The sequence below is a fragment of the Brachyhypopomus gauderio genome, chromosome 5, assembly GCF_052324685.1.
Source record: "Brachyhypopomus gauderio isolate BG-103 chromosome 5, BGAUD_0.2, whole genome shotgun sequence".
In the NCBI taxonomy this organism is placed as follows: Eukaryota; Metazoa; Chordata; class Actinopteri; order Gymnotiformes; family Hypopomidae; genus Brachyhypopomus; species Brachyhypopomus gauderio.
The window spans coordinates 15,823,745-15,886,134 of record NC_135215.1 but is presented as its reverse complement, the minus strand read 5'-3'; the positions used below and the strand labels follow the sequence as shown (position 1 = coordinate 15,886,134).

Sequence of the window (62,390 nt, the reverse complement as noted above, 5' to 3'; positions counted from 1 at the left end):
TTGAAATTGTAACTACTTTGTTTCACAACAAATAGCTATCTGACGGAACAGTTCTCCTGCATTATGTTAACGGTTGTGTAATACATCTTCTGATGCAGAATCTTGGACACATCATCAGTGATAGTACCTGGGGTCACAGGGGGTTTTTGGGTCTTTCAACTTCAGACCCCCTCACCCAGGCGACCCGACCGGAAGTGATCAGTTCCCGGCCTGTGTCCAAGAAGCGCTCATCCACGCCTTGTCCCTCTGGATCCACAGCCATCAAGACGCTTTCTCAGCGGCCTCTGTCACTGAACTGATGGCTCTCCTCCTACGTGCCCCTGTGATGCCTAGGAGACTGTAGGCCCTGCAAAGTGACTTCCCTGCAAAGCCACTTCCCCTGACCTCAATGGGTAGGCATCTTACACTCCACCCCCTGTTGCGGCAGTCCTCCACCAGCTCAGCGTATGTCTCCCTCTTCCTCCTATTGGCTTCCTCCATCCTCTCCTCCCAGGGCACCGTCAGCTCCATCATGATGACCTGCTTGGAGGACTCTGATTGCAACACTATGTCTGGTCTCAGGATGGTTTCCATGATGTTCTCAGGGAACTTCGGCTGTTTTCCCAAGTCCACCCTCAGATGCCAATCTTTTGCTGTTCCCAGGAGTCCTGTTAGTGACCCTCTCCAAGTGCCTTCGGACAGCTGCTGAGGATGTGCTCTAAAGTTCCCCTACCCTGGCTGCTGACCCTCCGCTCAAACCCTTCCACGGTAGACATGGGAAATTCATAGATCAGCAGTGGCCATAGTACAAACCTCTTGTAATTCCAAGACGAATCATGAGAGAACGTGAAGAAATAAACAACCATTAAATCAGTGGTTCCCAAACTTTTTCTGCCGTGCCCCCCTTTAGTAGATGAGAATATTTTTGCGCCACCCCCCCCCCCCCCCCCCCCCCCCCATATTTACTAGGGATGCACCGATTCACGTTTTTCACTTCCGATACCGATTCAGATATCTGAGGCTTAGTATCGGCCGATACCGATCCGATACCGATTTGATAGAGTAAAACAGTGCTGAATCGACTTAAAGCATTTTTTTTAACACAGACATACTGAATTACAAGTTTATTAAAAACTCTGCACCAGTAGCCTATAGCACACTTAAACACACATAAAAACATGTAAAAACAACATAACTTGCATTTGTTCAGTCAGTGCATTTATGAATATAACACTGAATGTAAAATAAATAATACCAAAGAACCTGAAACTGACAAAAACAATAGGTTCACAACTTTAGTCAAACATGAAAAAAATTAACTGCAAGAAACCTTTGAAATGGTTCAAGAATTCTAAATATAATTTAAAATAAATAAGGAGATGAAATAAGAGAAACAGCTATACCTATGCGGCTAGTTTGCTAGCGCAGACATCACGAAGAGCACAAAGCATGTAACAGCCAGAAATATGTGTACTATCTCTTTAAGGGAGCGAGTTGAGCATGTGTATGGAATATTGTTGTTTTTGTAGTTTTCTGCCGTAGACCGACTCAGACCACTGCTCTTTATTTTATTTCTGTAAGTAACGCATTCAATGAGCTTTGGACAACTCACCAGTTCATGTATGAACAGTCAAGTAATGATGGAGCCCAGGTTTATTTTGGTCAACCAGCAAATAAACAGACTAAGTGTAATACCACCAGCGCGAGTATGAGTCAGTGATTCACCTCTCCTCTATGTGCTTCGTGTTTCACTCGCCTGTTAACTGTCCAAGTTCACTTCTATCCGGGACAGAGTGGATATTTAAGGTTGAACTAACTCCGAAAAGCGTGTGTAGACACATGTGCACATGCTTTACTTCCAAGCTCCACGCCCCCCCTGCAATAGCTCCGCGCCCCACCTAGGGGGCGCGCCCCCCACTTTGGGAACCACTGCATTAAATAATGTGTTAAAAAAAGCGAATTATTTCGATTAATTTTGAGTATATGTATAAATATTTAACTTAATTAAGTTTAACATGCTGGGAAATATTAAAATGGACCTTGAAAGTGACATACAAGTGCTTGCACCTTGTATAGGTGTATGAACCCGGCAAACATGACTTTGTTCATTGCGATGAAGCGCGGCGCACGTGAAGTTTACAAACTTCGAGAGGTGCATGACTTTGCGAAGCGGGCGGAGCCACTGCGATTACATCATTAGGTGGGTCGGAGTCCTGTCAAGCACTGAAAGATTCGGTGAACGAACCTTTTGAACGAATCTTTTTAGTGAACTGATTCTAATGATTCACTTCATCTAAAAGAACTAACTAACAGTTCTCTGGGTGGCAGCACAAATGTGAATCACAGTGACAGTACGTTCAGTGAACGAATCAGAGAATGAATGAGAGCCCTCAGTTCAATGAGCGAATCAGAGAGTGAACGAGAGCCCTCAGTTCAGTGAACGAATCAGAGAATGAACGAGAACCATCAGTTCAGTGAACGAATCAGAGAGTGAATGAAAGCCCTCAGTTCAGTGAATGAATCACTGAGCAAGCACATGAGAGTCTCCACCTCCAGATTCGCGGGTGATTCGGTGAATCACAGAACACAGAGCAGTTCCCCTACTATGGCGTCAAATCCAATTCAAAAATCGCGAGCGCGTAAAATCATTTCGCGCGAGGAAAAGTGCTTATTCGCGCGAGCAAAAATGCTCTCACACGCGCGGAGAGAGCTTACTCGACTTACTCGACTTTCGCGCGAGCAAAACTACTCTCGCGTGCGAGGAGAGAGTTGCTTGTGCGAGGAAAATTTGTCACACCCTTTCTGCTTGCAATTAAGCTCCTGCTCGCAGAGCAGATCATTTGATTTTTGACAGTCGTGGGAGGGACCCAGACAGGATTGGCTTCTGGATGTGAATTGTGATTGGCTGTCAGTACTTGTCACACATAGTGTCACACGTTACTTGTCTGTTACAGCGTAATGGCGGACTCCAGAGAGGTGCAGGTCCTTGGTTAATGCTAAGTATGGAACATAAATATTTCTCATTAAATAGAAAATATTTAAAAAAATGTAAATGGGAAATCAGTTATGTTGTGTTTACTTTATTAGTGTTACAAAACAAGTTAAGCCAAATTTGGCCTTTTAGGCTGAGCTGCGAAATACTGCGAGACACGTGGTTACTCTACTGCGCAGTGCCCTAGCTGATGACCGTCAGTCAGTGTCTGCAGTTTCTGCAGCTGGTAAGCAAATGGCAACAAAGTTGAGATTACATGGCATAATCTCAGATGTAAAACGTCATATCACTATGGTCGAAACATTTGCACTGATTTGAGAAATATTTTTGTACACTCAAATTGTATAGACAGTTTTAAGCTGTTTCTTCAGGTGAAGTGCAGGTTCAGGGACAGCAGGCATCAGACAGGCAATAGAAAGACAGGAACAATCTGCCCCTGGCAGGGAGACAACATGCCACTGTCCTGCAGCAGCGGACCATTGGCTTTTCTGGTACATGCAGTTCAGTGGAGCAAAGTATGAGCAGGTTTGAATCTCTCAAATGAGGAAATTACTTTGATATGATAGTTAACATACATGTAAACACCTTGTAATTATGATAACACCATTCAACTCAGTTAACAATTGTGAAATTATTTAAATATGTAGTTATACAATAAACATTTTCTCAGCCTGTACCGTAGTGTTAAGGGATTTAACCTAGGAACAACCACACAATTCCCAACACCTGGCCTTGACATGCCTTGACAATTGTACATTTACTTCTGTGTTTTGTAATGTAACATTATTATTGTTCATAATAATAAATAAAGCTCAGTCATTGTATGACTAAATTATGTACTTGTGTAGCACATAGATGAAAATGTGTGACACATTGGCACGTCCAGCTCCGCCCTCCTCCCTGGTCCCGCCTAGTTATCCCCATTTCCTTGGTTTCCCTTCTGTCTGTCACGCCCCTGTCGTCAGTGTTCGCACCTGTGTCTCGTTTGCTCCCGTTTCAGTGTATATATTCCCCTCAGTTTTACTCCCCTGTGTCAGTCATTGTGTGTACGTAAGTCTTCCTTTGCCTTCCTGCTCTTTCGTGGTCCCCGTTCATAGGTTATCCTGATTCATGTTCTAGTGTTTTCTCTGTGCTCTTGTTAGTGTAGGTTCTTTTCCTGTTGCCCTTCTGATTTGCTTCGTGTTGTCTGTCTTATTGATCAATTTAGTTTCATATATTCTAGTTTGCTTAACCTTTTATGTTTAACCTCATTGTGTTCTGTTGTAGTCCTTCCTTCGTTGTGTTTAGTTGTAGTCTGGTTTGTTCTCTCATCAGCTGTCAGGTTTTGTTACTCTCTCTCCCCTTCGTCATTACTCCCTTTGGTTTTATGGTTCTCCCCGTTCCGTTCATGTAGCACGCGTTGTGGTAATGTTCCTATGTGTGTCGACAGCCCCGTCGACAGGGGGGAACAACCGGGTCTGTTGTCCCGGGCCCCAGGGCCAGGGAGGCCCATCAAAGAGCCCAGCAATTTATTTTTTATTTAAAGTCTATAATTTTAAATAATCTTGAAATCTTTCATTAATATAAATTTTTGTACTCAAAATAAGCTCAATGGCTAAAATATATGTTTTTTACCTATCTGCATATTTTCCATTAAGTGCATACACCCCCGCCTCCCACTGAAAAATGGTTTGATCCAGCATCGACCGTAGCTAGCTGGTACCCGTCCAACAGCGGGAAATACAGTGGTGGATAGCTAAAGTAAATACAGAAATCTGGAGCGCAGAAAAGAAAGTCGAATTTTAATGTATTTTAATGCATTGTGTTCCAGGTTTTGAAAAGTGCTGGAATTTAGGCTAAAGTACTACTTCGTTTCACAACAAATGTAATTCCAGGACGAAAAATGAGAGAACGTGAAGACGTTAAGATTGGGCGTTACATGAAACTTTCTTGTCCCGGGCCCCAGCAAGACTGTCAACGGGCCTGTGTGTCGACTTTGCTTAGTTGTCTTGTTCTATAGTATTAGCCTTTCGTATAGTATAGTTCCTATCTGTATTCTGTGTTTCTGTCTAGTGTTTTGTTGTTCCCCTTTTAATAGATATTCATCACTTTGCATTTGCATCACCCCTGCTTCTGGTAATCGTGTAACACATCAGAATACATTGCCCAAGTCATTATTGAACAATCTTTGATGCTAAATATTATTGTCTCTGCCAAATCAAATATCTAAAGTTGATATCTGAATTTTATTCCTCAGATCTTTCCCTGGGCTCTTTAAATCCCGTAGAATTGGCACCCCATCTCCAAAAAGAAAGACTGCTAGATCAACAACACCAGTTCAGTTTTACCTCTTAAACAAGTGTGTAGAGAGGACCCCAAAGATGTCTATGGAACTTGTTCTTCTCCAGGCAGGGCTTGGAAGGAGAACAGTTGTCATTCCAGAAGATGCACAGCACTCTGAGGTCAAGCATTTGAAATTCTACAGATAAACAAATATTAAAAGTATTTATTTATGTACTCTAATGCTGGCAAGAATGGTAAGAATTTTTGATTGATTTTTTTTTTGTAGTCAACTTCTATTATGTTCAAATATTGCTTTTTACTAGGTCATCAAACATTAGTTTTTTTTTACAGCAGTGATATGGTACAAAGAATGATACTTTTTAAATATTATATAATTTTTTTATCTTCTGTTACAGATTTCTAATCTACTCTTGGAAACATACCCTAAAATGGATTCACTGCAGGGAGCATGGATGCTATATAAAGCTGTTGGTAATCTATCACTATGTTTCACTGGAATGCAAAAGCTAGGCCTGTTACAAGACAACAAGGAAAATCACTATCTACACAAGTGGTGACCTAGAATCTAGAATAGCTGATTGACTCAAACACACAAAATTCAACACTTTATCCAAGTTCAATGTTTAACAGGTGTGTCTAGTGCAGAATCACTAAACTGTCCTGGACATCTGCAGTGTAGTAAAGTGTGGTTAGCAGTTAGGTGATATGTGTGTATATATATATATATATATGTAATATATGGAATGAAACCTGACGTCACATGCGCCATTTTGTGCTTTCAGTTTGTGGTACCAGGTATGGCGGCAGGCTCGTTTGTTTGGCAGCATTTTGGGTACCCGGCAGAAATGATAAATGGGAAGAGAGTGACTGATAAGACACTGACCATATACAAACATTGTATAAAAATAATGCCGTACACCGTGGCCAATACGAGCACGATACAGAGACATTTACAGCAGCACCACAGCTCAGTACTCAGATCAACATATCTCACTTGGTAGCAGGGACAGAACGGCGCTTTGGCAAGTTGAGACAGCAGGATATCGGGAGCAGTGTGGCGATGTTAATATTCTTAAAAATGAACATGGCAGTGTAGTTGCAGCAAATTCAGTGACATACTTGGTCAGGCTCTGTTTGCACTATTTGCACTCTGTATTGACAGAAAAAAACTTTTTGTTTTGCACATAATGAAGTGAGTCCCCGCTTAACGACGGGTCTGGTTGACGGTCCAGAGTTACGACCAACTTTTTATGTTATTTTGTGCGGTGCACGGAGGAGCAGTGGCACACAGTGGAGTGTTGTGCACGAGAACATTGTTCGTTTTTTTCTATACTGTATTTACGATCAAAGCGTATCTAAATCTGGGGTCACGCTTAACGACAGACTTTTTGGTCTAACACCATCGTTAAGCGGGGACTCGCTGTATTGTTTGCGCTTGAAAAAAGGAGAAATATTTTTATTTTATTTTAACTTTTATGAAATTTTATTTTAATTTCAATTTGTAGGACAAGTTTATTAAGTTCATGCTTGCATCATGCATGTTAAGAGTTCTAATAAAACATTTCAAAATGCATGTGTAACTCAGTTAAATAAAAGTATGTTGTCCAGTCATATAATTTGTCATTTTAGTTTTCTTAAAATCTCGTCACGTCTCGTTCTCGTGAACCCAATATCGTGTATCGTCACACCCCTAGCAGTAATCCTCAGTATGGAGGAGATGATAAACACCCTGACCAGTGCACGAACTATGGTGGCGTACTGCTTACAAGCAGAATAAATAGAACATTTCTCCATAGTACTGCTGGCTAGCATGCTATCAGCGGTGATTAGCTTGATTCGGAGCTGCGGTTTGCAGGGTTGCCACACACGCCATACATCTGATTCCTCATGCTGAAAAAATCTAGTTTATTTATCTCTGATCTACATCTATGATTCAATGAGTTACTAGTTTACTCTGGCGCCAACCACTGGTGATCGATTGATTTAAGCCTGGTTTATACTTGACGCGTCGCGAGGGTCTGCGGCTAAAATGACGTAATCGCGGTGGCTCTGCCCGTGTGCGAGGGTCTCGCGCGTTGTCGATTCGCGAGGTCGTACACCTCTCGAATTTTGTAACTTCGCGCGTGCCGCGCCTCAGCGCAATGAACAAAGTCATGTTTGCAGGGTTCATACACCTTTATAAGGTGGAATTAAAGCACTTGTACGTCACTTTCAAGGTCCAGTTCAATATTTCCCAGCACGTTAAACTTAATTAGGTTAAATATTTATACATATACTCGAAATGATTTGAAATAATTCGTTTTTAATCACATTTAATGTGATTACATTTACAACATTTAATGGTTGTTTATTTTCAAAACGCCCAATCTTAACATCTTCACGTTCTCTCATGTTTCGTCCTGGAATTACAAGAGGCTCATATTTGTTAATGTAATACAAGAGAACTGTTCAGTCAGATATATGTTGTGAAACGAAGTAGTTACATTTTCCTATAATACCTGGTACCACAAACTGAAAGCACAAAACGGTGCGAGTGCGTCAAAGACGTCAGGTTTCATTCCATATATTCAGGTTTTCATTCCATATATTCAGGTTTTCATTCCATATATTCAGACTTTCATTCCATATATTCAGGTTTTCTTTCCATATATTCAGACTTTCATTCCATATCTTCAGGTTTTCATTCCATATATTCAGACTTTCATTCAATATATTCAGATTTTCATTCCATATATTCAGACATCATTCCATATTCTCAGGTTTCATTCCATATATTCAGACTTCATTCCATATTCTCAGGTTTCATTCCATATATTCAGACTTAGCAGTCATTCTATATATATAGTATTTTCCTGAAATATATATATATATATATATATATATATATATATATATATATATATATATATATATATATATATATATATATATATATATATATTTATTTATTAGGGGTGGGCATAGATATATATATATAAATAATATTTTAATTAGACCTATAATTATATAATTAGACTTAGGTATATATATTAGGGGTGGGCATAGATTAATTTTTTTTTATCTAGATTAATCTCACTGAAATCTTGAAATTAATCTAAATTAATCTAGATTAATCTATATTAAATTGGCTCATATGCGTGCTACCCAAGTAATGACTAAAAGTCAGTTTTTGAGATAGGGTTTCTTAATACAGAGGGTGCATTAGACAAGGGGCTCATCTCCTGTTTCCAAAATGCATCAATGACTGCTTGAGAAAGCTGTTCTACTTTGATACTTGAAGAAAAAAAACATGCTCAATAAAATGTAGACTACTCGTGTTCAACGGTTTATTCAGTTAAACATGAATTTGTAAGCCTACAAACTGTACATTAAAAGGGGTTGATAACATGTTTATTCAGCTAAACATGATATTTGAAATGTAAGCAAACATTTAGTACATTTAACCTCAGGGACGTAATTTGGGGGGGACTTTTTCAAAAGCCGGTTTTGGTCCTCTGCAGTTTTAACGGTTAAAAAGAAATATTTAATAGTGACGAATCTAGAGCTAGGACCATGCAGAAAACGACCGCTCCGAGCTCCGCTCCGGTAACAATTTACGTTCCTAAAAATGAATTTTCCATGAAGCAAACCTGGTATTCCTTTAGGAATACAGCCGAGCTAAACTATCAAGTTGAAAGTCATCATAGTTTGCTTACCCATTTTGACCCAGTTCCCAACCCAACTTTAAGAATAGATTAACAGCGATAATTTTTATATCGCCTGATAAGAGTATCAAATTGACGAACGCCTAATATATATATATATATATATATATATATATATATATATATATATATATATACCTAAGTCTAATTATAGGTCTAAATTTAATCTTTATTGCAAGTCATATTACTTACCTCTCCTTTAAACTCAGCCTGCAATCTCCCTTTCACAGTACAAATAGTTTCTGACCTATAATTAGACTTAGGTAGCCTATATATATAAAAGATTAAGAGATTTAACTTTAAAATATAAAACAATAGCTTGCGTTATTCCATTATAGAATTATCCAATGTGTCATAGCACTCCACTATATTTCATGGGAACAGAACAGTGCAGTTTTTCTGCTAAGCTCAGTTAGATAATCTACATATCAAATTGAGAATAACTATCTGCAGTTTAGCCAGCCAAAATGTGTTTTCAGTGGTGACATGCAGTTTAACTTCCATATATAGCCAACTGCCTTTTTACTTCCACATACATGCAACACTTTCAGTTCAATAATTAATTTTAATTTAGGGAATACATTTATTTATTTATAGAGGAATACCAACTAATTAGCAATAATTAATATTGATTAACATTCACAAAGGTAGATTTGGTACGTACATGCTGCTCTCCATGTAGCTCCATTGTTATGGTCAAGTGGTTCTTCTTCCCAGGTTTTTCATGAAATTATGAGGAACACTGACAAACAGCCAATCACAATTCACATCCAGAAGCCAATCCTGTCTGGGTCCCTCCCCAAAAAAATCTAACGATCTGCTCCGCGAGCAGGAGCTTAATCGCAAGCAGAAAGGGTGTGACAAATTTTCCTCGAGCAAGCAACTCTCTCCTCGCGCGAGAGTAGTTTTGCTCGTGCTAAAGTCGTTTTGCTCACGCGAGAGCAGGTTTGCTCGCGCGAGTGTAGGTTTGCTCGCGCGAGAGTAGTTTTGCTCGCGCGAGTAAGCACTTTTCCTCGCGCGAAATGATTTTACGCGCTCGCGATTTTTGAATTGGATTTGACGTCATATCCTGCCGGCCTGCACGGTGAGCTCAAATACTGAACTGAGAAAGGAACGAATCAGCTGAGGAAGTGATTCGATTCAGTACGTTCACTCAAATGAATCGTTCGCGAACGACGAAACACTATTAGTTCGTCTCTGTTTGGTGTTCGGGTTCATTCGCCTTCGAGTTTTTCTTATGTTATGATACGACAAGGTCTCGGTGTCATAGTTTTGCTCTGTACAGGATTACTTTGGATTTTATGTTGTGTTTGGACGTTGGTTGCGTGAGTGTCTGTCGTCGTTAAGGTCTACCTTGTGTTTCGTTTGGGTTTGTTTCATGTAGCGTCCCTTGAACAGCTTGTTAACCTTTATGGTACGTTGTGTAGTCTTGATACCCGTAGGTGTATGTTAGATTGTTCAGTTGTCTTGTTTATCTGGTTGTATATCCTTTGTTTAAGATTTCATGGTTTCGTCTAGTTGGTCTTTAAAGCTTCGTTGTTCACGTGTGTAGTGTCTGTCTTCGATGAAGTTAGTAAGTGACGTTAATGTTGCATGTAAGTCCATGTTTGATAAAGAAGGCTCATCTAATCGAGTGTGTCCGCCCCCTGTATGGACCACACCCACAACATTATAAAGTTTTGCACCAATAAAACATTTTTGTATATTTTTAGGTTAGGTCACTATAGTACATAGAGTACACTAAACATTAGTTTAAGTATTGGTACTAATTAGTTTACTTATACTAAATACACTGAAAGTACACTGAGTGCTTATATCAATGTACGTTTTTAAAACATTAAAATTTACTATTTTTGCCTGAGCCACCATGGCGCCCTTACAGTTTGCCTACAAACAGGTATTTTGATTATTTATTATGGGCTGCCACCAGGTGGCGAGTATTTCACCTCATCCTCTTGTCATACAGACAAGACAGCCTATAAATATGAGGTCACTGAAACACTGGATTACAAGGATGATTGTTGCTGGGACGACAGTGATGCTGAGTGCTGGGATTGAAGGTGAGGTGTTTACCATGCTGCAAGTGAATCCAATTAAGGCAGCAATAATGTAAGACTATTTTAATAATCGTACTGTTTGCTCACAGTTTGAGATGGGAGAATATTTGCCTGACCAATCTTGTTCTTCTTTATAACAGAAACACTGTGCTCAAAAGATCATTTATGTTTTATGTTTTATTTGAATGCCATGTTTAGCCCTCTTTTTAGCTCCTGATCTCTGTGCTGTAAAAATGCATCAAATAAACACATAAAGGTTCGTCTAAAAATTTAAAAATGACAAACTGCAAAAGCATAAAAAACACAACTCCATGAACTCTGTCAACTCTGCAGCATAAACACTTGTTATAAATAACAGTCAACTGGCACGAAGTTCTTCAAAAGAAAACGCAATATACAAATAGACTCCATCCATCCAAACTGTCCAGAATTCCATTCATTCAAGTACACCTGAAAAATAAATGAATTTGCCCATAAGTGCAGTTTGTATTGCCAGTATTTTAAGTCTCGAGTTCCTTTCTATACTTCTGAGTAGTACTGGGGCTAAATGGGCTACGGACAACTATCAGGAGTGTCAGGGGATATTGTTACTGCAGTATTTAGTTTCTTCCCGAAACTTCGCGATTTTGTTCTCGACATTGGCGGCCAGGTTGTTGAGGTTTATCTTCGTCAGCTTGTCTGGAAGCTCAATTAACTGCTCTGGTGTAGCTCTTCTGAGCCATTCCTGCGCATGCAGCAAGTAGTTTTCGGAAGAGGACCGACGTTGAGATATCCGCCGTCGGCCGTCATCGCGCAGCACAAAGCGGTTTACAAAGCGCTGCAACCGATGTGGTTTCTGTTGGGCGAAGAGCTCCGCCAGGAGAGGCTTGATTAGTCCGTCCCAGCCTGAGAACAGCGAAAATATAGACTTAAGCAACAAGTCAAATCGGACCAGCACTAAAATATTAAGCTAAGAAACCCCACCCACCTACCTTTTTCTACGATACGGTTGCAACTGGCGCACACGTTGTCATGCCAACAAGACCCATGAAGCAAAAGCCGCTCTTCGGGTCTGCAAGTCTTGTGCGGTACACACACTTTATTTCCGGGAGCCCCAGTCGCGTAGTACCCATTCTGACAGAACTCGCACATTGTATCTGCGTACGGAGTTCCTGTGGATAAAACACTCGGTGAGGAGCTGCCCGCAGCGAACAACAATGTCACTCGGAACCTGTGGGACTAAAGACGGGTTTTTTCCTTTCAAGATTAAACTACTACATTCAAAACATTTGTCTATATCAAAAAGCAAACCTTTTGATTTAACTACGTATCCCGCGCCGCACACGGTGTGCCTCTTGCAGAAGTGGAAGTTCCAAAAAAAACCTTCCTCGCATTCGCAGACTTGGTTACGGGTGTGTGTGCACGGTTGCTTAACAACTTGATGCTCGAAGCAGGAGTCGCAGGGTAAACACTCAGGTATGTAGTTCCAGAATTCTGTGTAGAATCCCGCGCTACACCGACGGCATTCTGTCTGGCGAGTGTCTGTGCAGTGGGCACGGAGGTGGAATCCTGGGGCACATCGGTTGCACACGATTTCTTGTCCGGTTGACGGAAGAACACGCATGTAAGTGGTCTCGTTCACCCTCGCGGCTGCAGGACTGATGCTTACCAAACTCAATACTGCAAATATAAACTTCAAAACCACACACATCAGTTTAGACATTTAAAACGCTGTTTAGACATTTTAAAAGGTCATTTATTAGACTGTAGATCGGGACGCACTGATGAGTGAAAGATCTGACTTAACAAAGAACACGCGCAACATCACTTACCATAGTTGCTATGCCTCCGTCTCTATTGATCTACACTTGCCTCGCGTTTCCTCTTAAATATTGCCATTGACGTAATTGCACAACACGTGAAGTATTCGGGCTATACGTAACTTGTGGGGATTTCTGCCCACATCATGACTCTGGATTTTTAATTGAAACGCTTTTTCTTTTTTTTAATTTTAATAAAATAGCATTCTGACACAGGCCTATTTAAGTTGCCCATGACAATATTTTATGGCTCTGGCTAAACGTGTGCTCAGAAATTATATGAAGCACACTGTGGTTTTTTCAGACATACTTTTCCTTAGATAGCAGTATAATGGTAGAAAAAGTGTCCAAATGGCTCAGACACTCTACAACAGGCACTCTAGACAAGTCCAAACTCTGGTCTTACTGTCAAAATATATTTATTCTAGAGACATTAAACATTTTCCCTGTGTTTTATGTACTGTAGTTCCTGCCTGTTTTATTTATTTTTATGTCACTTCTTATCTACATTTTAAACTTTGATAAAATGTTTTCTAGGAGTTATATGTGCACTGCTGCATTAAAATGTATTTTTGTTGAGACACCAGAGAAAGAAAATACCAACATTTTGTAGTTCTGCTATATACTGTTAAACTTACGGTTGTCTGGTATAGGAAAATAAACTGGTCTCTTTAATTAAATCGTTCTAGAATTTAGAAGCTTAATATTTTTTAGACCATGGCACATATCTATAAAGCACTCAATAAAAGCAATCATGAATTCTATTTAAATATATATGTTTTAAATGATAAAATATAATACATGAATACAGTTCTTTTGCCTGGCACTTTATTGATGAAGTCTGTCTTTCTGTGAACTAGTACTGAAACTTATGTTACACAGCAAGAAAATGAGTTCCAGTCTGGAAAAGTCCAGATGAGACCTCTATGAAATTCTTTAATAAAACAGGAAACTGTTGCCGTTCTGCTTCAATCCACACTTCTCTAATACATATACTGTTAATATTTAATACAAAAAAATGCATTCATTTAAAGCCATCCATTCATCCTCCTACTTATCAGGTGGCGGGGGTGGGGTGGGGGGGGTGTTTCCCTCTTCCCCCCTTCCCCCTCCTCAAGCCATCTTCCAGCTTTTCTGGGGGAATACTAAGGCGTTCCCAGAGAAGCCAAGAGATATAATCTCTCCAGGAATCTGTCCAGTCTCCTCCCAGTTGGACTTGCCCAGAACACCTCACCAGGGAGGCATCCAGAGGGCATCGGACTAGATGCTTGAACCTCCTCAGCTGTCTCCTCTCTACACAGAGGAGTAGCGACTTTACTCCGGGTCTCTCCCAGATGATGGAACACCTCACCACATCTCTAAGGCATCTGCGGATTAAACTAGTTTCAGTTGCTTGTACCCATGATCTCACACTCATAGCTCATGGCTATAGGTCAGGATTGGGATACAGATTGACAAATAAATTGAGAGCTTTGCCTTTCATCTAAAGCCATTTTTGTTTAATGTGCTAAAAAAAAACAGACCAGAAAGCAGATCATTATACACACCAACAACAATTATTAAAGGTATTATAGCCAAATTTTACCACAGCATTACCTTACTGAAGGTTTGTCAAGAGCACCACCTTGTGGACTTTAAATATTAAAGTTTATCAAATGAGGATTTTCAAGGATACATTTGCAAATTTTCAAGCTAAACGGTAAAGCATCTCCTCCTGTACATCTTCTTAGTTGGTTTTAACACTTCATTTACATCAAACATGCTAAATATCAAGTGTGTTTTCTGATCATTCAAGTACTAAGATAAGTCTCTTAGTCAAATAAGGTATTAAATGTTTTAAAACAAACATGCACAATCACATTTTCATGGATCTAGGGTATTTTCCGTTTACTCAATCTCTTAATGCAGAAGCAGGTTTGCGATTATTTACATACTTCTGTTTTGACAAAATATGCACTGGGAAAAATGCCATGGAAACTTTTTTTTATGTCTTTGCACTGCACCTTGCCACTATTTTGGAATAACACTTATTTAGCATTATGTAATAAGCAACTGGAACTCTACCTTATTATATTTTGATGACCTATCATATAAAATGTTATATATTAATGCTTTAATTATCATGGCTTGTGAGCTCTACTCAGGCAAAATGAAACTCGGTAATGAACACGAGTCCTGAAGTGCCACCATACTGGCTACACATACTCCATTTGTTTACAGATATTACACACACACACACTTCCCCACCCCCATCACCCAATCAGCCAATCAGACTCCTCCAACCTGGCAATCATCAGCCCAATTACATCATTCATTCACTTCCACGCTCCCGATCACCCATCAGCACCTTGTCATTCACTCCTTATTTAAGCCGACAGGAACCTCCACTCGATGCTTCGTGTTGGCCTTAGGGTTGCCACATAGGTCTGACAAAAAACAAGGACACTCTGTCATACGCGAACGTAAATTATTGACGGGGGGGGTGACGAACGTAAAATGTTACCGGGGGCGGGTGTAAAATGGACACAGCGAGAAAGAAATCCGGATTTTAAGTGTGCAGAAACAGTCTAAATAGTCGTTTGAACTAACCTAGTGAAGACCGGGACATTAAATGATTTTTTTTTGCCGGGACCGAATATTTAAAAGAAGGAAAACCGGGACAGACCGGGAAAACCAGGACAGCGACGTGAACACCGGGACAGTCCCGGGAAAACCGGGACAGGTGGCAACACTAGTTGGCCTGCTCATTTCCGGGACTGGTGCAATCCTGTCTACAGGACCTGGAAGCACCTTTGTCATTTGTTCTCTCTTTTGCTTCTTTACATTCTCAGATTACAGGTAAATGTGTGTTTTTCACGTGTTCTGAGTCAGTGTTGTGTCATTGCGTACATACAGGTTTGGGTAGTGCCATGTAGCACTAGGTAGCAGTGCTGTTAGTTTGGCATAGACACAGTTCTTTATGCAAGACGTGTGGGTTCACACCCACAAAAGGGCAGAACGACAAAAGGTAATTTAGGGGGAATTCTTTTGAAATGCAATCGAAATATGTGAAAGTATTTGCTGAAATATTTGTTTTTAACATGTTAAATGTCTATAAAAAGCAAGAGTATATTAATAGGTGGAAAGACTATTTGGACTTCAGGATGACGGTGCAGCCCCACATGACTGAAAGCCTAGAACAAAGTTTCTCAGTACTAAAGCAGTTGGAGAGATCGTGCTGTGCACGGTTTGCTGGTTCAGTGCTGGGGCCCGGTTATCACCCCTCCCCACTCCCCCTCCGGCCTGCACTCACACTGGCTTTATCAACCCGGCCCGAGCACGCTTACGTCATCACAACGCCGCTTTATTTGGAAAAAAGCGCGCTCGCACAACACTATGGAGTTCACGATTCTCTTTTTATTGTATTTTTGGAGTCGTTTTGGGAGTGCAGAAACACGGTGCAAGCACAGATTTATCGATAATTTAACACAACGATTGTCTGCTAATCGCTTTGCCGCTATGACTGTTTAACGTGAGCGTCGAATCACTGACGTCATGTTTGAGTTCCAGCGAAATGAACCAATCACACGAGGCACCAAGCGGACCCGGGCACGGATAGCGCTCACACTAGAAGCGAACCGTGCCCGAGTCCACATGAATCGTGCCCTGGCCCACCTCTTCAAGCGGGCCCGAGCACGGTTAACTGATCCGGGCCCGGGCACGGTTGGAGCGCTCACACTAGCCAAACGAACCGTGCTTCGGCAGGCAACCGGGCCCGGATCACAGAGCCTAGTGTGAGTACGCCCTAAAAGTATTCAACTATAAATCGCATGGGGAAGAAACCCTGGATAAGAGGTGACATACGTGCACCATTAAATCACAGTATTAGCTGGCCTGTCAAGATCCCGTTTCAAACAATTGATCACGGTAGATCAAGCTAGGAGGTTTTTTAGTTCTGGGAATGTTTTTACTCTTTTTTTTTGTATATATGAATTTGCAGTCTAGGACAGAAAGGACCATGCAGAAAACGACCGCTCCGAGCTCCGCTCCGGTAACAATTTACGTTCCTAAAAATGAATTTTCCATGAAGCAAACCTGGTATTCCTTTAGGAATACAGCCGAGCTAAACTATCAAGTTGAAAGTCATCATAGTTTGCTTACCCATTTTGACCCAGTTCCCAACCCAACTTTAAGAATAGATTAACAGCGATAATTTTTATATCGCCTGATAAGAGTATCAAATTGACGAACGCCTAATATATATATATATATATATATATATATATATATATATATATATATACCTAAGTCTAATTATAGGTCTAAATTTAATCTTTATTGCAAGTCATATTACTTACCTCTCCTTTAAACTCAGCCTGCAATCTCCCTTTCACAGTACAAATAGTTTCTGACCTATAATTAGACTTAGGTAGCCTATATATATAAAAGATTAAGAGATTTAACTTTAAAATATAAAACAATAGCTTGCGTTATTCCATTATAGAATTATCCAATGTGTCATAGCACTCCACTATATTTCATGGGAACAGAACAGTGCAGTTTTTCTGCTAAGCTCAGTTAGATAATCTACATATCAAATTGAGAATAACTATCTGCAGTTTAGCCAGCCAAAATGTGTTTTCAGTGGTGACATGCAGTTTAACTTCCATATATAGCCAACTGCCTTTTTACTTCCACATACATGCAACACTTTCAGTTCAATAATTAATTTTAATTTAGGGAATACATTTATTTATTTATAGAGGAATACCAACTAATTAGCAATAATTAATATTGATTAACATTCACAAAGGTAGATTTGGTACGTACATGCTGCTCTCCATGTAGCTCCATTGTTATGGTCAAGTGGTTCTTCTTCCCAGGTTTTTCATGAAATTATGAGGAACACTGACAAACAGCCAATCACAATTCACATCCAGAAGCCAATCCTGTCTGGGTCCCTCCCCAAAAAAATCTAACGATCTGCTCCGCGAGCAGGAGCTTAATCGCAAGCAGAAAGGGTGTGACAAATTTTCCTCGAGCAAGCAACTCTCTCCTCGCGCGAGAGTAGTTTTGCTCGTGCTAAAGTCGTTTTGCTCACGCGAGAGCAGGTTTGCTCGCGCGAGTGTAGGTTTGCTCGCGCGAGAGTAGTTTTGCTCGCGCGAGTAAGCACTTTTCCTCGCGCGAAATGATTTTACGCGCTCGCGATTTTTGAATTGGATTTGACGTCATATCCTGCCGGCCTGCACGGTGAGCTCAAATACTGAACTGAGAAAGGAACGAATCAGCTGAGGAAGTGATTCGATTCAGTACGTTCACTCAAATGAATCGTTCGCGAACGACGAAACACTATTAGTTCGTCTCTGTTTGGTGTTCGGGTTCATTCGCCTTCGAGTTTTTCTTATGTTATGATACGACAAGGTCTCGGTGTCATAGTTTTGCTCTGTACAGGATTACTTTGGATTTTATGTTGTGTTTGGACGTTGGTTGCGTGAGTGTCTGTCGTCGTTAAGGTCTACCTTGTGTTTCGTTTGGGTTTGTTTCATGTAGCGTCCCTTGAACAGCTTGTTAACCTTTATGGTACGTTGTGTAGTCTTGATACCCGTAGGTGTATGTTAGATTGTTCAGTTGTCTTGTTTATCTGGTTGTATATCCTTTGTTTAAGATTTCATGGTTTCGTCTAGTTGGTCTTTAAAGCTTCGTTGTTCACGTGTGTAGTGTCTGTCTTCGATGAAGTTAGTAAGTGACGTTAATGTTGCATGTAAGTCCATGTTTGATAAAGAAGGCTCATCTAATCGAGTGTGTCCGCCCCCTGTATGGACCACACCCACAACATTATAAAGTTTTGCACCAATAAAACATTTTTGTATATTTTTAGGTTAGGTCACTATAGTACATAGAGTACACTAAACATTAGTTTAAGTATTGGTACTAATTAGTTTACTTATACTAAATACACTGAAAGTACACTGAGTGCTTATATCAATGTACGTTTTTAAAACATTAAAATTTACTATTTTTGCCTGAGCCACCATGGCGCCCTTACAGTTTGCCTACAAACAGGTATTTTGATTATTTATTATGGGCTGCCACCAGGTGGCGAGTATTTCACCTCATCCTCTTGTCATACAGACAAGACAGCCTATAAATATGAGGTCACTGAAACACTGGATTACAAGGATGATTGTTGCTGGGACGACAGTGATGCTGAGTGCTGGGATTGAAGGTGAGGTGTTTACCATGCTGCAAGTGAATCCAATTAAGGCAGCAATAATGTAAGACTATTTTAATAATCGTACTGTTTGCTCACAGTTTGAGATGGGAGAATATTTGCCTGACCAATCTTGTTCTTCTTTATAACAGAAACACTGTGCTCAAAAGATCATTTATGTTTTATGTTTTATTTGAATGCCATGTTTAGCCCTCTTTTTAGCTCCTGATCTCTGTGCTGTAAAAATGCATCAAATAAACACATAAAGGTTCGTCTAAAAATTTAAAAATGACAAACTGCAAAAGCATAAAAAACACAACTCCATGAACTCTGTCAACTCTGCAGCATAAACACTTGTTATAAATAACAGTCAACTGGCACGAAGTTCTTCAAAAGAAAACGCAATATACAAATAGACTCCATCCATCCAAACTGTCCAGAATTCCATTCATTCAAGTACACCTGAAAAATAAATGAATTTGCCCATAAGTGCAGTTTGTATTGCCAGTATTTTAAGTCTCGAGTTCCTTTCTATACTTCTGAGTAGTACTGGGGCTAAATGGGCTACGGACAACTATCAGGAGTGTCAGGGGATATTGTTACTGCAGTATTTAGTTTCTTCCCGAAACTTCGCGATTTTGTTCTCGACATTGGCGGCCAGGTTGTTGAGGTTTATCTTCGTCAGCTTGTCTGGAAGCTCAATTAACTGCTCTGGTGTAGCTCTTCTGAGCCATTCCTGCGCATGCAGCAAGTAGTTTTCGGAAGAGGACCGACGTTGAGATATCCGCCGTCGGCCGTCATCGCGCAGCACAAAGCGGTTTACAAAGCGCTGCAACCGATGTGGTTTCTGTTGGGCGAAGAGCTCCGCCAGGAGAGGCTTGATTAGTCCGTCCCAGCCTGAGAACAGCGAAAATATAGACTTAAGCAACAAGTCAAATCGGACCAGCACTAAAATATTAAGCTAAGAAACCCCACCCACCTACCTTTTTCTACGATACGGTTGCAACTGGCGCACACGTTGTCATGCCAACAAGACCCATGAAGCAAAAGCCGCTCTTCGGGTCTGCAAGTCTTGTGCGGTACACACACTTTATTTCCGGGAGCCCCAGTCGCGTAGTACCCATTCTGACAGAACTCGCACATTGTATCTGCGTACGGAGTTCCTGTGGATAAAACACTCGGTGAGGAGCTGCCCGCAGCGAACAACAATGTCACTCGGAACCTGTGGGACTAAAGACGGGTTTTTTCCTTTCAAGATTAAACTACTACATTCAAAACATTTGTCTATATCAAAAAGCAAACCTTTTGATTTAACTACGTATCCCGCGCCGCACACGGTGTGCCTCTTGCAGAAGTGGAAGTTCCAAAAAAAACCTTCCTCGCATTCGCAGACTTGGTTACGGGTGTGTGTGCACGGTTGCTTAACAACTTGATGCTCGAAGCAGGAGTCGCAGGGTAAACACTCAGGTATGTAGTTCCAGAATTCTGTGTAGAATCCCGCGCTACACCGACGGCATTCTGTCTGGCGAGTGTCTGTGCAGTGGGCACGGAGGTGGAATCCTGGGGCACATCGGTTGCACACGATTTCTTGTCCGGTTGACGGAAGAACACGCATGTAAGTGGTCTCGTTCACCCTCGCGGCTGCAGGACTGATGCTTACCAAACTCAATACTGCAAATATAAACTTCAAAACCACACACATCAGTTTAGACATTTAAAACGCTGTTTAGACATTTTAAAAGGTCATTTATTAGACTGTAGATCGGGACGCACTGATGAGTGAAAGATCTGACTTAACAAAGAACACGCGCAACATCACTTACCATAGTTGCTATGCCTCCGTCTCTATTGATCTACACTTGCCTCGCGTTTCCTCTTAAATATTGCCATTGACGTAATTGCACAACACGTGAAGTATTCGGGCTATACGTAACTTGTGGGGATTTCTGCCCACATCATGACTCTGGATTTTTAATTGAAACGCTTTTTCTTTTTTTTAATTTTAATAAAATAGCATTCTGACACAGGCCTATTTAAGTTGCCCATGACAATATTTTATGGCTCTGGCTAAACGTGTGCTCAGAAATTATATGAAGCACACTGTGGTTTTTTCAGACATACTTTTCCTTAGATAGCAGTATAATGGTAGAAAAAGTGTCCAAATGGCTCAGACACTCTACAACAGGCACTCTAGACAAGTCCAAACTCTGGTCTTACTGTCAAAATATATTTATTCTAGAGACATTAAACATTTTCCCTGTGTTTTATGTACTGTAGTTCCTGCCTGTTTTATTTATTTTTATGTCACTTCTTATCTACATTTTAAACTTTGATAAAATGTTTTCTAGGAGTTATATGTGCACTGCTGCATTAAAATGTATTTTTGTTGAGACACCAGAGAAAGAAAATACCAACATTTTGTAGTTCTGCTATATACTGTTAAACTTACGGTTGTCTGGTATAGGAAAATAAACTGGTCTCTTTAATTAAATCGTTCTAGAATTTAGAAGCTTAATATTTTTTAGACCATGGCACATATCTATAAAGCACTCAATAAAAGCAATCATGAATTCTATTTAAATATATATGTTTTAAATGATAAAATATAATACATGAATACAGTTCTTTTGCCTGGCACTTTATTGATGAAGTCTGTCTTTCTGTGAACTAGTACTGAAACTTATGTTACACAGCAAGAAAATGAGTTCCAGTCTGGAAAAGTCCAGATGAGACCTCTATGAAATTCTTTAATAAAACAGGAAACTGTTGCCGTTCTGCTTCAATCCACACTTCTCTAATACATATACTGTTAATATTTAATACAAAAAAATGCATTCATTTAAAGCCATCCATTCATCCTCCTACTTATCAGGTGGCGGGGGTGGGGTGGGGGGGGTGTTTCCCTCTTCCCCCCTTCCCCCTCCTCAAGCCATCTTCCAGCTTTTCTGGGGGAATACTAAGGCGTTCCCAGAGAAGCCAAGAGATATAATCTCTCCAGGAATCTGTCCAGTCTCCTCCCAGTTGGACTTGCCCAGAACACCTCACCAGGGAGGCATCCAGAGGGCATCGGACTAGATGCTTGAACCTCCTCAGCTGTCTCCTCTCTACACAGAGGAGTAGCGACTTTACTCCGGGTCTCTCCCAGATGATGGAACACCTCACCACATCTCTAAGGCATCTGCGGATTAAACTAGTTTCAGTTGCTTGTACCCATGATCTCACACTCATAGCTCATGGCTATAGGTCAGGATTGGGATACAGATTGACAAATAAATTGAGAGCTTTGCCTTTCATCTAAAGCCATTTTTGTTTAATGTGCTAAAAAAAAACAGACCAGAAAGCAGATCATTATACACACCAACAACAATTATTAAAGGTATTATAGCCAAATTTTACCACAGCATTACCTTACTGAAGGTTTGTCAAGAGCACCACCTTGTGGACTTTAAATATTAAAGTTTATCAAATGAGGATTTTCAAGGATACATTTGCAAATTTTCAAGCTAAACGGTAAAGCATCTCCTCCTGTACATCTTCTTAGTTGGTTTTAACACTTCATTTACATCAAACATGCTAAATATCAAGTGTGTTTTCTGATCATTCAAGTACTAAGATAAGTCTCTTAGTCAAATAAGGTATTAAATGTTTTAAAACAAACATGCACAATCACATTTTCATGGATCTAGGGTATTTTCCGTTTACTCAATCTCTTAATGCAGAAGCAGGTTTGCGATTATTTACATACTTCTGTTTTGACAAAATATGCACTGGGAAAAATGCCATGGAAACTTTTTTTTATGTCTTTGCACTGCACCTTGCCACTATTTTGGAATAACACTTATTTAGCATTATGTAATAAGCAACTGGAACTCTACCTTATTATATTTTGATGACCTATCATATAAAATGTTATATATTAATGCTTTAATTATCATGGCTTGTGAGCTCTACTCAGGCAAAATGAAACTCGGTAATGAACACGAGTCCTGAAGTGCCACCATACTGGCTACACATACTCCATTTGTTTACAGATATTACACACACACACACTTCCCCACCCCCATCACCCAATCAGCCAATCAGACTCCTCCAACCTGGCAATCATCAGCCCAATTACATCATTCATTCACTTCCACGCTCCCGATCACCCATCAGCACCTTGTCATTCACTCCTTATTTAAGCCGACAGGAACCTCCACTCGATGCTTCGTGTTGGCCTTAGGGTTGCCACATAGGTCTGACAAAAAACAAGGACACTCTGTCATACGCGAACGTAAATTATTGACGGGGGGGGTGACGAACGTAAAATGTTACCGGGGGCGGGTGTAAAATGGACACAGCGAGAAAGAAATCCGGATTTTAAGTGTGCAGAAACAGTCTAAATAGTCGTTTGAACTAACCTAGTGAAGACCGGGACATTAAATGATTTTTTTTTGCCGGGACCGAATATTTAAAAGAAGGAAAACCGGGACAGACCGGGAAAACCAGGACAGCGACGTGAACACCGGGACAGTCCCGGGAAAACCGGGACAGGTGGCAACACTAGTTGGCCTGCTCATTTCCGGGACTGGTGCAATCCTGTCTACAGGACCTGGAAGCACCTTTGTCATTTGTTCTCTCTTTTGCTTCTTTACATTCTCAGATTACAGGTAAATGTGTGTTTTTCACGTGTTCTGAGTCAGTGTTGTGTCATTGCGTACATACAGGTTTGGGTAGTGCCATGTAGCACTAGGTAGCAGTGCTGTTAGTTTGGCATAGACACAGTTCTTTATGCAAGACGTGTGGGTTCACACCCACAAAAGGGCAGAACGACAAAAGGTAATTTAGGGGGAATTCTTTTGAAATGCAATCGAAATATGTGAAAGTATTTGCTGAAATATTTGTTTTTAACATGTTAAATGTCTATAAAAAGCAAGAGTATATTAATAGGTGGAAAGACTATTTGGACTTCAGGATGACGGTGCAGCCCCACATGACTGAAAGCCTAGAACAAAGTTTCTCAGTACTAAAGCAGTTGGAGAGATCGTGCTGTGCACGGTTTGCTGGTTCAGTGCTGGGGCCCGGTTATCACCCCTCCCCACTCCCCCTCCGGCCTGCACTCACACTGGCTTTATCAACCCGGCCCGAGCACGCTTACGTCATCACAACGCCGCTTTATTTGGAAAAAAGCGCGCTCGCACAACACTATGGAGTTCACGATTCTCTTTTTATTGTATTTTTGGAGTCGTTTTGGGAGTGCAGAAACACGGTGCAAGCACAGATTTATCGATAATTTAACACAACGATTGTCTGCTAATCGCTTTGCCGCTATGACTGTTTAACGTGAGCGTCGAATCACTGACGTCATGTTTGAGTTCCAGCGAAATGAACCAATCACACGAGGCACCAAGCGGACCCGGGCACGGATAGCGCTCACACTAGAAGCGAACCGTGCCCGAGTCCACATGAATCGTGCCCTGGCCCACCTCTTCAAGCGGGCCCGAGCACGGTTAACTGATCCGGGCCCGGGCACGGTTGGAGCGCTCACACTAGCCAAACGAACCGTGCTTCGGCAGGCAACCGGGCCCGGATCACAGAGCCTAGTGTGAGTACGCCCTAAAAGTATTCAACTATAAATCGCATGGGGAAGAAACCCTGGATAAGAGGTGACATACGTGCACCATTAAATCACAGTATTAGCTGGCCTGTCAAGATCCCGTTTCAAACAATTGATCACGGTAGATCAAGCTAGGAGGTTTTTTAGTTCTGGGAATGTTTTTACTCTTTTTTTTTGTATATATGAATTTGCAGTCTAGGACAGAAAGTGTGTTTATTTTTGTGTGATCTTTTTGTCTGATTTTTGGTCAAGAAATCAAATATTTAATGGATGTAGAGTGAAAGTGTGTATTTTAAATAAAATGTTTTAAATATATTAAAACAGTTTTAAGTATTACGATTATGACCAGATGAACTTCTAAAAAGTTTTATCAAAGAACATGAGAAAAAATGCTTTATGTTATTTAAAAACATCTGTAACTTTAAATAAAAAAACTAACCTGCATATTAATTTAAGAATTTAAGTTCTAATGTATTTCTGTCGGGACACTTCTGTGGTCCTGCAGGTCAACACTCTCAGATGTTTAGATGATCTAAATGAAGTATTCCGTGCTGTGTTCATCAGTGCGAGAACTATGTAATAGGTAAACAATTCCCCATTTGTGTTTAATTGAAGGAGTGTAACTTGTCTGATGTTTGCCATTAAGTTATATCTCTTGCCATGGTGGAATTTCCCGTGGGTCTGCACAGTACACAAATAATATTAACACACTATCCATCATCCTCTTTCAAAGTGGCGCTTATATGCATGGGCAGAGCTGTCAAACACAACCAGTTAACAAAAAGCAGACAAGAACCAAACGAGCATACTGTGATGTAAACATAGCTCTACAAGAACTACCAACTCGAAATGGACCCATTCAAAACACTCAAAATCTTACAAATGCATTACATGAACTTCCTCCTGTATGGGGAAACCCCTTCACTGCTACTTGCTGTGACGTAATAAAAGACCTTTAAAAACTTTTGTGTGTAAAATATGAGTCAACCACCAGATTCCTCAGTACATGTAAGGAACAACAGAAAAAGGACGAAGAATAATTTAAAGAAATGGATAACATAAGGGTTGGGGGCTCTCCCAGAGGCAAGGTTTCAGTGATCTCTGTAGTTTCTATAAATATATGTCACACATCTCTAATGCTCCATTTCTTTGTGTCAGAAGTGATTTTTTATGACTCACAATGGCTTTATGACTGGCCTACATATTCCACCGCTGACATGCATGTGATGTATGTATACATAACAAAATGAGTCATTCGGTAGCATTAGCATTGTTACACTGTGATTAAAACATGTCACACCCCAGCAGATTAGCATTGACAACTGGCATGTGACCGTTACTTGCAGAAACCCGCCTGTGAGATAAATCCAGGAGTGGGAGTTACACGAAAGAGTTTGAAGTCAGTGTTTACAAAACCCTGGAAAATTAACTGGTATTCTGACGAGATGGTCGTGATAAGAACCCTTGTGTTTTGCTATTTTATGCCCATAGGTCTTCTGTTGAAAAGTCAGGGGTTGTTGTGCTTTAAAAGTGAGTGTGAAGTCAGAGTATTGTATTCGCCAGATGATTCAGGGGTTTCGCTGATGTAAATCACAGCAATGGAAAACTACAGAATGGAAAAACCACTAGAGCCTGGTCCTTTTGCTGATACAAATCAGAAATCAGGATTGCTCAGTGTGTGGGCACCTGTATGACCAAAATGTATGAAGGAAGAGATTCCATACTGAGCATATTTTTATTCAAGGGAATACAATATTGTATTTTAATATATGCATACAGACATGCTGCAAGAGTACCCACACTTTGATTAACCTTCTTTTTGTGCTGTGCTTTCTGTTACTGTCTCTTATGTTAATGGCTCAGTTATGACCTCATGACTCAAATCAGCCATTAGATCCTAAAAACAAATTATGTATCATCCATTATGTAACCATGTTTCTTACCTCTTAGTTACATTGTCAGGTTTCCGTATCCATGATAGTATTGGTTTAAATATGTTTGTTGTGGCCCCCTGGGGCTTTCTATTGGCAGCATACACAATAGTACACACAAGTCTAATCTGATTTTGCCTTACATGTCTGGAAATGTCTGCCTTTCCTTGTTTTGTGAAAACGGCACAGACAGAAGCCCCTAACTGAAGATCCAGTGGTTGGAGGAAGAGCTGGCTATGGGCTGTTTTGGCAATTATTATTGTTTTCTGATTATACCTGGGTGAAACTGACCCTAACAACAGAAAGGTCATAATCATAACAAGAGCATTTTATAATTTATCAAGCAGGCACAGGAAAACAGGTTTTATTTAAACAAAAACAAAACAAGCTTGCTAACAAAGCATCAAAAAGACTTGACAGCAACAGTTGAAGAATGTTGAGAAAACACTCTACACGAGGTTAACGCGAAGCACTGGACCTTAGAGGATGTGCAGTTTAGATAGGTGAACAGGCATCATGACAGGAACAGGTGCCTGCAACGATCAATAACCTGGTCCCTGAGAGCAGGTCAGTGACAGGGTTTGTCATTGGTAATTTTTGAGTGTTGACTGGGATGTAACTCCTTTAATCACAGCATAAGAATCTATATGCAATATATTTATGCACCATGTCACACTTAAAAAATACTCATCAACAATGAATATTTTTCATGGTGGCCTATAAAAGCAACATGATGTGATGTCTAGAAGGTCATGACATCTAGAAGGACAGGTGAAGGTTGTAGAATTTCTCCTTGATCGAGCAGTAAATATAAAGTTTCTCTTCAAAAATATCTTCCCTTTGTCACTTTGGAAAGTGTTTCTCTCCAAAAGGGCTTGTTTGGTCATGCTGTTCCAACCAGCCAACCAGTGAATACATGTGTAAGCAATGTACCTGATCCAGCCAATCAGGATCATCAGGATATTGCAGGTCGTTTTGAATGATTATAGTTTGGCCTTTTTGAGTGTTTTTTTAATTTTACCATGATTCTCTTATTTTATTATGACCAGTTTTTTGTATATGAAATGTGTGTTGCCAGCAGAAACATGAAACATGGAATCAGGGCTTGTGCAAAAGTAAATGAACCACAGCTGCATTGATAAAGTCAATTAGTTAAGCAGACTGATAAAATAAGACATCATTGGGAAAAGATTTGAGCCACAATGATTAAATGGGAGAGGAAACCAACCAAACCACTATTGAACCAACTCGTAAAGCACAAAAATCAACAATGGGAGAGGATGGAAGACATCCGAGGACATTAGGGAGAAAGTGGTGACAGCCCGTCAGTCTGGGGAAAGCTACAAGACCATCTCCAATAGATTCCAAATCCATCCATCCACTGTTGGACAAATCATTTGGACAAATCAAAAGAGTTTATTGACTACAATCACAGGTGCAATATTTAGAGAAAAGTCAACACTGCATATAAAGAGAAGAACCTCCTCCCAACAATGAAGCATGAGGTTGGAAAGGTGAAGGTCTGAGCTTGGTTTTATGCCTCTGGAAAAGACCAAATTAACCAGGTAAAATTCCCAGGCCAATCAACAAATATTGACCAGAATCTCCTGCCATCAGTCATGGAGTTGAAGCTAGGAAAGAAATATATTATGCACAAAGATAATGACCCAAAGCATTCTAGCAAAACTACCAAGGAATGGCCTAAGAGAAAAGACATTTGCACTCCGGATTGTCCCAGTCAAAGTCCAGACCTCAGTCCTATAAAAATGCTGTGGCAAGATTTGAAGCAGATGGTACGTGTCAGATGTCCCTACAACCTCTCAACAGACAGAGTTCTGCAAGGAGGAGCGGGTTATTGTTGCACCTGTCTCTTCTCTTGTCATGGTGATATGTTGCATGTGTCTTGTTAGCATTTGTGTATTTAAGTGTGAGTGATGTCTACGTCCCTTATTCTGTGTTGTTTTATTCCATGTGCATCATATTAGTAAAACCGTTTAAAACTACTCTCACCCCAACAGGGATTATGGGGGATTTGCCATCCATGAAGTAGAATCAAGAGCCGACTGGTACAACTACTCCTGGGTCAGAATTGGAGGCCGAGCCGCTGCCAATTCAAGGACAAAGGAAGGGTCGGATGTTAGTAAGTAAGTAAGTAAGTAAGTAAGTAAAATTCATTTATATAGCACTTCTCACAGGCACAAGCCACAAAGTGCTTTACAACGGAAAATAAAATAAAATAACAAAAAATAAAAACACAAAAACACACACTATAAAACAGAAATAAAATACAGTGCACAAGGTCAACGGCTGCAACCTCCACCACTAACTAAACGCCTGCGTAAAAAGGAAAGTCTTTAGCTGTTTTTTAAACGTATCCACAGAGTCAGCTGATCTTAAATGTGGAGGAAGTGTGTTCCACAGTTTTGGAGCAACCAACTTAAACGCTCGGTCTCCACGAGTCTTTAGACATGAGCGTGGCACAGACAGTAAACTCAGGTTGTTTGACCTGAGTGATCGCGATGAAGTGTAGGGGTGGAGCAGGTCAGCGACATACACAGGAGCGGTGTTGTGTAGTGCTCTGTATGTTAAAGTTAAAATCTTGAACTGGATCCTGAATTCTACAGGAAGCCAGTGTAAGGATTTTAAAATGGGTGTTTCTAAAACTGTAATCAGTTGGTTTGCCACCACCTTCTCTAAAATTTTGGATAAGAAAGGAAGCTTAGATATAGGCCTATAGTTCTTATGCACAGCCGGGTCTAAATTTGATTTCTTTAAAAGAGGCAGAACAGTGGCGTGTTTAAAATAAGATGGAAAGCAACTTGTTAACAGTGAGGAATGTTGAGGGGTGCAAACCTGTGGCATGTAAGCACTGCCTCACAGACTGCCTCCATGTCAAACCCTTGAACGCAAGGAGCAAAGCCGTCTTCACCGGTGGGTCCCGATGCTGGAGAGTGTGCTTCAGGGGGAGAGCCGGCATCCCAAAGGTCCAGACCTGAGCCCACCACCCCGGGAGCACCACCCCCGTTAAATGCAGGGTTCCTGGTGTGGCCACCGGGGAATCGGTTTATTTGTGTGCCGCTGTTCCTGTTTGTTCATCTGTCCCTATGTGTGGCCTTTTTGCCTGTAATGTATGTGTGGGTGTCTGTGTGTATGTTTTTAATTTGAACATGGCATACATCTTTCAGTTACCTTAAATAGCAACACAGGTTTGGCACTGCATGTGTTCCTGTTGTTCTGGATGCTTTCAAAGTGACGAGGCTTTAACTTGATAATACCTCCTAGTCAGCATAGTGTCACTTTAGTCACCATGTAACAGGTCCACACATGCAGACAGATACTCATTCACTGCTCATATTGACATAATATATACATATTATATACATATATATATATATATATATATATATATATATATATATATATATATATATATATATATATATATATATATATATATATATATATTGTAATGATATAGATATACGTAATTCCTGACAGTTTCTGGCAGAGCTGGTCAGCGTTTCGATTGGTCATCTAATGGTTTCTATTGGTCATTTAATGGTTTCTACTAGTAATCTATTGGTTTCTTTTGGTAAACATCAGCAGGCTGTCCATATCTGTCATAATTGCCATGGCTTCCTTCCCTGCAGTTGAGCTGTTCTGGTTCTTAGTCATTCGTTCCATTCAGATTCCTCAAGGTCAAGAAGAGACTACGGTGTTTTTTGTCTGCTGTATAATGGTGATCTTGCCCAGTCATAATCATGTGAACTGACACTGCTGTGCTGGCCTTTCTCACTCTGGTGGTGTTAGGCTGCATTTTATTGTGTTGTACTATCAGGAATGTTCTTGTCATGCATTGGTTTTGGGTATGAAAGACCTCATTACGTCCTGTATCAAGCTTTGACGCAACAGGGATTGTTTGAATTCTTTCATGATGCATTCTTGTTTTGAGTTTCTGTTTTGTTTAGCTTTCTTTTTTTGCAATAGTCTGCAATACCATAATATAGGCATTTGAAATAGATGTTTAAATATTACATTAATACTTAAAATATTCAAAATAATGAATTTATTTTGGGAAGGTCATGATTTTAAAGGAATGAATAAAGAAATAAAAATAAATTAAATAATGAATTTAAAGAAATCAAATAGAAATTATTCATAAATTATTTATATGGTTATAAGCTATATTATCTACAGATACAGACAGTAGAACTTTTAATCCTCTTTAAATGTCATCAGGAGGTCAGAAACACATGTTTACTTGTTAGATACTAGTTATTTGCCATCTTTTCTTTGCTCAAGTTTCCTTTTGCCATATTTTTTTTTGCTGACTGTCATTCATTATTGGGAATCTGAGCTGCTGAAATCCTCCAGTTAGAATGAATTTGCTGGTCAGTGAGAAAAGTTGTTGTTGGTGCCAGATGGGCTGGTCTGAGTATTTCAGAAAATTAGAGGTGTCTTCAATTTTTTTTTAAACTAGAGCACCTTAAACGGGATCCCGTTCTCATTCAGGACTTTTTTCCACTTCAAAATAAAAACCTAAAACACTCAGATAAATGAATAAACATGGTAGGTTGGCTTTATTCAGCTTTTATTTATTTATTTATTTATGAAACGTTAGACAACATTAACAAAAAAGTCACCGACAGTCAGACAGGCACTGTGCAAAATGTCAAAAATATTTTAAATAAAATATGCCTGCCTGAAAAAAAAAAATGCCACACAACAGCAAAACATATATAATGTAAAGGTTCAAATAACAGGGTTTAAAAAGCAAACAACAAAAAAAAAATGTTTATAGGCCTACTTGCCGAGACGTGCCGAGACGCACCGAAACAAGACGACACGACTGAAACGGCACGACCAAAACGACAAACGGCTGAACTGTTTTTTTTTTCGCCTTACGCGTTTTAAATGGTATGCCATGTTGGTTGTTGTCGTGTGAAATAAAAGACGTTGATGACTTGCACTTTACTTTGTTTGATTCATCTTTATCTTTTTCAAAATACTCCCACACTTTTGAAGTTTTTTTAGTAGCCATTAATCTCGGCAGATGCTTACTATACTGTAGCTTGTTCAGCTCCGCTCATTTGTATTGTGCAACTGCAGGGTGTGATTTATTAATGTGTAGTAAGGCTATTGTTAATGCGTTAATGTTTATTAACAGAAATTAGGATGACTTTATTTTTTGACAAAAGGCTATGAGAATGGTACATTCGACTTTGACGTTCCAATCGAATAGTCGAATCAGCGACTATTGCAGGTCACCCCTAAACCATATATATATATATATATATATATATATATATATATATATATATATATATATATATATATATATATATATATATATATATATATGATCTACTTACAGTTTGACAATCAACATCTAAACAATTACAAAAACATAAGCAAATAAATTATTCCACAGTGTCTATTCAAACTGTGTTGGATCGTGAGGGGTTAAGTTAACACTAGAACTACCAAGCCGCCTGCTTTCGACAGTACCCCACTAGAACTACCAAGCCGCCTGCTTTCGACAGTGTCCCAACTAGACTCTTGGTCTCTTGGCAGGTGTGATAAGCCCTTCTTACCTCCAGTGTTATGTAAATGAGGTGTGTGTCAGCTGTGGGTGGTTGCTGTTGACACACCTTTCAATACACACCTTTGGCTGCCTCATGAGACTGCAACCTCTCTTGGCAGAAGTCTGCTCAACTCAGGACCATGTTTGAGATTTGATTTGTGGAAGGTTGAAATAATGTGAAATTGACACAAACATAATATTTGAATTATAGTGGCATATTGATTATTCAAAATGGCTCAGATTTTTTAACCTTATTTTAAGTAGTTAAAACTGTCAATAGGTATAGGTAAAGATATTTTTACATAAATTTATACAAAAAACCCTCAGCTACTTGAAATAGAATAATATTCTTGAGCAATTTTAACTTATCAAGACGGTACTTTTTGTAGTGTGTCTCTTTCAAAAACACAACAGCCATAACTGGCAAACAAAAATAGAAAATTTACTTTTCTCTCCCTACTCTCTTTTTTTGGCCTACCTCCACCCCCCCGCACCTTCTTTGGAGGACAACTTTATTTTTATGTAAGGATCAGAAAACAATTCTGTGCCACCACCATCACCACACAGAGAGTAGCCTGTTCAGCCATACCAGTGTTATGAAAATGAGGCCATTACATTGATTCTAAATGTAGGAGTACTGTTTGTGTGTTTGTATGGGGAGGGGTGGAGGTGGGAATATGCAGGTCCAGAAGAAATGTTCCTCTGGAACAAGGTGAAGGTGAATTGGTGAAGCCACCCCCCACCCCCCAAAAAAGTCAACATTGCCAGAAATTTATATTCAAGTTAGCTTTATTGGTATATAGGTGTATATATAAATACACCTATGAATATTCTGCACACACCTGGCACTGCCACATCATCTCCTTTCTGCACTTGCCACATGTGAACCTATCACAAGACACACAACGATTAGTGGCACGGTTACTTTTGCAACAACACTTGACCTGGCACCATGCCCTTTTCCCTGTGTCAGGTGTGGGTGGTTGCTGCTGCTGAGCCTTTTCCTTGGCCACCTCCTTGGCTGCCACATGAGCCTGTGCAAGCTCTTCTGTAAGATTGACCAAAAACTCCGACCGTCTCTCCTTTACCCCAGTGCATGCTTGAAAAAGCACATAGGCATTCAGCCAACGCCGTGTTCCGCAACGCACAGTGTACTTTCGTACCATCTGGTCCATTATATCCACACCACATTTTAGGGAGTTGTAGTCAGTGATTGTGTTTGGCTTTTTTTTGTGTGTTCCCAGTCTCCACCGTACTGTGCATGGTACTGAGGATGCAGACAGTCTTTCTACATTTGGGTGCGTAAACGGTCAGTGTGGCACCAGAGGTTGAAAACACCTGTGTGCTGAATTCCTCATGGACCAAAGTCTTTTTGGCAGAGTCTGGAAGCTCACAACGAATCCTGTTTACTGTGCCAAGGAGGGTGGTCTTCCGGCCCAGCAATCGTTTTGCTAGTGACAGTGAGGTGAAAAAATTGTCTGTGGTAACAGTTCTTCCTTTGTCCATAAATGGTTCCATGAGCTTCATCACCACATTTTCTGACAGTCTTTCCCCTGTGGGACGACTGGAGTCTTTACCAAGGTATGGGATGATGTTGGATACATACTTGGTTTTCAGGTCACATGCCACCCAGAACTTTATCCCAAACTTGTCTGGTTTTGTGGCTATATACTGAAGAAAACAGCAACGGGTCTTGGATGGGAAAAGTTGCTCATCTATGGTGATATGCCTTCCTGGGTGGTACGAAGTGATACAGTTGCCAACGAAAGATTTCCAAATATTAGAAATTGCAGCAAACCGGTCAGTTGCAGCTCGTTCATGGTGTGTGTCCTTGTCGTCAAAGGTTTAATGGTCACGGTTCGCTACTGCAACTGAGGCATGCAGAAGAGCATCTCTGAACGCACAACACATCGAACCTTGAGGCAGATGGGCTACAGCAGCAGAAGACCACACCAGGTGCCACTCCTGTCAGCTAAGAACAGGAAACTGAGGTTACAATTCACACAGACTCACCAAAATTGGACAATATAAGATTGGAAAAACATTGCCTGGTCAGATGAGTCTCAATTTCTGCTGTGACATTCGGATGGTAGGGTCAACAACATGAAAGCATGGATCCATCCTGCCTTGTATCAATGGTTCAGGCTGCTGGTGGTGTTGGTGCAATGGTGTGGGGGATAGTTTCCTGGCACACATTGGGCCCATTAGTACTAATTGAGTATCATGTCAACAGCACAAACTACCTGAGTATTGTTGCTGACCATGTCCATACCTTTATGACCACAGTGTACCTATCTTCTAATGGCTACTTCCAGCAGGATAACGTGCCATATTATAATGCGCTAATCATCTTCGACTGGTTTCTTGAATACGACAATGAGTTCACTGTACTCGAACGGCCTCCAAAGTCACCAGATCTCAGTCCAATAGAGCAAGGGTGTCAAACTCAATTGCACCAAGGGCCAAAACTCAAAGCACACTTTAGGTCATGGGCCGAACTTCTTTAACTTTTCTACTCTCTGTAGCTTTTGGTCTGCATTCAAGTTTTTCACCATGTCCTGATGTTTTTTTTCGAAGTGCCGTCTTCAATTGAATTCCTTGATTAGACCCACATTAGCTCCACAAAAAAGACACACGGGTTTACGTGAAATGTCAATAAACATACAGTGAGGAAGGGAAATTACTCATTTTAACCATTTATTGAACTCACCACAATATCAGGTCTTTTAAACAGAACAACAGGAAAAAGATAAACTGGCATTACAGAGAAAACACATATAACAGTGACTAAGTTGGGACCCAGGAGCATTCTGGGCAACGTGAATGCTTAGCCCCCTAATTATCAACTGTAGCATTATGAACATGATGCCAAAATATACTCAGCCTCCCAACGGTTTTCATAGGCTCTGTTTTCAGAATCAACGTTTCTTTTCGCCATTGTTAATTAAGGGCTAGATTTGACATTACAATCGTGTTGCAGATAGTAACAGACATTTGACTTAAATGATGCGGAAATGTTCCCAGTATCATGAAGGTATCATTCAGCAAGGCAGCTTTTGTAGCCGGGCCATAATAACAATAATAATAGATCAATGTAAAATTATCTTGCGGACTGGATATAATTGTATTACGGGCCGGATATCGCCTGCGGGCCTTGAGTTTGACACCTATGCAATAGAGCATCTTTGGGATGTGGTGGAACGGGAGATTCGCACCATGGACATACAGCCAACAAATCTTCAGCCACTGCATGATGCTATCATGTCAATATGGACCAGACTCTCTGAGGAATGTTTCCAATACCTTGTTGAATCTGCCATGAAGGATTAAGGCAGTTCTGAAGTCAAAAGGGTGTCCAACCCGGTACTGGTTGGTACAAGGTGTACCTAATAAAGTGGCCGGTGAGTGTATATGGCCTTTGGTGCATTAATGCAATGAGTCTACATGTTTGTGGCAGCTATGGAAGTGACACTTTAGGTTAGGCCCTCAAGCAACGAGGATCATATGAGGACAGCATGAGCTCTGAGGACCATACTTGTCATGGTGTTTGGTCTTATGATGGCATTTAATCCTGTACGCTTTCATTACAGCTACATTGTGTACACAAACGAGACAGAAAGATCTATCCTTATTAGAAGTAAAAGGTACTTGAGCTCCCATCTGTCCACATTCATTGTTCTTTTTTATTTTGACCTTTTTGTAGCTAGCTATGTGTTTATATTGGTTGGACTGTTGCTGAATGCAGCTAATACACTTGGTGTAAATCAGAAATATGTGGAACCAGATATTTGATCTCCAGTGAAGGACAGAGACAAAATGAAGAGTGTTAAATGGCCCCAGTCACATGTATTTTAGACAGCATTGTTCACTAGTGAGTGCTGAGCTACTCCTGATGGACATGATTGAGGAGGCAAAGAACTGGTTGCAAATGGAGCATGAAATGGAACATGGTGTCTTCACAAACTGAGATGCCGGTGTTGTTTGCTTTGGGCTGGAATAATAAGTGTTGAGTTTGTTCGCCCATCTTGAATGAAGGGGTAAAGTTGACTGCAGACTGAATTTCTGAGAAACTACATTGCACCATAGTACAAAAGAAAGCCTCTGGCATTAAAAACAAAAAATATTTTATTCATTCACAGTAATGCTCCATCACATACTGCCAATAAGACCAATAAACCAATTTAAAAAATGGCTGTCTGGTGACGTGGCCAGTGATTCATCCTGATTTGTCATGGGCAGTCATGACCTGGTGGTTAGGGAACTGGTCTTGTGACCGGAGGGTTGTGGGTTCGATTCCCAGACCTGAGGCCAAAACTGAGGTGTCCCTGAGCAAGGCCCTTAACCCTCAATTGCTCACTTGTATAAAAAAAATGAGATAAAAAATGTCGCTCTGGATAAGGGTGTCTGCCAAATGCCGTAAATTTGAATTCTATTTAGAGCGCATTTAGCATAATCAAGAATGGTTTGAATGATCCATGGAATCCTATTTCAACATCAGCAAAAGTATTCTATTCACAGAAATTCTGAATGTCTGAAAGTATTGGAAAACATACAGCAATTGTGACCACTTTTTGGTAAGTGACTAATGCAAATATTGGCATTTTCATTGGTATCAAAGTATCAAAGAAGCAACTGTACCACTCTGTGCAGAGAAAAACACAGAGCATGACTGTTATAAAAACAGACCAAATGGCTCATTGCCTGGTCCAACCACCGAAACTATGTGTGTACGTGTGTACACATGCAACGTTGCTGAAATTTGATTTACGCTCTCTGTGTCAGCACACTTAAAGAATCAGCTATTACCACAATGTAATTAGAATACAAGCCTTGATCATACTCAGCTAAGTAACTAAAGGCCAAAACAGCTACAGATCTTTGCACCTCACTGAGAAAGCTCTTGTTAAGTTGTAGGAAACAACTTTCCTACCTCTGGAGGTTGTGGGGCCATCTTCATATAATCCTGACGGGCTGCATTTAACCTAGTGTAACACAGTGTGGAAAGCATGGAAACCTGACCACAGTGCTGTAAGACACAGATGTGGAATACCACACATATAGTAAAATGGCTGAGTCACTCAATAGTTTCCCAAAGCATAGTGGTAATCTCCCTTGCCATCTGCCTTCATGTAGGTCCTTACTCCATGCCTTTGTAGTATGTCGCACACATGAAAAGAAAAGAGGCTTTTCATTTTATTGCTGCAAACTGAAAGACACATGCAAGTTCACCACGTAACAGCTTGTAAAAGGTGCAGTAGAAGGACTAGCTACAGAATTGCATGGTGAAGCATCAATCTCCACCTAGTGATTGAATATTTAAATGCTTCCACCAAATGAACTAAACAGAAACACATGTGTAATGAATGGATAAGTTAAAAAAAATGCAAGCAAAGAGGTTCCTCCGTCCTGTGGTAACACAGGTTATATTGCAGCTGTCCACCAACTTTGATTCCTTCATGACCCACATAAATGTGTTTCAGCTGTTCTTGGTTTCCTTCACCTGCAATGCCCTTTATTCTCTGTTTTTGGCAGGCTTTAAGGGTCCTGTGTGTGTGTGCTTTCATAGCCTACTAAATTACACCTAAAATAGACTAAGAATCAGCAACTGTTGGTCACGTCACTTTTCCATAGTAAAGTAACTGATATCAATAATTGTTTGGTATCCGATTAAATACAACTATGTAAAATTATGACAATATAAAAATGACAATAACATAAAACATGCCTACAGGGTAATGGGTTGAGTCTGATTGTAATAAATGCATTTCCATGTTCTTATTTCCACAGCCAATCACAGTGGAATATGATAAGCGGCACTCTTGTGTGCCCTGCCCTCTCCTGTTGCATCGTCCCAAGCCACGCCCCTTGTGTGAAGTGATTTAAGTGTGTGACGTAGCGACCTCACACAAGGGTATTTGAGTAGGGTTTGAGAAATAAATATGACCAATATAAAGTTGTGCTCAACTCTTGCTGTATGTTCAATGGTCCCCCAAGGTTTGCTCAAGGTGTGGGAGGCAAAGAGAACATAAACCTCAATACAGCTTTGTGTGAAAAGAACTCTACTCATAAATACAGGTGAAACTGATGTCATTTGAACTGTATCTTGAGATTGGCTGGACATACAGTGGTGTGAAAAAATGTTTGCCCCATTCCTTATTTTTTTCCATGTTTGTCACACTTAAATGTTTTGGACCATCAAACCAACTTAAATATTAGTCAAAGATAACACAGGTAAACACAAAATGCTATTTTTAAATGAAGGTGTTTATTATTAAGGGAGAAAAAAAATCCAAAACATCCTGTAAAGCTACACATCATGCTGAGATCCAAAGAAATTCCGGAACAATTGAGAAAAAAGGTAATTTAGATCTATCAGTCTGGAAAGGGTTATAAAGTAAATGTGGTGCGAACCACAATGAGAGCCATTGTCCACAAATGGCGAAGACATGGAACAGTGGTGAACCTTTCCAGGAGTGGCCAGCCGCCCAAAATTACCGCAAGAGCGCAGCGACGACTCATCCAAGAGGTCACAAAAGACCCCGCAAAACATCCAAAGAACTGCAGGCCTCACTTGCCTCAGTTAAGGTCAGTGTTCATGGCTCCACCATCAGAAAGAGTCTAGGCAAAAATGTCCTACATGGCAGAATTCCTAGACAAAAACCACTGCTGAACAAAAAGAACATTAAAGCTTGTCTCAGTTTTTCCAGAACACATCTTGATGATCCCCAAGACTTTTGGGAAAACATTCTGTGGACCGATGAGACAAAAGTTGAACTCTTTGAAAGGTCTGTGTCCCAGTCAGTGTTGCGAATAACGCCAGAAAAAATAACGGCGTTAGGTAACGGCGTCATTTTGTCAGTAACGGGAAAATATAATAAATTACTTTTCCTGTCGTTACAACACCGTTGATGTTACTGGTCATTAAAAGCAGTGCGTTACTATATATTGATATACTAACAGTAATGCGAGCGGACGCCTGCCCAGGCTAGTGTGGAGTAACAGATCTCGATAGGTCACAGTTCTCTGTGTAACACCTGTTTAACTTAAGTCAGTAAGCGATTGGCTAAGGCAGCGTTATGGTAGCCAATCAGAGCCAGTGTTTTTACACACGCGCCGAAGCACACCAGTGACACACGACACAAACGGAGAAGAGGCAGAAATGGCGAGTCAGGAGCAAGCCGAAGAAAAATTAGCATTTTCAAGGTGGCGATATAAAAATTATTTAAGAAAATACTTGAAGTTCCCGAAGGTCTACCAGACTGGGTATATGATTTATTTAATTAAGAATAGAGGTTTTATTGTTAAGTTTACTTCTGTTGTGAACAAACTAGTTGTCTCAGGTTGAGATAATTTAATTTGATAGATGTAAATGCACTTTATATAGTGTAACGGTTTACTTTTGCTATTTATTTTTTTTTTTTAATTTGGGATTTTAAAGGGATTTTATCCTGCACTGGTCTGTGGATGTGCAATAAATATCAAAAGTTAAACACCTTTCTGATCTACTCATTTCAACTGACTGTGAAAACTGCTTTTTCAAAAAATCCTTAATCATTGGCATATAACTTTTTAAAACTGTAATGCAAATAGTTACTTTCCCTGGTAACGAGTTACTTTTATTATAGAGTATTTCAGTTACTAACTCTTTTTTAACAAGTAGTGAATAACTATAACTAATTACTTTTTAAAAGTAACGTTCCCAACACTGGTCCCAGTACATCTGGCATAAAAAAAACTCTGCATTCCAGAAAAAGAACATTATACCAACAGTAAAATATGGTGGTGGTGGTAGTGTGATGGTCTGGGGCTGTTTTGCTGTGTCAGGGCCTGGAAGACTTGCTGTGATAAATGGAACTATGAATTCTGCTGTCTACCAAAAGATCTTGAAGGAGAATGTCCGACCATCTGTTCGTGATCTCAAGCTGAAACTAACTTGGTTTCTGCAGCAGGACAATGATCCAAAACACACCAGCAAGTCCACCCCTGAATGGCTGAAGAAAAACAAAATGAAGACTTTGGAGTGGCCTAGTCAAAGTCCTCAATCCAATTGAGATGCTGTGGCATCACCTTAAAAAGGCCGTTCATGCTCGAAAACCCTCCAATGAGGCTGAATTACAACAATTCTGCAAAGATGAGAGGGCCAAAATTCCTCTACAATGCTGTAAAAGACTCATTGCAAGTTATTGCAAACACTTGGTTGCAGTTGTTGCTGTTAAGGGTGGCCTGACCATTTATTAGGTTTAGGACACTTACCACCCTGGACACCATCTATTCCAGCAGCTGCCCTCAGGAAAACGTTTCAGGTTCATCACATCAAGGACAAACAGACTAAAAAACAGCTTTTATCCCAGCGCTGTACGGGAGCTGAACACAGCTAAACACACACACAACCACTCCCCACACTGTTAACTGGACCAAAACAGCACTACATGCACTTTACCACTATATCTGCCTTTTTACATATTTATTAGTTTACCATGTGCAATAAAAAAACCATTATGTGCAATAACTCACTATGTGCAATAATGTCATCATATATTTCCTATATTACTATGCATCAACCTGTATATTTTAGTTTTTTAGTTTTTTCTACACCTTAAATTATAAAAAAAATGTTTAAATTCTTGTATTACGGTATGTTCACGCACCTTAAGATTGCTGCTCAATTTCATTGTACATGTGCAATGACAATAAATATGGAAAAGATTCCATGCCAAATCGAAATGTAATCGCTACTAGGCAAAAATGGAAATGCAATCCACAAAATGCATTGTTTTTCCATACAAACATGCAGAATACGTGCCACAATGAAATGCAAAAGCACTATTACATTACGTTTCAATGCACTTTATCTCTTTATTGAAAAACAATACACAAGAATTACCATTCAAAACCAAAACGCTGAATTTGTGCCAGAATTGAATATAATACAGCTCTAAATGTAATCACGGCACCGAGGTATTGCTTTTCACCGTACGGTATTTCTGACATAAATGTCTCCTTTAAATGTAATGATCACGAGATTGATTTAAACACTGATGTGATGAAAACATGCCACAATGAAAAGTAAAAGCTCCAGTGTGTGTGGATTTGTATTTAAAGAAAGAAACGCTGAATTCGTGCCAGAAGCCACCTTGAAATGCAATCGACTGAACGTCATTGTATTCCACTGTGTGTCTCTGCGAAGCTGTAATCGTGCCAGAATAAAATCGAATCACTGTCCAATAGGAACGCTCGCCTGAATTTGGGGCGGGGCTTAGACTCCAGTCAGAAGCAATCGCTCATAGTTGGACTCATTGGTTGGACTTGAAAGCAGCAGAAATGTCTTTTCACGACAGAATAAAAGAGGAAATAAACAGTCTAATTGGACAAATTGAGGCTGGTGTAGTTACAGACGACTACGTGCTTAACTTAATTAAGCTGAAGGTGCTGGACAATATTGAAAATGGACCTTGAAAGTGTCGTACATGTGCTTGAATTCCACCTTGTAAAGGTGGATGAACCCTGCAAACAGAGCTGAAGAGCGGAACGCGACCTCGACCCGCCACAGCGGAGCCCTCGCGATTGCTACCCGTATTTTCCAGATTATAAACCGCTACTTATTCCCTCACGCTTTGAACCATGCGACTTATAATGAGGTGTGGCTTTTCTGCAGATGTTTCTTCACCCGTCAGGGGTGGAACAGAAAGTTAATCAGGTGGTAGGACAAAGTTGTAAATCAAAGAAGAAAGTGCTCATTTTCATTTAACACATGCAAGCAGCAGGCACGACGGAGAATTTTTTTCAAACAAACGTGTTGTGCCGAATTCAGTCCCCTCGTTTGCACACGCATAAAAACGCTACAGGTGATATTCTGGAGTTACAGGGATTTTAACTTAGTTCACTGAGCACTCTAGTTTTGTCCTAACTAGATATTTAGACATAATACTGCTGTAATACTGCAAAGTCGTGGTCAGAGGTGAACTTCGTATAGCCAGTGTGTATTTTATTTAAAATAATTAACACCCTTGAGCCAGTGTGGCTTTGGACATAGATAATTCCGTGCCGTTTGCTGTGATGGATAATAAAAGTCTAGCTCTTATTTATGCATAGAAACATAAATCGACAATATAATCTGTAGCGTCTTTATGCGCGGATAAACGAATTCAACACAACACCGGCCGAAAGACCTTACAGGCTGAACTCTGAACTGTCAGGCACCGTTCAGAAACTGATCAGTTCAGTTAGATGTACAATGAGTCCCCGCTTAACGATGGGTTTAGAGATTGAAATGTCCGTCGTAAAGCAGCTTTCGTTGTTAAGCTGACCCTAGATTTAGATACGCTTTAATTTTTACGCATAAATACAGTATAAAAAACGAACAATGTTCTCGTGCATACAGTGTGAGAAAGAGCGATCGCGTTGCCGAGATGAGCTTATCGTACACAACACTCCACTACACTCCACAATCTTCGCAGTTTGAGATTCGTTTGGTTACTTATTCGCAGCTCCTTATTCGGCGGCTGAAGTTGGTTCCTTATTCAAAAAGGTTGTGTTCATGATGCGTGTTTGCTGCGCGCTTTGTTTAAAAGAGATAGATTAAACAAACGAGCATAGGAGCATACATTTAAGAGGTTATTGTTTCCCATACTGATTTTGTGAATGTAGAAAAAAAATTAAAATATAATAATGAAAGCATTCCTTATGTAAAATGGTTTCTATTTCAAGTCGTTCCAATTGTATGCGATTTGTACATGATGATTGAATTCGTCAGCATTTCTAACGTAAGGAAACATATTCTTAGATTTGAAAACTAAACACAGAAATGCTAATCTACAACACAAATTAATTGGAAGAAGAAATACTAGCACACAACATGGCATATTGAGCAGTGGGCATATATAAATGAACGGATTAAAATGGGCAGGTTCAGAAGCTTATTGAAGGCCTTATTGATGGTGGACCAGAGAAATAACAAATGCATCATGAAGAACTGGTCACTCCTTAAGAGAGGAACCTGATTTTAACCTGATCCAACATCATTTTATACCTCAAATATATCTGGAAACACAGCATATTGAGTAGGTAAGCGCACAGAAATGATTCAGAGGGGCAAGTTCAGAGGCCTGCTGTATGCCTATAATGCGTTGGGCCAGACAAATAACACATGCATCATACGTAAACGGTTACTATCTGTAAGAGAAACCTCCTTTTGGCCTGGCCCGACATCATTTTATGCCTCAAATCTAACAGGAAACATGGCATATTGAGTAAAGCGCACATGTGAAATGGTTCAGAGGGGCAAGCTCAGAGGTATGCTGGATGCCTGTAAGGTCTTGGGCCAGGCAAACCTCAATTGCATCATACATAACTAGTTCCTATATGTATGAGACACCTGACTTTGGCCTGGCCCAGCATCATTTTATGCCTCAAATCCAACAGGAAACATGGCATATTGAGTAAAGCACACAGGTGAAATGGTTCAGAGGGGCAAGCTCAGAGGCCTGTTGTATGGCTGTAAGGTCCTGCCAGGCAAACCTCAAAACTCAAAAAAACTCAAAACTTGCCCCTCTGAACCATTTCCATGTGCACTTTTTAGCGCACGTGGAACACTTCATTATTTAAAACATTACAAGCGCATGTTGAATGAAATTTGACTTTTATTTGTAATATTCTCTAAACTTGAGTTTTCAATGGAAAAAAGTCACACCACCAACTGATAAAATCTATATCCAACATATACAGTCATTTTTAAGTCTTAATTTCTGTTTACCCTCCACTGTCTGCAGGCCTTGTTGCATATATTTTGCAATTAGTAAATCTATAATATAGGCCTACAATTAAGACAGTAAAAAGACCAAAAAGTACGAGAAGGAGTTATAGGCTACTGAGTGTTTTCATTACACGAATGCATTTTTCACAGGTAATGGGGAACTTCCCGTTTCTTCTTTCACAAACGAATGTGTTAATTTGTTGCCTAACAAAACCTATACAACAGAAAACGTTCAGCTTAACACATAGATTTGCAAACTCTACCTTAATTATTTGTATGTGGTCGTCCTCACATTATCTATCATTGATTTGGGCTAAAGCGACTAGTTTATCAGGTGACCAGTCGGCTAAAAATGCTTAATAGTTTGGTACTGTATGAGACATTTTACTGCACAAGAAAATGGTTTCACATTGGGCTTAGAGGGCAAACGGTACGATTTGACTTGATGTGTATGTGACCTGGCTGATGGGGCACGGGAGAAGAAGTCTATCTGTGAGCGTGTGTGCTGTGCTGAAGACGCTTCCTTCCACTCGCTGAACTGAACTGCTGCTGCAGCGCATCTGGTGTTAAAGGAGGAGAGAGGTCGGGTGTGTGCGAGGTGGTGGCTCATTTCAGGGCATTGTTTTAATCGCTCGGGTTTTCAAAAGATCATTTCAAACCGACCTCAGTAAAATGATGATAAAAATAATAATAATTATTATTAAAAAACGAAGTTTCAAAAGGGCACTTTCATTGATAAAGGGCAGAGTTGGTGGTGCTTTAGCACCTGATGTCTATGTGTGCATGCCACTGCTCAAGGGTGTTAATTATTTTAAATAAAATACACACTGGCTATACGAAGTTCACCTCTGACCAGGACTTTGCAGTATTACAGCAGTATTATGTCTAAATATCTAGTTAGGACAAAACTAGAGTGCTCAATGAACTAAGTTAATATCACTGTAACTCCGGAATATCATCTGTAGCGTTTGTATGCGTGTACAAACGAGGGGACTCTGAATTCGGCACAACACGTTCGTTTGAAAAAAATTCTCCTTCATGCCTGCTGCTTGCATGTGTTACATGAAAATGAGCACTTTCTTCTTTGATTTACAACTTTGTCCTACCACCTGATTAACTTTCTGTTCCACCCCTGACGGGTGAAGAAACATCTGCAGAAAAGCCACACCTCATTATAAGTCGCATGGTTCAAAGCGTGAGGGAATAAGTAGCGGTTTATAATCTGGAAAATACGGGTAGCAATCGCGGGGGCTCCGCTGTGGCGGGTTGAGGTCGCTCCGCTCTTCAGCGCTGTTTGCAGGGTTCATCCACCTTTACAAGGTGGAATTCAAGCACATGTACGACACTTTCAAGGTCCATGTTCAATATTGTCCAGCACCTTCAGCTTAATTAAGTTAAGCACGTAGTCGTCTGTAACTGCACCAGCCTCAATTTGTCCAATTAGACTGTTTATTTCCTCTTTTATTCTGTTGTGAAAAGACATTTCTGCTGCTTTCAAGTCCAACTATGAGCGATTGCTTCTGACTGGAGTCTAAGCTCCGCCCCAAATTCAGGCAAGCGTTCCTATTGGACAGTGATTAGATTTTATTCTGGCACGATTACAGCTTCGCAGAGACACACAGTGGAATACAATGACGTTCAGTCGATTGCATTTCAAGGTGGCTTCTGGCACGAATTCAGCGTTTCTTTCTTTAAATACAAATCCACACACACTGGAGTTTTTACTTTTCATTGTGGCATGTTTTCATTACATCAGTGTTTAAATCAATCTCGTGATCATTACATTTAAAGGAGACATTTATGTCAGAAATACCGTACGGTGAAAAGCAATACCTCGGTGCCGTGATTACATTTCGAGCTGTATTATATTCAATTTGAATGGTAAAATTTGAATGGTAATTCTTGTGTATTGTTTTTCAATAAAGAGATAAAGTGCATTGAAACGTAATGTAATAGTGCTTTTGCATTTCATTGTGGCACGTATTCTGCATGTTTGTATGGAAAAGCAATGCATTTTGTGGATTGAATTTCCATTTTTGCCTAGTAGCGATTACATTTCAATTTGGCATGGAATCTTTTCCATATAAAAGGTTTCTTATCTTATCTTTAGGGGGCAATCACATTTTCACACAGGGCCATGTAGGTTTGGATTTTTTTCTCCCTTAATAATAAACAACCTTCATTTAAAAATAACATTTTGTGTTTACCTGTGTTGTTTTTGACTAATATTTAAATTGGTTTGATATTCCAAAGCATTTAAGTGTGACAAACATGGAAAAAATTAGGAAGGGGGCAAACACTTTTTCACACCACTGTAGTTATTACAGCCAGAGGCAGAGTATTCTCCTTTAAAACCCCTCAGTTATCGAATAGTCTGGAATTAACCTTCAGTTAATATTCTACATGTGTAGGTGTGGAGCTCTTCTGGTCATTATGTCTTCTGGTAATCTGAGATGTGGATGTTGTCATCCAGCCATGTCATGCATTCTTTCTAATTGTGATAATGATTTGGGTGGAAAGCAATGACCCAGTGAGCCTTCATGACCCCTCAAAAAAGGTCGGAGCACAGGAAGAGGAGTCATGGACTACTAGAGCCCTGGAAGGTTCAGTCATATCAGAAAACCCTAACAGGAACATCCACTGTAACCCTCGAGAAAGAGCTGATGACTTCATATATCTTTTCTGAAAAACATTTGTATTTAGATTCAGACCAGGGTTGTATGTAAATAAGAAAAGAGTCTGTTCAAAGAGTATACCTATGAGTTAGATTCTCTCATGCTGTCAATATATCATTTGCATGTGTAGATCATTGCATTATATGTGTAAATAATTGTTTTACACAGCAAATGATGACTGTATATTGTATTAACAGCATCGGTGTCAGGAACAGCACATAATCACCGTGCCGATGCAGTTCACCTGCTACTCATCGCCCCTCCCCCTTCGTAACTATTTAAGCTTCCTCCTCTCTCTGTTGCCATGCCACGTACTAAGCGTTCTCTCAGTGTTACTGCTTCTCCGTGTACAGACCTCTGCTCTCCTCCTAGACCTCGTTCCCTGCCTAGTCCCTCTGTACCTCCTGGCTTCTGTCTCACCGGCATGACCCTGGATTGTCCTGACTACGTTTATAACACTCCTGCACTACACACCCTGAACGGAGTATCTCGCCTGTTCAAGTGCTCTGTGATTGCTGTTTCAATAAAAGTTGTTGTTATCCGCACTTGGATCCTTGTCTGCCTGATCAATACGTTACAATCGGAAACTAGAGAATCCCATGAATGTGTATAAATAAAGATGAATTACAAAATCATGACCTAGCATAAACTAGTGACATGATGCTGTTCTGCATTTGTATTTATTTAATCTCTAACCTGAATTCCACACAAATGAAGGAATGCCAGATGTTTTCAGATATTTTTGCTAATGACTCATAGGCTGTTTCTCAATTCAGGGGCTGCAGCCTACGTAGACCGCGTAGACCGCAGCCCACGGTGGCCACACACTTCGAAGGCTGGGTAGGCTGCATCTCACGGCTGTTAAATGAGACAGTCTAGTCTTCGCAAGACGTGTGTTTGCGTGACCACGCTCTGCCCCGTTACATACGTTACGTACGTGTTAGTGCGCTGTCCTACAAAATGGAGCCAGAAGCCGCATTTTTTCTGTTTTTATTGTTTAATTATATCGAAGAACTAGGCATTATTCGTCAACGCAGGCCATTCGTGTATTTAAGGTTGAGAGCTGACTGTAACAAGGTATATTTTTATACAAATGTATTTAAGCTCAACTTTCAGGTTCATTTCACTATTCACATTAGAATTGTGCTCGCAGCTAGCTAATTTACTTTGGTGTTAGGTGCATTTGTCTCCAAAAGCCTAAGATGAACTAAAACAAACCTCATATAAAAATGATATATTATTCTCTAAATTAATGAAATACATTGAAAATATTTATACAGTCATTCATGAAATGGCAGGATCTCAGGAGGATATGGATGTGTGTGTTGGTGTTTTTTTTTTTCCTTTTTGTAGATTATTCTGATTTGTTTTGTGTTTTTTAACAGACAAGTCCCCAATACTGCAAAATCAATCTTGCAGTTCCCGTGCTCCAAAGATTTTTTAATGGTGAGGACACCAGAACTGATTTCAGGCTGAGCAGAGAGGCCCTGGCAGTGGTGATGAACCTGCTGAATCAGAACCGATGACACGGATGGGGTGCCACAATCGAGACCCTGGTTGTCCTCTTCTGGTTGGCATGTGGGACATCATACAGGGTGGTCGCAAGAGCCTTTGATATACCTTGTTCCACTGTCCACCGCATCGTACACAGGGTGACAAAGGAATTGGTGGCCTATCGCCACAAGGTCATCCACTTCCCAGAGACACCTGAAGACCTGGAAGGTGTGTGTGAAGGGTTTGCAAGGCTGGCAAGACACCATGCCTTTAGAAAAGCTGCTGGAGCAATCGATGGCTGTCATGTCCGGATCAAGCCACCTAGCGGCCCTGATGGTCTCTGCTACAAGAACAGAAAACTGTTTGCATCCATCATCCTGCAAGCAGTTTGTGATCATCAGGGCCGTTTCATAGACACATATGTAGGCTGGCCTGGGTCGGTCCATGATGCGAGGGTGCTTCGCTATAGCCCAATCTACAGGTCAGCCTACCCTCCTCCAGGGCACTTTATCCTAGCTGATGGAGGATACCCCTGCTTGCAGCGACCACTCCCCCTCATCACTCCATACAAGAAGCCAGTGCAAGGTGTGGCTGCCCAGCGCTTTAACAGCCATCATTCCAGGGCACGCTCCATTATAGAGCGTGCCTTTGGCATGATGAAAAGCAGATTTAGAGCTATCTTTCTGCAAGCGCTGGCGGTCCACCACACCTTTGCACCTCATGTAAGAACTTAATTTTAATAATAACAAAAATTGTTTTATCAGAGTTCATACAATTATTTGAATTTGACTCATTTTACATTTTCAGGTCATAACAGCATGTGCCGTCCCCCACAACATCTGCCTTGGGGTTGGTGACATCATGGCCCCGGAGGACGAGCCTGATGACGACACTGAGGATGAGGGGGAGGCTCACCAGGAGGCAGTTAGTGGCGCTTTCTGGAGAGACCAGATTTCTGCTGAGGTTTCTGCTCTGGAGGAGGCACCAGTGGACCATAATTATTGTTGACAGGCAAGTAAAACACATTTTACTAACTGATGTTAACTTCAAATGTTCAAACTCTGGTAGTTTTTATTAATTACACTTTCTAATAATCTTCTTAGTGACATGGCAGCTGTCGAGTTTGCCAGCCTTGCAAGCCCAGCCCATGGACAAAGTGGTGGACAGTGGAACGAGAACATACTAATGGCTCTGCAGTCCACCCCAGATGTCCTGCTGAGAAGTGGAAACCAGGGTCACCTTTTGTGGCAACCCATCCCAGATTTGCCAGCATTACCAGGGACTCTTTGCTCAGCCTAATTCAACAAATTTTATATATTATACATATATATTATTATATATTATATTATTATAATTTTATATATTATATTATTATATATTATATTATTACATATTATATTATAATTTTATATATTATATATTATGTTATTATATATTATATTATAATTTTATATATTATATTATTATTTATATATATATAATAAATGGTGGCTGCAAGGACGGATGAGAGGGAGAGAGAGACACCTGATTGCTTTTTGATGCTGATGTTGTGTGTCTGAGTGGTGTGTTGTGCAGAAAGCCAGCATTGTTCTAGTTGTATGTTTCATGTGGTGTGTGAAGGGGGTTACCAGGTTTCCTGTATACCCCAGAGTGTACACTGTACTCACTGTTCATGTGGGAGGCTATGGTCAGTGTTTTTTCTTTTGTTTGTAGCCTTGTTTTGTTGTATAGATGTTAGGAAGGAGGTGGGCATCACGTTTGTATGTTTGTTAGGTTAGGGGTTTTGTTAGGTAGGGAAGTTTTCTTATATTTCTTTCCTTGCTTTGATGCCGCCTGTGACCCACCGTAGCCAGACCTGTGTTGTGTATGTGGTATGTGCATGGTAATTGGGCATTGCCATCTTTAGCCCGTTTTGAGATATTACGACTTATGTCTAGACTTCTGTCTATGTACATCTGGTTTGTGTGTTGGCTCTCTGGACTAGTAAAACATCCAGTTGCTCTCAGCTTGACTCTGTGCCGTGTATTTATCATATTCCACCCTACACCCAGTGACAACCCTGTGCACCCATAGAGAGGGGGACGTAACAATACTATTATATTTGCTCTGTTTAAATGTTTTTAATACAGTTTTCTTTTATTAACGTTATATTCTAAAATATGTTTTTAGAAAAAGGTAAAAAGACCACTGCAAATAAAAGCCAGTACAAAGAACTTATTTGAATTAATCCAAATTTATTTCTCAATCATTTTTTCTAAAAGTGAAAAGAGTCTGTCCATTCTCTGTGCGCTCTCCTGTGCCCTCCTCTCCTCTGCCTCCCTCTGCAGCCGCATATCTTCCCTAATGAGGTCCAGCCACTCCTCATCCCTGTCTTTCCTTTTTCTCTCCCTCTGTGGCTCTCTCTCCCTCTCCTCCTTCTCAGCTCCTTGGCCACCCACAGCAGAACTTGGCCCTGGTGTGTCCTCAGGAATAGAGGCAATTAGGACAGGGGGGTTTGTTGAATGCCGCTGTCCTAAGACTTCATCCATAAGGACAAACCAGGGCCAAGTTTCTGCAGTGGGTTTGCCACCAACTCCCTCACCTGACCCTGGATACTTGCTATCCTAAAACAGGAAATCATTCATGACAGCAAAGAAATGTTAGTAATGCTATTTGTAGAACTGGGATAATTAATCGGAATTTACAGAAATACTAGAAGTTATTTTTACATACTTTGTATTTATTTATTTTTTTTTTTAATTGTCCCACTTTTTTTTGGCTTGCAGGGCGGTCACAGTTCCCTGCAAGCCCATTTCCTCCAGAACCGCCCTAGTGACATAATAAAGGACAACATATATTGGTGGTATAAATAAAACTTTGAGCCTTGTTAGGTGGCTGTACAGTCTTACAACAACATCCAAACAACATCACCAGCAATATGCGGACTTTTTTGGCAATGTGGGTGTCTAAATTTGTACAATTTTATTAGAAAACAGGTGAATGAAGATAAGCCATTGATCAAGCTTACTTCCATGCCACACTGGCAGAGTGCTTTGCACCAGTGAACATGGCTTCTTTAGCAGCCCTCAATCGGATAAACTGCTCCGTTTTTTCCTTGGTCCCTAAAAAATAAGAACTTGCGTTTTATATCACATCACCCACAAATGCCTAAAAGAAAATGCATTGAACATGTATTCACATGTTTGGCGGGAAGTATAACTTAATAACAAAATTCACTATTTTTAAAAACGTTACACTTTAGTAAATAATCAAAGCACAGGTTTACCTGCAATATCATTAATAATTGATGTTATTTAGCATCTCATTGCAGTATAAATGTCCATATTAAAAAAATACCTACATTTAAAAACGAATTCATCGGCCCGAACATCCGCCATGTCGCCTGTTGTTCATAAGAGCAATGAATCCTGGGATATGGCGGGACGCGAAGGATACTCAGATGCATCCTTCGTTTTCGGAGTTTTGAAGGCTACATTCGTCGGCCGCATAAGAAGGAGCCCACGAATTGGGACAGCCTCGTCGCGGCGCAGTGACGTAACCGGCCTACAAATGCGCACTTCGTGGGCTGCAGCCCCTGAATTGAGAAACAGCCATAGACTTGGGAACCAATGTTTACAGAGGAAAAATATAGACAATTCCTGTTTCCGTGTTGCTTAGCAATACCACATTTAATTTCCCATATTAGCTTTCTTTATGGGTTCCACAAACATCAATCATGAACATAGAGCAAACCACTTTAAAGACTTTAAAGGTTCAATAAGAAAATACATGTATGGTTTAGGGGTGACCTGCAATAGTCGCTGATTCGACTATTCGATTGGAACGTCATAGTCGAATGTACCTTTCTCATTGCATGGGGGTGCCCAAGGATGCTGCTAAGCATTAGTTGTTACATGAAATGTCTGTTTTCATTATATATAGCCTTTTGTCAAATAAAATCATCCAAATTTGTTAATAAATATTTTTAAATGATGTGTGTGCAGTCCGGGAGCTGTAACATAAAACACACAACATTAAACAGCTCACCTCCCTGGGCGGGACCCTGGACCGACCGGGCCGTTAACACCACAAAACCACGCCCCAGTCGGTCACAGGGCCCTCACGCCCTAACCGGCCTTCAGCCGGTGAGCCCCACAGGTGTGAGGACGAGGGGCTACGGCTCCTCTCACGTCCCTCGTGTGTGTGTGTGTGTGTGTGTGTGTGTGTGTGTGTGTGTGCGCGTGCGTGCAGGCTACCTCTCCAAGGCGTGGCTACTTCACCTCCTGGACCTACCTCCTCCTAGAGCTGACCCCTGCCTTCTGCTAGGGGTCACCCCAGCCTCCTGGGGAGCCAACCCCTCCCAGGGCCTCTCATCGCAAGGTGGACTCCTCCACCCAACCCAGGAGCGCCAGAGACCGAGGCCCAGAGCACCCCCGACGCGGGCTAGGGAGCAGCCCCAAGGGCCTCCTGGTCACCCCGGGCAGGAGGGAGGATCTCCCTCCTCAGAAGGAGCTTTTCAGACCTAACATCCGGGGGGCCCAGTCCTCTAGGGAGGGGCTCTTCATGACCGGGCTCCGGTCACCCCACAACACAAGGGGGCTCCTGCCATGTGGAGATCCCCACAAGGTCCAGGAACACTGCCAAGGAGAAGCACCTGCACAGAACACACACACACACACACACACACACACACACATATATACATATATACAAACGCGCCTCACTGACGCCCTCCGCGCCTCACTGACGCCCTCCTCCAGACTGCCCTGGTCCTCGCCGTGCTACACACACACACAAAACACAAAAGCACGGCGGAGCTCTTCGAACAAAACACTACGCAGACAAACACTTACCACGAGACATGACCACGAACGAAGGAGAAAGAAAAAGAGACTCGGCGGCTTCCGAAGGGTGGCTGGTCATTCTGTGATGGGCGGTGTGAGCAACTGAAAAGGAAGCGATCACGCCAAGTCTCAGGGAAAAAGGATGGTTTAATAGAAAGTGTGCGAACCAAAACCCGTGCAAAAGATCCAAATTAAGGATATAATGACCAGCGGTCAACTGGTACAAAGACAAGACATATATAGGCAAACAAACGACCCTCAGGTGAGACGGATCACGGGCTCCGCCCACCTGAGGGACGCACATGACGTCACCAAACAACAACAACAACAACAGCCGCTGTGGACGGAGGCGGACGGTAGGGGGCCGCCTCACCGTGACACCTTTGAAGTGGAAAAAAGTCCTGAATGAGAATGGAATCCCGTTAAAGGCGCTCTAGGAAACAAAACCCTGATTCAACGATTGGCAATTTTTTTTTTTTCAGGCAGGCATATTTTATTTAAAATATTTTTGACATTTTGCACAGTGCCTGTCTGACTGTCGGTGACTTTTTTGTTAATGTTGTCTAACGTTTCATAAATAAATAAAAGCTGAATAAAGCCAACCTACCATGTTTATTCATTTATCTGAGTGTTTTAGGTTTTTATTTTGAAGTGGAAAAAAGTCCTGAATGAGATCCCGTTTAAGGTGCTCTAGTTTAAAAAAAAAAACCCGATTCGACTATTAGTCGACTAAAGGGGAAATCTGACAAATCAGATTCGACTATGAAAATCCTTAGTTGAAGACACCTCTAGTATGGTTACTGTGACTCATGCTGCACGAATCAAATGAGTCCAATTGGATTTTGTGGCAACTCTCGATGTTTGCCATTCACAGCCGAAGCTTATCCTGTCCACGAGTTATAAGTAGCGTGGCAAACCGTGCTATTACTACAAATAAATAAACACCACTTAATCAGTACCTGTCAGGATTATAACAATTTAAACAATGATTAATGTGCAAATGAATTCACAAGATTTTTACTACAGAGCACATTTTTTATATGCTGTATGAAGAAGCTGACTCCTCCCTTGTGTAAGTGTGTGTGCGTTACTTGATTCACCTGGCCCTTGTCTTGTTAACAATATGTGTTGCGTGTGTGTGGTTAGTGTCAGTGTATTTAAATGTGCTTGTAGTCTGTGTTGGTCCTGTACTGCATGTTCACCAAAACTAACGCCTCCTGGATGCTTCAACAAGAAGCACCCTATTTTCCTCGTCAGGAGACCATCTGTGCACATTCAGCAGTCAGGTAGAGCGGCCAGACAGCTGCCAAACAGCTGCTAGACAGAGCAATCAGGTAGAGCGGTCAGATAGCAACTTTGGAGTTCTTGCACTGGCCAGACTGGAGTCAGACTAGAAGAGTGCCATTTTGAAGAGAAAAAATAAAGGCAAAGACTATACAGTCATGGCCAAAAGTTTTGAGAATGATACAAATATTAATTTTTACAAAGTCTACTGCTTCAGTTTTTATAATGGCAATTTGCATATATTCCAGAATGTTATAAAGAGTGATCAGCTTAACAGCAATTAATTGCAAAATCAATATTTGCCTAGAAAATGAACTTTATCTCCCAAAACACATTTCAACTTCATTGCAGCCCTGCCTTAAAAGGACCAGCTAACATCGTTTCAGTGATTGCTCCATTAACACAGGTGTGAGTGATCAATCAAACAGGGCTGGAGATCAATCTTTCATAATTAAGTAAGAATGACACTACTGGACACTTTAAAAGGAGGCTGGTGCTTGGCATCATTGTTTCTCTTCTGTTAACCATGGTTATCTCTAAAGAAACACGTGCAGTCATCATTGCACTGCACAAAAATGGCCTAACAGAGAAGAGTATCGCAGCTAGAAACATTGCACCTCAGTCAACAATCTATCGCATCATCAAGAATTTCAAGGAGAGAGGTTCCATTGTTGCCAAAAAAGCTCCAGGGTGCCCAAGAAAGACCAGCAAGCGCCAGGACAATCTCTTTAAAGTGTTTCAGCTGCGGGATCAGGCTAACAGCAGTGCAGAGCTTGCTCAGGAATGTCAGCAGGCAGGAGTGAGTGCATCTGCACGCACTGTGAGGCGGAGACTCTTGGAGCAAGGCCTGGTCTCAAGGAGGGCAGCAAAGGAGCCACTTCTCTCCAGAAAAAAACATCAGGGACAGACTGATATTCTGCAAAAGGTACAGGGAGTGGACTGCTGAGGACTGGGGTAAAGTAATTTCCTCTGATGAATCCCCTTTCCGATTGTTTGGGACATCTGGAAAACAGCTTGTTCGGAGAAGATGAGGTGAGCGCTACCTCCAGTCTTGTCTCATGCCAACTGTAAAGCATCCTTTACAGAAAGAAGAAACCATTCATGTGTGGGGTTGCTTCTCAACCAAGGGAATCGGCTCTCTCACAGTCTTGCCTATAAACACAACCAGGAATAAAGAATGGTACCAGAATGTCCTCAGAGAGCAACTTCTCCCAACCATCCAAGAGCAGTTTGGTGATCAAAAATGCCTTCTCCAGCATGATGGAGCACCTTGCCATAAAGCAAAGGTGATAACTAAATGGCTCAGGGAACAAAACATAGAGATTTTGGGTCCATGGCCTGTTCTCAAAACTTTTGGCCATGACTGTAGAGCATTGTTAGAGAACAGGACCTGATAGGAGCAGTCTTCCAGATATGCCTGGAATCATTCCCAAGCAGAGCCAGACACACCAAGGCCAGAAAGAGCAGAAATAAGGATGTTGTGGTTGACCGCATTAAAGACAGCAGAACGATCCAGAAGAATTCGATTGGATGATAGCTTGTTAGCCTTGGCAGTATGAAGCTTCTCAGTCACTGCTTTGAGGGAACTACATCAGAGATCTCTGTCCAGAAGAACACAGTACAGGGAACAGCTAAGATACTAAAGTTAAAAAAATTAAACCTAAAGATTTTGTGAAATTAGTCGGCTGACTATTTCATTGACAGCTGAGGGAAAATAAGGAGGCACACAGATTCTTCGTCCCTTGGTTATTGTTGCTAATCATTCTTGACGCACGTTTCTATCTACACCAACACTGTTGATAAATGTGCAGGTTAGGGAAAACACTGTAGTCTAAGGATTAAAAAATATGTAAGTTAACATTTTGCTATTATAAACCCTCAAATAGAAGCATCTAAATAGCACTTGGGCTTCATTAGCTGCGGTTAAAAAGTTTTAAATTCGTTTTGAACTGTGTTTTGAACTGTGTTTTGAACTGTGTTTTGAACTGTGTAAAGAAGCTGTTAGGTAAACTAAAGAGGCACCTTTTGTCAAAGTCCATTTCAAGTACAAAAATGTTATTAGCACAATCCCAAATAATGTAAACTGATGGTTATTATAAAAATGTTTAGACTACATTTAGCATTAATTATTTGGTTTCATTTTTGTTTTGTGTTTGTCTTGATCCAGTAGGTATGTATTCTGTAACGTCTACCAGCGATTCCACATCAGGCCACCAGATGTCCTCATCTCCAGAATACTAACACCTGTTTCTCATTATAGAACCCTAATTATGTCCCAGCAGGTCACCTTCTCATTGTAAAGTATTGCTGAACTCTCAGTGACAATATACTAAGCAGTTTTGCCTACGTTTATCTGGATTGGACTTTCTGCCTCTGGTTGTGTCTCTCCCCTGGTCGAGCCCCTTTGTGCCTTCACCTGTCTGTTATTTGGATTATCAGACTGTCTCTGGACTCTGACCTGCCTCTGCCCAGCCCTCCCATTAAAGTCTGTTTCTGCTTATGGATCCATCTCCTACTTTAGTGCCTACGGGTTACATTTTCCAAGTTGGCATTGCCATGTTCCTGGCCGTTGCCTGTCTGGGTTAAGTGTGTGGCTAAGTGTACAGGCAAGAGAGCAGAAATATATGAAGAGATAGAAGGTGTGGTGTTACCCTCCCAGGTTGAGGACTTTTTTCTGTTTAAAGCATGTTTTCATACATTTGTCTGTAAACATACTTAATTATAGCATTTTACCCACATATCTCATATCAAAATATTCAGAACAATCTCAGCCCTCATCCTAATGAGGTTACATTTGACTTAGAGTATTGCATACATAAATAATATGGTCCTAAACCTGAAAATATGAATTCATATTTTCAACATATTTTCATATGAAACCACACCTTTACTCAAAGAGATCAATTATATTGATGCTTGATATACGTTTGCTCAAGTGTTGGCTTCACAAAAATAGTGAAAAATGTAATATATATAGTAGTATACAAGTACAAAGTAGTATATAGAAAAAATACATACATACAAAAAAATGCACAAATCATATTTATATGACCACGTATTACATAAAGGTGTGATCTGAGATAAAATGTGACTGATCAATGACTTTTTGTATTACATATCAAGCTTCATGGTGTATCAAAATGTCAACCTTCATGTGCAACTAGAAAAAACAAACAAAAACTGTACACAGCAGTGATCAACATAGCCAAAACATATTCAATCATCTATATTATTCTATACTATACTTTCACACTCAGCAATCTACAAAGCAAACATTTAGGCAAAAGTAAAAAACGAAATCATAAAAAATAATAGATAATTTTATCTATTATTAAGAATAAATGACATGAATTTTGCACAGAAGTATCTTCTAGCTAGCCAGGCAGCTAGCTAGTTAGTAGCACACATCGCGAACCTATCTGTGTAGTTTCTGCAATTATAGTGAGCGATATTGCAAAATAACATTAATTTAGTCATCGATCTTTTATACTTTTTCATCAAACCCCTCAGGATTTCAACATACCTTCATCACTGCTATGTAGATCACTACACACTAGCTAGCTAGCTAGTAGGAGATATCGCTTTAGGAGATTCACAGGAAGTTTACACTTTGCCCGCAGGCTACAGAATGAGGGGCGGTACTTAGTGAGGTCATTGGTCATGTAATAAATGACACTTGAATCTCGCAATAACATGAGGAGAGGGCAGTCACACAGGGGAGGGTAGTAAAACTTAGGTACACGCGAAACTACAAACCATATATGGGCATGTTTTCAACTCACTCAGTTATTGACTCCTCAGTAACTGAATAAACATGAATTAACATTTAAAATGAAAGCTTCCAGTTTTCCGAAAATGTATGAACCATGTGTCTGCGATGTTGTATAGCTGCGATATTAATATAAATATCTGGACACATCCATACGCACCGGTGAGTCACTTGATCTCAAGCCTAATGTTAATATTCCCCTTGTGAAGATTTGAGGCTCGGGGGCCCCCAGACGTTGAGACTTCTGGTAATCTGAGACAGGGTTGCAACTACATACTTTCTGAGGTGTAAGCAAACATACTATCGGCGCCCCCCGCACTCCACCCCCCACCCCCACCAACTCGGCAAATAATTTTCTGGCATCAATTTGGCGCCCCCTCTAGTGCAGCACCCCTATGCCTCGCATACGCTGCATACCCCCTTTTTGTGCCACTGATCTGAGATGTTGATGCTGTCATCCAGCTGTGTCATGGCATCACTCTAGTTGTGACAATGTCTTTGCTGGAAAGCAATGTCTCAGTGAGCCCTCATGACTGTGGTCACCTCTGAACCCCTCCCTTTAGTTATGCTGCTATAGATTAGCCTGCCGGAGCCACATACTAATCACTGGCACGTGAGCTATATTTGTTTAAATCAATGGTTGTTTAAATTGATGTCCACACACTCAACCTGTATTGTATTGTATCTTTTTTGCATGCTTCTACCTAAAATGATTCCATGCAAGCACCTACAAGCACCTAGGAGATGGTCTGGCGTGCCAGTGGATGTGTTGATGCCCGGGTTGGATGTGTCACTTCTGCAAGAAGACGTGCTGATGCTAGCTCCAACCTGAGGCTCACCATCTGCACTGAAGGGACTGTGACTACTTGGCCTGGGAACTAGAACCACAACTATAACTATAGAACTACTTTTGGACCAGAAATACGGACTTGTGCTATTGGGCCTCTCAATGAGTCTTTCTTCCTAATCCCACCATCATAGGGAGTTTTTCCTTGCCACTCTCGCCTTTGGCTTGCTCATTAGGGATCTGGACTCACACAATTGTAAAGCTGCTTTGTGACAACGTGTAATCAATAGCGCTATATAAATAAATTTGACTTGGACTTAGTATAAAATATTTTCATGTGAAATTCAGGACTTTCATAGAGGGCTACAGTATCCCCAAAATACTAGTGGATTGATGTATTTCCATCAATCCACTATGGGATATAAAACAACTGAGGTCACAGTATCTCCAGATCTTGAAGTATAATATAATGGCGCCATGCAAACGCCCTTACTGACCCAGCCTGGACTGCAGATGATTGTAGATATTGTAAATATTGTCCAATCCACTCATTAGCAGACTGTAACTGAATTTTATACATTATGAGTTTATCCAACACACACACACACACACACACACACACACACACACACACACACACACACACACACACACACACACACACAGGGTATAACAGTATGTATATTTTATTAATATCTTATATGTCATATAACATATTTATCATAGAGAATATGAGCATATGGGGGGCAGTCATGGCCTGGCGGTTAGGGAACTGGTCTTGTGATCGGAGGGTCGTGGGTTCGATTCCCAGGCCTGAGGCCATGACTGAGGTGCCCTTGAGCAAGGCACCTTACCCCAACTGCTCCCCGGGCACCGGGCTAGGGCTGCCCACCGCTCTGGGCATGTGTGATCCACAGCCCCCTAGTAATCACTAGTGTGTGTGTGTGCGTTCTGACTGCACAGATGGGTTAAAAGCGGAGGACAAATTTCGATTGGGGTGTAAAAATCACAATTGACAAAATATGGCACATTTACATATCAGTGGATGTGGTTAATCAGTTATGTATCAATGTGATTCATGTTATATTACATAGCTTCACCTCTTTATCTTTTGTTTCTGAGTACCACAAAACACCAAAGCAGAATGGATGAGGCTGTTCTGGTCCAACAGCTGATGCTGCTTTCAGGAAGAAGGAAGCATGAAAAATCTCTACACCATCACCACTACACACCATCAGTCTCTTAGATGATGGAAATATGCCTTCTCCATGTTAGAAAATACAAGACATTCAAGTTGTCACGGTGAGGCGGCCCCCTACCGGTCGCCTCCGTTCACAGCGGCTGTTGTTGTTGTTGTTTTGTTACGTCGTGTGCGTCCCTCAGGTGGGCGGAGCCCGTGATCCGTCTCACCTGAGGGTCGTTTATTTGCCTATATATGTCTTGTCTTTGTACCAGTTGACCGCTGGTCATTATATCCTTGATTTGGATCTATTGCACGCGTTTATGGTTTGCGCACTTTCAATTAAACCATTCTTTTTCCCTGAGACTTGCCGTGATCACTTCCTTTTTAGTCGCTCACCCTGCCCGTCACAGAATGACCAGCCACTTTCGGAAGCCGCCAGTCTCCTTTTCTTTCTCCTTTGTTCGTGGTCATGTCTCGTGGTAAGTGTTTGTCTGCGTGGTGTTTTGTGAAGAGTTCCGCCGTGCTTTTGTGTTGTGTGTGTGTGGCACGGCGAGGACCAGGGCAGTCTCCTTGGGAAAGCTCTTCGTGTTTGTTGTTTGTTTGTTTGTTTGAAGAGCTCCGCCGTGCCACACACAACACAAGCACGGCGGAGCTCTTCAAACAAACAAACAAACAACAAACACGAAGAGCTTCCCCAAGGAGACTGCCCTGGTCCTCGCCGTGCCACACACACACAACACAAAAGCACGGCGGAACCCTCCCTAGAGGGCTGGGGCCCCCGGACGTTTGTGGACCATGGGGGCTCCGGTCTGAGAAGCTCCTGCTGAAGATGGAGATCCTCCCTCCTGCCGGGGGTGACCAGGAGGCCCTTGGGGCTGCTCCTTGGGGCTGCGATGGGGGTGCTCTGGGCCTTGGTCTCTGGCGCTCCTGGGTTGGGTGGAGGAGTCCACCTTGCGATGAGGGGCCCCGGGAGGGGTTGGCTCCCCAGGAGGCTGGGGTGACCCCTAGCAGAAGGCAGGGGTCAGCTCTGGGAGGAGGTAAGTCCAGGAGGTGAAGTAGCCACACCTCAGGGAGGTAACCTGCACACACACACATACACTAGGGACGAGAAAGGAGCCGTAGTTGCTCGTCCTCACATCTGTGGGGCTCACCGGCTGAAGGCCGGTTAGGGCGTGAGGGCCCTGTGACCGACCAGGGCGTGGTTTTGTGTTGTTAACGGCCCAGCCGGTCCAGGGTCCCGCCCAGGGAGGTGAGCTAATGAATGTTCTGTGTTTTGTGTTTCAGCTCCTGGACTGTAGGGGGTGTGTCCCTGCCTATCCCTGCCTTCCTGCCCCTTCGTGTTTTGTGTGCAGCCGCTGTGTGCCACACACCCAGTGGAGGGGAGTGCGGCTTGGTGGGGGGGTCTGTCACGGTGAGGCGGCCCCCTACCGGTCGCCTCCGTTCACAGCGGCTGTTGTTGTTGTTGTTTTGTTACGTCGTGTGCGTCCCTCAGGTGGGCGGTGCCCGTGATCCGTCTCACTTGAGGGTCGTTTATTTGCCTATATATGTCTTGTCTTTGTACCAGTTGACCGCTGGTCATTATATCCTTGATTTGGATCTATTGCACGGGTTTTTGGTTTGCGCACTTTCTATTAAACCATCCTTTTTCCCTGAGACTTGGCATGATCACTTCCTTTTTAGTCGCTCACCCTGCCCGTCACACAAGTTAATTCAACTGTCAATTCGGCCATGAAGGTAAATCAAAGGGTCTCTCTCTTTTTTTGTTATTTCTTGTATTTCTCAATTGTATGTTTGAGAATATACAGTTATAGTATAGTACATTGGTGCACAACCACTGAAATAAAAATGAAAAGATCTTTTCCAGTGAAATAACATGAATCCATCATAATCTGGAATTTCAGAAGAGACATCTGCAATGCAGGTAGTGTTATGTGTCTTATTGACTTGTTATTTTTCGGCTTCATGCTAGCTTAGTTCGCCTGCTGGGGCATATTTCTGGTTGTTACAGCCCCCGAGTGCTGGATGCCAGTATCTTTACTTCCAGAAGCATTTTTCTTCTACACTCACCCTGATACATGAGAGCAGATTACTGATCTGTCCAGGAGACTCGGGGCACATTTGTATACAGGTTTTCCCAGAAGCAGCATTTGTCATTGACCACACAGCAATAACATGAGGAGGTTTGTTTTCTGAAATAATAGACTGCCGAGCCTTGTAATTCCAATTTCCTGCGATGAAACACTGCACTGAAACATTCAGGTCAAGGACGAAGAAATGAAGGGTAGGAGAAGCAGACATAGCACAGCAAGTTTTTGTTGAAGCAGACGTTAAATCAGTCAAATATTAATTGTAAATACATATGAAAAATAAAAATAGTTCAGAGTGTTACAACACAAATGTTCACATTTTCTTTCAGCAAGTCTCATTTGCACTGATTACATATTACAATACTTGCACCAATAGATTTTTTTCATCCTTACATAGATTTAATTACAAAGGCAAATACCA

The 62,390-nt window shown here is 41.0% G+C and overlaps 3 protein-coding genes and 1 long non-coding RNA gene across 7 annotated transcripts in view; all 4 read right to left on the bottom strand.

Moving 5' to 3' along the window:
• Positions 1 to 11,156: 11,156 nt before the first annotated feature.
• LOC143514619 (tumor necrosis factor receptor superfamily member 11B-like) lies at positions 11,157 to 12,925 on the bottom strand. 2 transcript variants are annotated; one of them, XM_077006036.1, is made up of 4 exons: positions 12,827 to 12,925; positions 12,306 to 12,687; positions 11,987 to 12,166; positions 11,157 to 11,900 (listed from the first exon to the last, which is right to left on the bottom strand). In XM_077006036.1, the coding sequence occupies exons 1-4, from the start codon at positions 12,827 to 12,829 to the stop codon at positions 11,590 to 11,592; spliced, it is 876 nt and encodes a 291-aa protein (XP_076862151.1). In that variant the 5' UTR covers positions 12,830 to 12,925; the 3' UTR covers positions 11,157 to 11,589. The 2 variants fall into 2 exon arrangements, with proteins under 2 accessions (XP_076862151.1, XP_076862150.1); XM_077006035.1 differs by lacking the exon at positions 12,827 to 12,925 and having other exon boundaries at positions 12,306 to 12,820.
• A 721-nt stretch (positions 12,926 to 13,646) lies between these two features.
• Positions 13,647 to 17,822, bottom strand: LOC143514620 (uncharacterized). Its single transcript, XR_013130930.1, has 3 exons — positions 17,624 to 17,822; positions 15,162 to 15,240; positions 13,647 to 14,181 (listed from the first exon to the last, which is right to left on the bottom strand). It is a non-coding gene; the product is annotated as an uncharacterized LOC143514620 (long non-coding RNA).
• Positions 17,823 to 19,157: 1,335 nt separating this feature from the next.
• Positions 19,158 to 20,926, bottom strand: LOC143514618 (tumor necrosis factor receptor superfamily member 11B-like). 2 transcript variants are annotated; one of them, XM_077006034.1, is made up of 4 exons: positions 20,828 to 20,926; positions 20,307 to 20,688; positions 19,988 to 20,167; positions 19,158 to 19,901 (listed from the first exon to the last, which is right to left on the bottom strand). In XM_077006034.1, exons 1-4 carry the CDS (start codon positions 20,828 to 20,830, stop codon positions 19,591 to 19,593), a joined length of 876 nt encoding a protein of 291 aa, XP_076862149.1. In that variant the 5' UTR covers positions 20,831 to 20,926; the 3' UTR covers positions 19,158 to 19,590. The 2 variants fall into 2 exon arrangements, with proteins under 2 accessions (XP_076862149.1, XP_076862147.1); XM_077006032.1 differs by lacking the exon at positions 20,828 to 20,926 and having other exon boundaries at positions 20,307 to 20,821.
• A 39,761-nt stretch (positions 20,927 to 60,687) lies between these two features.
• LOC143514617 (venom phosphodiesterase) overlaps positions 60,688 to 62,390 on the bottom strand; it is a 24,150-nt gene continuing 22,447 nt past the window's right edge. Inside the window, exon 24 of one of the 2 annotated variants that reach the window (XM_077006030.1) lies at positions 60,688 to 62,390. This exon is cut by the window's right edge and continues 204 nt beyond it. The gene's annotated coding sequence lies outside the window, so the exon portion shown is untranslated. The other variant, XM_077006031.1, reaches the window with a different exon arrangement.

Bases quoted from the DNA above. Each gene is read 5' to 3' on its own strand.
- LOC143514619 (XM_077006035.1), bottom strand. From the start codon at position 12,717: ATGTCTAAACTGATGTGTGTGGTTTTGAAGTTTATATTTGCAGTATTG. The intron at 12,167-12,305 runs GTTTGCTTTTTG...TTTTATCCACAG, and splicing joins ATACGTAGTTAAATCAAAAG to GAACTCCGTACGCAGATACA. The intron at 11,901-11,986 runs GTAGGTGGGTGG...CGCTGTTCTCAG, and splicing joins CAACCGTATCGTAGAAAAAG to GCTGGGACGGACTAATCAAG.
- LOC143514618 (XM_077006032.1), bottom strand. From the start codon at position 20,718: ATGTCTAAACTGATGTGTGTGGTTTTGAAGTTTATATTTGCAGTATTG. The intron at 20,168-20,306 runs GTTTGCTTTTTG...TTTTATCCACAG, and splicing joins ATACGTAGTTAAATCAAAAG to GAACTCCGTACGCAGATACA. The intron at 19,902-19,987 runs GTAGGTGGGTGG...CGCTGTTCTCAG, and splicing joins CAACCGTATCGTAGAAAAAG to GCTGGGACGGACTAATCAAG.